The sequence below is a fragment of the Carya illinoinensis genome, chromosome 9 (assembly GCF_018687715.1).
Source record: "Carya illinoinensis cultivar Pawnee chromosome 9, C.illinoinensisPawnee_v1, whole genome shotgun sequence".
Classification (NCBI taxonomy): domain Eukaryota; kingdom Viridiplantae; phylum Streptophyta; class Magnoliopsida; order Fagales; family Juglandaceae; genus Carya; species Carya illinoinensis.
The window spans coordinates 19777428-19849516 of NC_056760.1; the positions used below are offsets into that span (position 1 = coordinate 19777428).

At 39.3% G+C, this 72089-nt stretch overlaps 4 protein-coding genes and 1 pseudogene across 4 annotated transcripts; 3 read left to right on the forward strand and 2 right to left on the reverse strand.

The window, feature by feature from the left end:
• Positions 1-15935: 15935 nt before the first annotated feature.
• LOC122277583 (berberine bridge enzyme-like 4) lies at positions 15936-17671 on the reverse strand. The gene has a single exon (XM_043087619.1). The coding sequence runs from the start codon at positions 17590-17592 to the stop codon at positions 16060-16062; it is 1533 nt and encodes a 510-aa protein (XP_042943553.1). The 5' UTR covers positions 17593-17671; the 3' UTR covers positions 15936-16059.
• Positions 17672-19904: 2233 nt separating this feature from the next.
• Positions 19905-21789, forward strand: LOC122276902 (clp protease adapter protein ClpF, chloroplastic-like). Its single transcript, XM_043086795.1, has 2 exons — positions 19905-20071; positions 21570-21789. Exons 1-2 carry the CDS (start codon positions 19905-19907, stop codon positions 21787-21789), a joined length of 387 nt encoding a protein of 128 aa, XP_042942729.1.
• A 6080-nt stretch (positions 21790-27869) lies between these two features.
• On the forward strand, positions 27870-28655 carry LOC122276903. The gene has a single exon (XM_043086796.1). It carries the CDS (start codon positions 27870-27872, stop codon positions 28653-28655), a length of 786 nt encoding a protein of 261 aa, XP_042942730.1.
• Positions 28656-29084, forward strand: LOC122276904. The gene has a single exon (XM_043086798.1). It carries the CDS (start codon positions 28656-28658, stop codon positions 29082-29084), a length of 429 nt encoding a protein of 142 aa, XP_042942732.1.
• Positions 29085-41118: 12034 nt separating this feature from the next.
• On the reverse strand, positions 41119-43059 carry LOC122277371 (annotated as a pseudogene).
• Positions 43060-72089: the final 29030 nt, after the last annotated feature.

The following is a 72089-nucleotide window of genomic DNA, read 5'->3' on the forward strand; positions in this document are numbered from 1 at the left end:
GCCACAACCAGGAGGTCCTTGGCCACATCAGGGAGGGCCTTGGCTATACCCAGGAGGATCTAGTAGCATGGTGCAAGCCGGATGCACCTATGAGCGCTTTCTAGCGCATAGGACTCCACACTTCACTGGAGAAGAGGATCCACTTCAAGCTGGAAAGTGGATCAAGGACTTGGAAAGAACTTTTGAGGTGTGTGGTTGCACCGAGGTGCAACAGGTACTCTACGCCAAGCTATCTGTTGCAAGGCACCGCTTCTGATTGGTGGGATGCCAAGAGGGTGATGCTGGAATCAGAATTGGGATCTTTCGCCGCTATGACCTGGCAGCGCTTCAAGAAAGATTTTAATGATCGCTTCTTTCCTGCTTCTGTAAGGAAGCAAAAGGCAAGAGAGTTCTCAAATTTGGTCCAAGGGAGCACGACAGTAGAACAGTACGCCTGAAGATTTATAGAACTTGGGCGATTTGCTCCCCACCTCATCGCCACAGAGGAGATACGAGCTGAGTGTTTTCAGGAGGGACTACGCCGTATGGTGGTCAGTCACCGGATATCCACTTTTCAGGACTTAGTGGATCTGGCCACCCTTATAGAGCGAGAGAATAATCTGAGTATGGGCTCCCCTCTAGGGCATAAGAGACGGAGTTTTTCTGGTGAAGGAAGCAGCTCGGGTTCGCCTCAGAAATTTGTTCAGCGGACCGGAACTCGACCACAAGCATCCTCAGGTATTCACATGGGAGGACGTGTGCCAATTTGCGGAGTTTGTAATAGAGCCCATGTGGGTGAGTGCCCTTCTGGTGGGGATCGATGTTATAATTGTGGCCAGCAGGGTCACTTTGCCCGTGAATGTCCAAGAGCAGTTCAAGGAAGCCGTGGAGGTAGACGCGGTGGAAGAACAAATCCAAGGCAAGCAGTGCAAGCCCGGGTTTATGCTGTCACACCCGGAGATGTGGATGATGAGGCACCAGCGACCCATGATGCTGGAGTAATTACAGGTATGGATTGATTTAATTTAATTTTATGTTGGATTTAATTTTTGGGGTATTTGGTTTCTCCTTTGTTTTTTTGGATTTCATGGGTTAATGTGTTTGGTTCAGGAAGAGTCCGTTTATATGAGTTTTATGCTTGCACTTTGTTTGATTCGGGTGCTTCATAGTCATTTGTATTTTCCACGTTTGCGCGGATGTGTAATTTGGTCACGGAACCTTTGCCAAAGTCACTGGTAGTGGCTTTACCCGATGGTGAAATAGTGTGGTGTTCCAAGGTTGCTTTGGGATACCCGTTAAATTTTGATGGAAGGTTATTGGATGCTGATTTGGTGGTGTTTAAGCTGTTGGGTTTTGATATCATCCTCGAGATGGATTGACTATACCGATATTCTGCGAGTATTAATTGCAGAAGTCGGATAATTAGCTTTTAGCTTCTAGATGGTGATTGTTTGGAATTTGCGGGGAGTAAGTTAAAAGAAAACCCGGTAATTATATCGGCAATTCAAGCAAGAAGAGAGATTGCATGGGGAGCGGAAGCCTTCTTAGTCCAGATGGTGTCCACGCCATTTGAGAAGAAGTCTTTGGTAGACATTCCAGTTGTGGAAGAATTCCCCGATGTGTTTGTGGATGACTTGTCTGGACTACCCCCTGTTCGAGAAATGGACTTTGTTATAGACTTAGAACCTGGAGTGGCTCCTGTAGATAAAGCTCCTTACCGCATGGCACCGGCTGAATTAAAAGAGTTGAAGAATCAGTTGCAAGAGCTGGTAGATAAGGGATTTATTCAGCCTAGTACTTCGTCATGGGGTGCGCCAGTGCTATTTGTTAAAAAGAAAGATGGAACCCTCCGTATGTGCATCGATTATCAGGAATTAAATAAGGTGACCATCAAAAATAAATATGCTCTCCCTCGGATCGACAATTTATTTGATCAGCTTCAAGGAGCAGCTGTGTTCTCGAAGATTGATTTGAGGTCGGGATACTACCAGCTGAGGATCAGAGACAAGGATGTGCCCAAAACTGCTTTCACGTCGAGATATGAGCATTATGAATTTAAGGTGATGCCGTTTGGGTTAGCTAATGCCCCTGCTACTTTTATGGATTTAATAAATCAAGTATTTTGACCTTATCTGGATTCCTTTGTGGTAGTATTCATTGATGATATTCTAATTTATTCCCGAGATGTTGAAGAGCATGTGTATCATCTTCGTCTAGTTCTTGAGAAATTGAGAGAACACCAGTTGTATGCCAAGCTCAGCAAGTGTGAATTCTGGTTGGAGGAAGTTAGATTTCTTGGGCATGTGATTTCTCGAGACGGAATGGCTGTTGATCCTAGTAAGGTGGAAGCCATTTTGTCATGGCAGCGTCCGACTACAGTGCGCGAGATATGGAGTTTCTTGGGACTTGCCGGATATTACCGAAGATTTGTGGAGGGATTTGCTCGCCTATCCGGACCTCTCACAGCTTTGACTCGGAAGAATGCCGAATTTGTTTGGTCAGATAAGTGTGAGAGAAGCTTCCAAGAATTAAGGAACAGGTTGACGACGACACCAGTGTTAGCGCTTCCAGAATCGCATAAGCCATTCGTAGTCTTCAGCGATGCGTCTAAATTTGGATTGGGTTGTGTCCTGATGCAGGAAGGATGGGTTGTTGCCTATGCATCTTGTCAGCTAAAGGACCATGAGAAGAATTATCCGACGCATGATTTGGAATTGGCTGCGATTATTTTTGCTCTCAAGATCTGGCGCCACTTTTTGTATGGGGAAGCATGTGAAGTATACACCGATCACAAGAGCTGAAGCACTTGTTTTCCCAGAAAAATCTGAACATGAGGCAGAGGCGATGGATAGAGCTAATCAGTGACTACCAGTGCGAGATCAAGTACCATCCGAGGAAGGCTAATATAGTTGCTGATGCTTTGAGCCGAAAATCGCACTTGGAAGATGAAGCCTAGCTGTCGGAATTGGATTCTTTGCTTTGTGGGATGAGAAGGCTCCTTATTGAAAGTTCACAGCAAGAAGAGATTTTATTTTCAGTTTTTGATATTCGGGTAACTGATTTTGAGGAATTAAAGACTCTTCAAATGAAGGATCCGAAGCTGCTGAATATCAGAAAAAGAGTCAGAAAATCTTGAGGGCCGTTACACTATAGTATGGATAAAGATGGAATACTTCGGTTCCGAGATCGCAGAGTGGTCCCCAAAGATTCAGAATTTAAGGAGCGGATCATGGCAGAAGCTCATTCGGCCCCTTATTCAATTCATCCCAGCAGTACAAAGATGTACCAGGACTTGAAGAAAAATTATTGGTGGGATGGAATGAAGAAGGATATTGCCTTGTATGTTGAGAAATGCCACACATGCCGTCAAGTCAAGGCCGAGCATCAAAGAACCGCTGGTATGCTCCAACCCCTCCCTATTCCTGAGTGGAAATGGGATGACATCATGATGGACTTTGTAGTGGACTTGCCGAGGACGCCTAGTGGGAAAAATTCTGTTTGGGTGATTGTTGACCAGTTAACGAAGAGTGCTCATTTCTTGCCTGTTAATAACACCGATTCCTTGGGTAAGTTGACCCGCTTGTATGTCAAGGAGATAGTGCGGCTACACGGCATACCAAAGAGTATAGTGTCGGATCGAGACCCAAGGTTCGCGTCTCAATTCTGGAAGAGTTTGCAGGCAGCATTGGGTACTAAGTTGAAGTTCAGTACTGCATATCACCCGTAGACAGACGGCCAATCAGAGCGCACCATTCAGATCCTTGAAGACATGTTGCTAGCATGTGTCATGGAATTTCAAGGGAATTGGGAAAACCATTTGCTGCTCATAGAGTTTGCATATAATAATAGCTTCCATGCGACCATTCAGATGGCTCCCTATGAAGCTCTTTATGGGAGGAAGTGTAGATCGCCCTTGTGTTGGGATGAAGTCGGGGAGAGTAAGGTTATTGGACCCGAAATAATTCAAGAGATGCAAAGCCAAGTTCGGATCATCAGGAATAAAATGACGGCAGCTCAGAGTCTTTAGAAAAGCTACGCTGATACCAGGAGGAGAGAGTTATCTTTTGAAGAAGGTGATTGGGTTTATCTCAAAGTCTCTTCCGTGAGGGGTGTTAAGCGTTTTGGTAAGAAGAGGAAACTGGATCCGAGGTATGTCGGCCCTTTTTAGATTCTAGAGAATGTAGGGTCTGTCGCCTATAGAGTTGCTTTGCCAGAGTATTTTGGGGATATTCATGATGTCTTCCACGTATCGTCCTTGAAGAAGAGCTTTGGACAATAAGAGCCACCCTTTGTCGACCCAGAGAGTATTCAGTTGCAATCGGATCTCACTTATGAGGTTGTTCCATCGTAGATCATGGATTGGAAGGAGCAACAGTTGAGGTCCAAGACGATACCTTTGGTTAAGGTGGCATGGGGAGATCCGTTAGCTCAAGACTTCTCTTGGGAGCGAGTAGCGGACATGAGGGAGCAGTACCCATACTTGTTTGAGTAAAGACGGTATGTTTCTTAATCTTGGTCACAGGTGGTTTATGTGATATTATGTGGCTTGTTTTAAGTTCGTGGTTGATCTTGCAAATTTCGAGGACGAAATTTGTTTTTAAGGGGGGTTTTCTGCGATGACCCGCTTTTACGTGTATTTTCACTAAAAGGTTGTTTTTAATTGAATTAATATAGTGGTTTATTTATTTTAAATTATTGTGTTTTAAATTGATTTTTAATTTATTTGATGTTGTGTTTTATTTATTTAGTCGTTTTACGATTTTTAATCTCGTTTTCGGCGGATCTGTTTTGGTTTCCGGAGTGAGGGTTGGACCTCATTTCTTCCCTCCATCTTTTCTTTCCTCTTTTTCCTTTTTCTCTTTTTCTCTTTTCTTTCTTTTTTTCTTTTTCTTTTTTTTTTCTTTCTTTTTCCCCTTCCCTCCCGCCTGACCCCCCCTCCCGTGCGTCTTCTCTCTCTCTCTCTCTCTCTCTCTCTCTCTCTCTCTCTCTCTCTCTCTCTCTCTCTCTCTCTCTCTCTCTCTCTCTCTCTCTCTCTCTCTCTCCTCTCCTACATGCCGATCGCCCCTTGCACCCAAAACGACCGCCGCCGGCCACCGTGCGGCACACCACCCCCACCATTTTCTTCCCCTCCCTCCGGTGAACTACCCCACAAATTTTCACCGCCAACGGAGCCACCGTTTAGCCTGAAAAAGCCCATCAAGCTGCACGGTTTTTGCTCCGATCTGCCGCCGTCGCTCCACCTCCGGCCACCACCTCTTCACCACTTCATCACCGACTCCTTGCCGTCCTAACCCACCCATTTCCGGACTCTAACAGTCACCAGAACAACTCCCACGAGCTAGTTTCCGTTTTGGGCATTTCAGCCCTTTCTCTGCCGTTTTCGCCACCACCCACGGCCAAACTCCTCTTCCACTAGCTTCATAAACATCCTTAGACCATTCCCTATCAATCACGAGTCTTGGTTTGTCCCCGTTCAAAAGTGGGTATTTTACAACCTACGGCCATAGTGAAATTTCACTGTTACGTTGCTTTCCTTCCACCGTTTGCAACGTCGCGAGCTTTCTAAAAATACCATATAGCGCTGTAAGTATTTTCCAAACCCTACTTTTAGATTTAAATATATTTTACTTATTCAATAAATATTTGTTGTTGGTTGGCTGATTCTGGACTGAGTCCGAGGAGTTCGGGGGTCGGATGGTTTGAGGACGGAGTACTTGGTTATGTTTTTTTGTGATTTGGTTGGTTATTCGTGCCATGAGGCGTGCGTTGCATATTGCATATTTGTGCATTTTATTTTAATCGAGAAAATTTCGTTTTATTGGCGTAAATGGTTTTTGGGTGCGTGTGTCTCACGAGCCCAAGCCGGGATGGGTTATTATCTCAGTGGAGCTCCTCTGGTCACTCGAGAGTGGATAATACTGAGTGACATCCCCTGGGTTGTCGCAGGGCGACGACCCGATCGCACGATACGGTAACGCTGTCGTGTCGACTCCGTGGTCCCTAGAGTGGTAGGGACTAGAGGATGGCCTGGCCAGGTACGCGCTGGGCGCGAGTCTGGGCATCACTCGTTTAGGTGTCACACGCGTAGTCGTTACCTGCAGTGTGGCACAGAGCCAAGGTGTGCGGATGATCCCTAGGGGAGATCATGGTGCATGCATAATTGGATCGTTTTTATGGTTTTCGGATGTGGGCCATTTTCTAGGAAAATGGCGAGGTTTGGTTTCGAGACTTCTGATCCATTTTCTGGGAAAATGGTGGTTTGGGTCATTATCTAGGATAATGGCGAGGATGTATTGAGGCTTCTGATCCATTTTCTGGAAAAATGGTGGTTTGGACCATTATCTTGGATAATGGCGAGACTTGATTTTAAGGATATGTTTTTGTGGGCCAAATGGGTTTTTTTTGGCGTGCGTGGAAAAAACATGGTTTTATGGGACATGTGCATTGGTTTTTCTTTCATGCATATTGTTTGAGTTTTATATATTTTTATCTAGTGGTGTTTGGAGTTTACTTACCTGCGGCACCATTTTTGGTTCCGTAGATTTTGGTGCAGAGTTCGAGGAGAAGGAGGAGGCTGAGCCCGAGGATGCGGCTCCGCCAGAGTTTTGAGTGGAGTTTATGTTTTCTATTTGGCTTTAATATAGTATTTGTGTTTTGTAATATTCTATTCTATATGTTTTGAACAACTTTGTTTTAAACAAGAAAAATTCTAGTACTTAGTTATTGACTTCGCTTTTCGCTGCGTGTTTCCTGTGCACTTTAGTTGCTTTTCCACACACTTGACACACGTCGATAGGGTGATGACCCGTGATGTCATCATCCGGACGTCTCGATTTTCCCGTGTCTGTGCATGGGGATTTGGGGGCGTTACATTTTCTCCCTTCTATCATTACTTGGCATCTATGGCAAAGAAGATGTACGGCCCGCATGGAGGGGCGTTTTGAGTCTTTCAATTCGGTTTGGCATGCTCTTAAATTCTGGATGCTTTCTATGTGTCAAGACATGAATAAGGTTAATATTTGTCCCCGGTATGATCTGGATATCTTGCAGGCTTTACAGATCCCGGCTTTGGCCCCAATTAGACCTCATTTTCAGCTCGTGTCTTGGGAAAAACCTGCTCAAGGGTGGTTCAAGTTGAATACAGATGGCAGTAGTCTTGGTAATCTAGGTTCTTCAGAGGTGGGTGGGATTATTAGAAATGATCGCGGTCATTTGGTTCTTGCTTTTACTTATCCTATTGATTTTGGTTCTAATAATAGAGCTGAGTTGTTAGCTCTTTTGCATGGTCTCAAAGCCTGTAAACACTTGGGTATACACTTGGTAGAAATTGAATTAGATTCTCAAGTGGTCATCTCGTGATGGAATAGGAGGAGATGTGGTGTCTGGTATTTGGAGGATTTCTAGGAAGATATTCTTGATATTACTGATTCTATGGTTTGCGTGTTTTGGCATGTTTATAGAGAGGGCAATAAAGTTGCTGACTGGTTGGCTAAGAGAGGTGCAGCTGGTCACCATTCTGTTTAGAATGTTATTTGGGATATGCCTAGGATTCCCAGAGGATTAATTCGTTCGGATAAATTGGGATTACCTTCTTTGCATTGAAGTCATCGAATGTCGTGCTTGTTTGGTAAGGTTTTTTTTCCTTTTCGTTTTGTTTTTTCTCCTGTGCTAATGTCTTTTTTGCAGGTGTCTCTTCTGTTCAGCATTTTGGTTTGTTCCTTGTTGTCGTGTTTTTTCTGGTTAGAGCCTTCTAGGTTTTTTTGACACCTGGTTTTGGGTCTTTTTTTATTTTTTTTGTAACTTCAGGTGTCGGTTTGTAACCACGGTTTTCCTCCGCCACAAGTGAGGGTTTCTTAATAAAATTGGGACGGGGTCACTAATGGACAGGTGATCTTCGGCTCTTCGAAAAAAAAAAACAATAAAAAAAGTGACTGTTCTATATACATGACCTTGCACAGGCAGAGCTTTTCCAATGATAACACAATTAAGGTCACGATGATATTTTTGCATGGAGTTGAGGATGGTAAGCAAGTTATTATGAAATGGATCTGTGATGTGCTCAAGAAGGTTCTGTACAGGACCTTTACCAGTCAAAGATGCTTGCATGTAAAAGCCTAACCAAGCAACCATTGCTAAGCGTCCATTTTTTTTTTCACTTCCATTTGCTCAAAAGTTTCTGGATCTCTGAGAGATTCTGGGGACCAAAAAGTGCCCCTCCTGGAATAAAATTATAAAAAAAAATTATAAAAATCATATCTCAGTAGTTTGCTACATACATTTAGAATAAAATTATAAACACAACTTAATATATGTTTTAGATCCTAAGGAAAATGTTTCATCTATTATTATTTTTGTAATAAAATATTTAGAATTTATTTTATTCATATAAACTACTAAGGGATCTTTTAGAATGTCATCTTTTGTTCTAGTACATAAACTACTTCATCAGATTTCATGGAAGGTAGATATTTTCTTATCACATTAAACATATAATATTATAATTGAGAGTTTGAATAAATTCTTTTCTTGCCTAATGAAGTCTAGAGGCTGATAAAATCTCTCAACTTTTTTTTATACATAATTTTTCTTATATTTTCAATTTAGATTCAATATTAATAAACCCAATACTGTATATATAAAAAACTTGGGACCCATATAATTAGTGGTGGGCCCACGTTATGCTTGAGGAAGGCCAAATCAAGAAACCCAATACTATATATAAAAAAACTTTTGGGATCCATATATGCAGATTTTAAAAACACAACATACCCCATTGCTTTTATACATAATTATTTATGCATATAGAAAATGGCCCCCCTAAAAAATTTATGATCTCTATATGCTCTCTAAAATTTTCTAAAATTTCAATATATCTAGAAATGTCTCTCTCCAATTTTTTTTAGTAGTCTCAACTTTTGTTTAATTTCTATATATTATTTATTTTCAAGGATGTGACTTCTACAAAATTAAAATTAAGGCTAAATTTAGGAGAAATAATGAACTTATTATAATTAGTCTAGTCCAACTATTTATGCAAAACATCCAGAGAGAGAGAGAGAGAAGAAAGAAAAAAAAAAAAAAAAAAGAGATGTTTTATAGCCTTACTATGGTGTCAAAAAACTACATAGACAAAACATATAGTGTCGATAAACTACGTTGTTCCACATATTTTACGATTCCTTGTTAAAGAGACAAAAGAGAATGCTTCAGTTAGGAATGAATAAATTGGCTCCCCATAAATTACCCCCGCCAATCGCCCACATAAAGGTAAAAAATGATCCATAGAAGAACAAATTGAAATGGGATATGGGCGCAAAGTATAGTGCATGGATATGGAAGATAAGATTGGTTTCACTTGACGATCGAGTTTTTTTTTTTTTTTTGAAAGGAACAATTGTATTAATCATCAAAGATTACAATAAGGATGCAATACATAAAGGGACATCTTCTATGTCAACAAGGACATTAGTAACATCGAGTGCATCTTTAGCTAGGTAATGAGCTAAATTGTTGCAGCTTCTAGGAATAAAGTTAACTGAAAAAGAATGAAATCCCTGCAATACTTGCTTAACATCATGAACCAGTAAACCAGTTTGTCCCCAACTTGTTTTGTTGCCTTTAATATCATTCATAATATTTAGTGCATCACTTTCAAGAGTAATCTGTTTCAGTCCAATATCAGCAGCCAGACTTGCTAAATGCAAAGCACCAAATGCCTCAGCCATATAAGGATCAGGAAATAGAGGCCTACACAACCTCATACAAGCTATAACTCTTCCTTCCCAATCACGAAATAGCCCTAACACCCACTTTGCAGTACACTTTATCCACAGTAGAGTCCCAGTTGATCTTGTACACATTAGAAGGGGGGGCCATCCACTAGTGAATCTGAGATGTAGAATTAGGAGGATTAGTAGGATGCCGAGAGGAAAGAACAGCAAGGTCTTCTATTTTCTGAGTAGCATGTCTCATAAGAAGATGAGGACTAGAAAATGTTTGGTTAGAAACCAAGTCATTCCTTCTCCTCCATAATTTCCATGCCACCACAGCCAATTCAATTAAAGCTTCATCATCGAGTTCCTCAAGCATTTGTAACAGGAAGTTTCTGAAGTTGAGATGATGCACACTTTGTTTCTGCAGCTTAGTGAGAACGTGGTATTCGATACCCTGCAGTACCATTTTATGATACCATAGATTTTGATGCAGATGAGGATGTTGAGCCCAAGGCTTTGGCTCCGTCAAAAGAGTGGCCTGGGGTTGCTTCTACGTGGTTTTGGGATTTGTTACCTATTTTTCTATGTACATTTGGTTTGTATTATACTTTTATCTGATTACTGTATAACTTTTACAAGCATTTCATTTTGGGAGACTTGTATTTAAAATTTTGGTAATTAGTCTACTAAATTTGACTTTTATTTTTACACTTGTTGCATGTGCACACACCTAGCATTTGTCATTGGGGTGCGTGACCTGTATTGTCAGCATCTCAACGTCATGATTCTCACATTTCCGTACGTGGGAATTGGGGCGTCACAGAAGTGGTCTACTGTTCTGTTGTTGTTGCCAAGTGGATGATGGGATTGATTTGTTGCTTTTTTGACTTGCTATAAATGGCAATATTTTTTGCAGCAAATGAGGTGGCATGGCATCCAAGGCATGGCCTTGTAAAAGGGTGGGAGCTTGTCGTAGAAGCTTGGTTGGACTAGCCAGTTTTGGCGGATTAAAATGGGGCTAACCGAATGCAGCCATTTGGGGTTTCGGTCAGGGTATGGTCCAATCCTAATTTTTTTGGGCCAAATATAACTATCAAGGTGTAAGAGAGTGGATAAGGGTGTAAGAGTATCTGCTTGAGTGGTTGATTGCTTGTGGAAGTGACTTAATCAAGGGTAAAAATACTTAGTTACAAATTGGTCATGTTTAGAGTTTGGGAGGATTTAGGGTTTTCGCTACCACAATGGATTTAGGGTTTTAATTTGCCTCCAATGACTTGGGGTTCCCTATTTTGGTTGGCCAAATAGTGTTAATTGGTTGGATAAAATAGTGAATGGTGCTAGAAATATGATGACAAGGCTTGATTCACACTCCATCACTTACACATTTGTTCTCGTCTTGACAATTGTCCATGGCTTTCTAAGCGGATGGCTAGGATTGTGCCGTGTGTTGATTGAGTTTAATTAAGGTTTAGCATGCTAATGTCAAATTGGGCCAGATTTTATATTTTTAGGAAATAAATTACTTTGGGTCAAATTATTACCCTTCGCATAACTTGATATGATTTTATATGATTCGCTAATGTCTTGGAATGAATTTTGAAGGTTTAATTTGAAGGTTAGAAGCATGCCATAATAGGCTTTAATTCTAACTTGTGTTGATCATTTATCATGCATCGGTTTTGATTATTTTACCTTAGCTTGAATAATGTGCATTTAGAAAAGCCATGTGATTGGGATAAGAATGAAAATTTCATTTAGGAAAGCTAAAAACATCGTGCATATGCTTAATGGATGGTTTAGTGAGAATTAAGGTCTTGAAGCCATGTTTAAGTGTTGGGATGAACTTGTATGACTTGATGCCTAAGTTTTAATTATTCCTAAGGTTATAATTACTATTGGCACTTGATGAACTTGAGTACACATGCATCCATAGAGGTTGAATAGTTGAAATCACATCTAGGCCTTAATGAAATGCATGCCATGGATTGAGTGTGATTAGCATAGTTGCACTTTGATTCTTAAAATTATAAGGGCATAGATGGTTTTAGAACACAGAAAAGATGGGTTTTGTGATGTTTGGTAAATTGTGGGGCCCAATTGCAAATAGTGAAAATTTATGGCCTTTGTGAAATTTTGCTAAGTATAGGGACAGTTTTGGAAGTACAAGTTCTTGAACCCTTTTTATTATGAACATCTTCCTTACTTATGAAATCACTAACTTAGAAGAACTCTTATTACAGTCGCACCAATTTTCTAAGCACCCAACAAGTTTGTAAGTTAGCCTCTAACTTAGTCTTAGATAATTTATTTATGACTATTGTATAAATGTCACATTCATATTATAAATGCCATTTTAGCATGAGATGTTATATTCTACATTGAGTATTTGATTACTTGCTTACATGCCATGCAAAAGTTTCACCATTTTTAGCATATTGCATATAAATGTCATTTTCACATGAAGGTTTACTACATATGCACATGTCATGAAATATATTTTTCAAGCATAGCATGAAAATACATTTTGTCACAACCCAAAGGCTAGGTTGGGGAATTATTCTAGAGGAACTCCTCTATCCACTCTGGAATGAATAAAAATAGAGTGATAACACTTATGTTGACAAAGAACCATCAATAGGCTTTGAAAGGATTCTTTTTAAAGAATGCTAGAGTGAAGTCATATATGGTACCTAATGCTGGTAGATGCATATGTTATGATGAAATGTTATGATACTAATGCCTTGAGAATGATGTCTGCAGAAAAGAACGTAGTGTCAACATGAGTTATGCTACAGTTACCGGTAGGTGCTCATGGTGAATATGCATGGCTCTCTAAAAGCGAATTTGCGTAAGAGTTTTTCTAACAAATATTGAGGAAATCTAAATAGGAGACAAATACGAATTTTCAAGCATAGCATGTATCTCATGTTTATCAATAATCATGCATATCTTATCTCTATGCAAGTTGATTGTTTAACTTATTGAGATTTAAAGTAAATCTCATCCATATGGACCCACTACCATTCCCTCAGGAATGGTAGAAGTTGTGTCAAAACCAGTATTCAACGAACAAAATGAACTGTTGGCTTCAAACAGTTAAAGACTAGATATAATTTTAATGCTCATAAGTATTGACTCTTAAGACTTCAGAGCGTATGAAAGAGTTGATCTAACCATGGAACACGTATTAAGTATTTTTTACTAAGGAAATGCTATCCTTAAGTTTGAACTTATGGTTATTAATATTAGTGGGATGATTAGTTCATTCTAGTATAATTTTTTATAAGTTACCCTATTTTCTGTTGCGATTATTGCATACTACTAGTTACACATTATGATGCATTGCATATTAACTATTTTGAATGGAAGTATGTAACCTTGTTTTGCATGTCCTGACCCTCCAAGGCTCCATTACATCCCAAGCAGGGGGTTTGGTGGCATCACATAATTACTCTGATCCACGAGGGTCTTTATTTATGTTTCTGATGTGGTTTAGTTCTTCTTGCGCCTAAGGTCTTTTTGGTAAATATTTGTAAAATGGATTAAGAAATGTGTATGAAATCATCATTGCTATTTTGTGAACTCTCTATTTCTACATTTTGGACTGACTTGGGTTTACACATTAGTATAGGCTCGCTGCTTACTAAGTTGTTGATAACTCACCCCTTATCTCTATAATATTTTTAGATGTTTTGGATTGTATCAACTAAGGATCAAGAATGGGAAGCAAGGGTGAGACTATTTGAGCATAGTGGATTGAGTGCCAAAGGATACTATAAGTATTGGATAGCGAAATTCAGTAAATTTATTTGGTTCTTTTAACTTGGTATTTTGGAAGGTTGACATTTATTTTATGGCTTTGTAGACAGTCATAGATTAATTATATTGGAGTGGTTGATTTGAAACAATGAGTTTTAGGGTCATTGAGAATTTAAAGTTTATATATGTACTGTAAATTATGATTTTTAAGTGACAAGAAGTAACTCTTTGATACATTGGAGTATGGGGTATTATAGGAATGGTAAAAGTTGTGATAGCTCTAGAAGACAGCGATGAGGGTCGTTCGGATGTCTTCTAGGCATATGTCAAGAACAATGTATTTTGGATGTTTTGGAAGAAGGGTTGTGGTTTAAAACCTTTATTTTGTATTAGGAAATCTTTTTTAAACAATTTAATTTTGGGATTAATAGTGTTTTCCTTGGTACCAAATTGCTAAACCGTTGATTACTTTGAAAATTTTTTACTGTGATTATTGCATTATGCTAGAAACGCACTAAGTGCATTGCATGTTAATTGCATGAACAATGGGTGTGTGACCATGTGTTATATGTTCTGACGCTCTATGTTAGGTTTGGATAGTGAGTTGAGATGAAACTTAAATGTTGAATAAATTATTGTTAGAATATATTTCTTAATATTATTATTTAGAGATTTGAAAAAGTTAAATGATTTATTATATATTGTGTAATAATTTTTGAAAGTTATAATGATAAGATGAGATGAGATGGGTTGAGAGCCTCTATCAATCCAAACCAAGTAGTCTCCATCAAATCCCAAGCCAGGTTTGGGGGCGCCACATAACTTAATTATCTACAAATTCATGTTTCACAAGGGTCTTCAAATTCCAACATTTACGGGTTCAAAAGAACTTGACAATGTCACGAATAAAAAGCTGGACAAAAAGTTCTCTCAACACCTCGCTCGAGTGAAAATTTCAAGATTCACTTTTCATTAGGGTTTGGACTCTTTAAGTGGTCTACTCAAACCATGTGTATATATAGAATAATATGTACAACTTCTAGATCATTGAGAGAGGCCAAAACTACCGTTTCAGAGGAAATCCTAAGGAGATATATTGCGCATGAAGATCAATTCCCTCATGTTTGACTACTATTGAGTCCATTGGTTTGGATATGTTCATTGGCTAGAAAGCTTTTTTGAGCTACCTGGGTCCAAAGATCGTGTTGGTGCTCATGGTGAAACTATAGAAAGGTCGGTGGTTCAGAGGTGGTCCAAGCCAGATTTAGCTACTTCAAGGATCTTGGAAGTATTTCTAAAGTGGTTGTAATGAACTAAATTTCTATGGTAAATTTTAGTTGCCCGAAGTGGTTGTAGATTTTGAAGGTATTTTTAAATGAGTTTCCACTTTGTTATCAAAATTAATGTGTTGATTATTTATTGTGATTTGATTGATTGATTGTTAATTTAAATAATCCAATAAATTTGAAAAGCACCTATTCACTTCCCCTTTACCCCTCTAGGTGTATTTGGGATTTGAATCCCTGATTTTTCAGTTTCCAATCTATGTATCAGGCTAGCTAGTTTGCAAGTTAGTTTTTCTTTTATAATTCTTTTTAGGAAAATTTGGCATGTAACCTTTGTGCCTTGTGGTGGTATATATGTCAAATTTACTCCATAATAAAAATAGTTTTCGATCTATGTATCATGCTAGTTTGCAAGTCAGTTTTCTTCTTTTTCTTTTTCTTTTTTGATTTTTTTTTTATTTTATTTTTGTAATTCCTTTTAGGAAAATTTGGTCAGTAACCATGGCCTTGTGCTTTTCCCCAAAGCAAATTTTGTTTAGGAATAAGCCCTATGGTACCACAAACTTGAAATTTAGTCCATTCGTTACAAATTTCGTTCATCTAACTTAAGGGAATACACATGGCGGTAAGTAAGAGTGCCATATGAAAAAGTATAGTAAATTTTTCTATAGAAATTAACGAACTTGATAATTATGATTTTACAAATCACATAGGAGTAAAAAGTTGATTAGAAATCACAGGGACCAATTTAACTTTAGAGCAAACCACTATAATTTAGGCATAATCATTCTCTTTCAAGTAATACAATGCGGTCATACTCGTGTAATTAATCTTGATGAGTAATTATTGGGACAATCTTGTAATTCTGAATATTGGGAGACCCACTTGAACATTTTGGATTATGGATGCCACTTTCTTCTTCTGCCAGTCCATGTTTATTTTCCAATTAAACCTTATCCCTATTGCGTGTTCAAATCTGGGAATATTCTCTCGTAAAAATGTACATATATGGTCCAACCCAATCGATTTCTTTATTGATATAATTAATGCTTTTATCAATGGTTTCCACCCAATTTAGTTGGATCTTCCTTCGATTTCTCTGTTGAAGGGATTGTTCTCGATAACTACGTCCTTTTCCGTTTACTTCTTGCTCTAACCATATAAATTATTTTGTGCGGGTGATGGGAGAGAAAAACAATCATGTAAAGGGAAATGTTATTTATTTCATATAACTCTAAAAATAAGCCAGCCTACAAAATTTAGTGTTTGTACAACTTTGCTCATTTGGTTTAACAAGTTCATGTCCGTGGACTGGAAATCGCTTAAAGGCTGGAGGCAGGATTGGAAGGGCTAGGCGGAATGCTTTGTTCATTTTTGAAGAAATTGTAGGGATCAATGCTTGCCTTCGCACGCGTCAACCTGTCCAGATTGCCCTTGAAATACTTACTCCCATACACTCGTGCATTGTTCAAAAGTATTGTACGATTATTACTTGAACTGGCAATACCGATATCAAGATCTCTGTAGTTGAGAAAAGCCTCCCTTGGGGACTTTGATACGTACGGTGTCATCGCCTTGTACAGGGTTCTTGAAAATTTTAGATAATGGTTCGTGGTCTCTGTTCCTTCTTCCACCCACAGCACGAAATGTTGTATCTTGAATATATTTCCAGCCCTATGCGGGAATGGAGTCTCTGATTCTGAAATCTCACTCATTCTTCCTCCATAAGGATTCCATTGCATCCATCCCTTTTCCCCTATTTCAATCAATAACTTCCATATGGATTCTAAACCAGTCTTTGGAATTGGTTCCTTCACATAATCAGACTTGCTTTTGAAGAAGAAATCTGCCTTGGATGGCCAGAGTAAAGCATTCGTGGGAGTTCCGATGGGGAAATCTGCCCAGAAAAGGGTTGATTCAATCCATGTCATTTCACTGCAGTCACCTTGCTGCAATCCTAGTTCAGGAAACCTCACATTCATCAAAGGGATAAGGCTTTCAGATTTTCCCAGAAAGTGTCCAATGAAAGAAACTTGCACCGTCTTCTTGCCTTCCTGACTTCCATTCACTGCTTGTGGCATTGCCCTTATGAAGAGGTCTTTTGGTAGTTTATCTGCAACCTGCTGCCAGCGATAAACAATATCTGTTGCATTCTGTTCCAATGTCCTTTTAACGTTGAACACTGTCACTATGGACGGAACACGTACCAACTTTATCGTCCACGAAAGAATGACTCCAAAGCTTGCTCCACCACCTCCTCTAATGGCCCAAAAAACATCCTCTCCCATGGATCTTCTATCGAGGATCGATCCATTGACATTGACTATCTGCGCGTCGATTATATTATCCACAGAGAGGCCATACTTTCGCATCAAGGTCCCATATCCACCTCCAGAAAAATGTCCACCTGTGCCTAGGCTTGGACAGACGCCAGCAGGGAAAGCATGGACTTTACTTTTCTCGGCGATTTTGTAATAGAGCTCACCAAGAGTAGCACCGGCCTGAACCCATGCAGTCTCAGATGCTATATCAATGTATAGACCACGAAAATTGAACATGTCAAGGACTAGAAATGGATTATTTGATACGTATGAAAGACCCTCATCGTCATGGCCACCGCTTCGAATCCTAATCTCCAATTCATAACGCTGTGCACAAATAACAGTTGCTTGGATGTGAGAAATGTGTTTGGCAGCTATAATAGCGAGCGGTTTTGGGGTTGCAGATGTCAAAAACCGGCGGTTTTTTATATAAGAGTTCAAAATTGAGAGAAAAGATGCATTGTTGGGGGTGTGGATGGCCTGGGAGACTGGGTGGAATGGTGAAGAATTATTTGTAAGGCATCGGAAAAACATGTGTAAATTAACTTGCTTTGAATTCGCACATGAAATTGAGAACAAAATGGTTGCGAGTATGATTAGGATTGAAGGTGGCCGCGCGCATGAGGTCTTCATTCTGCTAATTAAATCGTTGTTTTGAGCTCTTGTTAATTTCTGTAATCTGCTGCTGCTCTATATTTATTATATCAATATCAGAGATGTCTAGCATATCAACGCTATATTTGTAAATATTCAATTAATGCCGTTCGGTTTTGCAAGGTAATTGACCATTAATTACTGCGTAAATTAAAACTCTAAAAAACAATAATGATTTTATTTTTGTAGACGTTTTCTGAGGCAAACATGCATGACTAGCTAGCTAGGAAAGCTTCCATTTTTCATTCATCTCTTTAATTTCTGCATCAGATCACAGTAAGGCAAATTTGGAAATTTAATTATGAAATCAAATCCAAATAGATATTCTTCCCAACTTTTTACATGGTTTCTATTTGAAAATGATAATAATTCCCTTCTGTAATCATAAATACTGCCTTTTTGTAATGTCTGTACCACAATATATATATATATATATAATAAATTAACCCCAAATATATCAAAACAAATCGGCCGGAAACAATTTGTAATGTACGTCTGTACCACATGAATAACTGTATACGTACAGATCATCTACGCTGTTTCAAAACTGGCCAGTAATTAAAATGAAAGATATAATTTAAAAGGTTTAAATCGGATCAAGACAAGACAATATCCCTATTACGTACGGTGTCACAACATTGCTATAAAAATAAAATGATAAAAAACAAAAACAAACAAAACTATTTTGAATTGTTAGGCTTACCAGTTACCGAGTCAATGTATGGAGACTATTTATGGATGCAAACGGAATTTGTGAATGAAAAATTATATTTACAATCTAATTATTAGAGTGTGCAAGCCATAGCAGGCTTCCTTTAATAGTGGACTCATTTTACATGTATACTCTAAAACTATATCTACTATTACTCTTCATGAAAATGTTAATAAAACATGTAGGCTTGTACTTAAAGAATTTTCTCAAGTCAAAGCTCTACGGGATTTTGAGAGACACATAATAAAGAGAGATAGCGAGAGATCATGACACAGAAGGAAATAAAATGATATTTCATGCTAGAGACATTTCCCTAACTTTTCGGGAAGAAAAAAGGTGCTAATATTTAATTTTTTAGACATAGAAAAGAGATGGTATCATTTTCACTCTTAATTACTAATAGCTAGGTTGGTCCATCCCAATGCATGTTATTTCTAGCTGTTGACTTGACTAAATTCTAATGTATTTTTCAAGAAATTATGCATGTCTATTATGGAATTTTTATTATTCGAAAAAAGTATTCTCTATTGTTCGAACTTCCTAATTAACATCATTCGTATATATATCTTCTATATATAAAAAGTATCTATAAAACAAAATATTGTTGTTTTAACCAAAAATTTTATTTTTCCGTTAGTTTTATTATTCCCGTTAAGTAGTAGTTAAGCCACCGTTTGTATGTTGTTTTGTCGTTTGAATTCCAGCACCAAGTGACTCTTCATATGTATTCATAGCTCTCACTTCATCTTCCAGATTAAAGTTACCGATGTGCCTCGTCAATTGATTATGCCAGCCCCTAAAATCTCCCTCGGAGTGTTCAAATCCCTCCTTTAGCATCACTCCAAATCTCTCTCTCATCTCTCTCTCTTGTGCGCAGCCGCTCAGCTTGATAGCATCTTCACTGACCACCCTGTACTGCCTTGATCTGCTGTCGCGAGCTCCCTCTAGTGAGCAAGGCCTCCGTCTCACATCTTCCCTCTCTTGTGAGTTTCAGTTTTCCTTTTAGTAGATGAGTTTAGTCCTCCATTTTTCCTCTTGAGGAGCTAACAACCAAGGTAAAACCTAACTTGACTTCATTGAAAGCTCTATTAGGTGATAAAACAAAAGTGAAGGCCAAGAAAAGGGGGAAATCATTGAGAAGTTGGACATTAACGATAAGTCCGATGATTCGCAACTGTACGGGGCTTATGCATCTAATATTTATGAGTATCTTTGCCGAATGGAGGTAAAATGGTGTTTTGATTCGTGGGTTTTGTGACAGTTTTTAGTTCAATTAAAATTTCTTAGGAAATATGTCCCATGTTCAAGATCCAAGTCTTTTGTGATCTGGGTTTAGCTTGATTGTTGGTGTTGGAATTATGGGTTTGGCAATTTTGCATTTGGGGCTAATTCTGACGATGGGATGGTGTTTCAGATGAAATAAAAAAAAAGACCTTTACCCAACCACCTTAAGAAGGTTCAGAAGGATGTTATTGCCAATATGAGAGGAATATTTGTGGATTGGCTGGTTGATGTTGCGGAGAAATACAAGCTTCTACTAGACACTCTGTATCTTTCCATTTCATTCATCGACATATTCTTATCCTTGAATGTTTTCAATAGGCAGAAACTTCAACTGTTGGGAGTTTCTTCAATGCTCAATGCCTTGTAAGCTTCCCAATGTTTGTGATTTCCGATACGAAAACTCTATCTCATTAATATGGACTTTCCTCTTACTTGCAATTTTTTGGTTTTTCTATCCTGGTGTGTATAAAGTATGAAGAGATTACCCCTCTGAAAGTGGATGAATTTTGAGATATTACAGATAATACATTCTCTAAGGCAGAGGTGATTAATATTTGGAATATCTTTTGATTAATACTCATCCTTCTATCCCATATTGGTCTTTATCTTTTATTAATTCGAATTTCATGGTTATCCTAAAGGTGGTGAAGATGGAAGCTGATATACTCAAGTTGCGAATGTTTGAAATGGGCAATCCAACCATAAAGACATTTCTAAGGCAAGGATAATCTTGGAAATTTATGGATTTTGTTTGTGTTTTTGTAATTGATGATGCCTAAAGGACTAATTTTGAGAGTTAATTTATACGTTTGGCTAACTCTTGTGTTTTTTTTTTTCCTTTCCATTTTGGTTAACAAAATGTTCAATAGTATTGCTCAAGAAAATTACAAAGTAAGCCAAGTCTCTCTCTGCTCTTGTAAAGGTCCCCTTTATAAATTTCTTATTTGGCTCATTAATTGATTACTTGTTTCCAATCTTCTATAGACTCTCCTTTCTCGATTTTGTTCAAATGTTGTGATTAGTTTTCTCCTTAATTCATTTATTTGAATAGAATTCCTTAGTATTCCATCAGTTTAACGTATTTTTAAGACCCGTGTTTATCTGTGGTTCCAAAATTTTGGAAAATAGAAAAGTTTGCCTCTGACTTGACCTTTCCACCATTGCGCAGGGTTGTGATCGATAGTGCGGTCTGCCCAACTGTGAGTTTGGTCAAGGTGAGCCTTCCACTAAACCCTCAAAAATCATCTTCCAAAAGAACAAAGAAGCTTCCCGAATAGAGTGACTAAAATCACTGAAGTGGAGCAAGCAAAGAAATTTGAGGTATTGTAATATATTGAAATATGAATTTAAAGATATATGTTTTTTTGAAGCAAAACATACATATCTACGGGCACAGGTATTGAACATGGTGTGTTGTTGGGTGGAGGATCCAAATTCAAAGGCTTATAAGTGTCACCTTTCTAGAATCAAAGATTATCTATAGGTGGCTGACGATGGAATGAAGATGTAGGTTCCATTTCAATAGCACTAGAAACCTATCTGAAGTTGGTTTGAAGTGTTCGACATCAGTATTAATGTTTCAATGAATGGGATACAGTGGTTCATAACAGCTCCAATAGATTATTTGTGGGGCCCTAGAGGAACCCGAGAAACTAGAAAATACAATGAGTCAATGCAAGTCTGCATAGTGTTGTTATATCTCTTGCTTGCACATCATTTGAGTGATTCTATAAAGAAGTTGCTGACATATCTGACGCTTTCTATTGTTTTTTTCTTCCCACATTTTCACCCTCATTCTTATTTTGTGCCATAGCGGGTTAACTTTGAGATTACATTAGAACACCTTCTTTTTTCCTTATAGGGCAGGCATTCAGAATGCAATTGAGTGCGAGAATTATGCTTTGGCTGCAGAGTTACAGGATGAAATTTCCAAACTCGAGGCTGCTTCCTTGGCAGCATCAGCAAAAGCTCTGGCATATGAAAATGGACAATATACATTTCGTTTAGGACAAAAAATGGAGCACAAAAATTTCGGTATACAACCATTATGCCATTTTCTGGATTATTTCTGCCTTATTTAGTTTGATTTGAGCATAAGGTTAGTTGTAGTTTTGCTGTGAGTTGTATTAGTTTTGAGAATGTTATGATTAAGGAAGCTTCAGAAGGAAATTAATTTTAATTGCCTTGTGTATGTGTATGATGACTAGGCACGTTTGCCTCCCATATTCATAGGCAACATGGTTTAATACCTTCAGTTATGACTTGGATACAATATTCTTATTATTCAGGATACTCATTTTGTTATATGGTTTCTCTACAACAGGTCCAAGTTGGTGGTGTTACGCCTCTGGCCTGTCCAAAAATCACACAAGATAATAAAGAGACAATATTTAAGTGGTTTGGCAACTTGCCTACGTTCACTGAAGCGGAAGCTCAATATTTTCAATATGTTTGTACAAAATTACAAACATTCATAAACAAGTTCTCTATGTCTCAAATGACCTCTGTTATAGGTTTCCCCAAAACCTAAATTTTGCCCAGCCCTCTACCTGATCTCTCACCGCAATGAGGATAATTTTAATCTTCAGCAAATGACCTCCTTTTATAGGAGAAGCCATGGGGGACAAAGCACCCACATTTCTTGACCAAGAGGAGGCTTCTTTCGGTGCAGAAATATTGGTCAATATTTGCTGCTAGAAACTTTCGGTAGGTGGCTGGCTAGCTGCAAGTTTAAATGACATTTCACACTTAGGGAGTTTCCAATAGGTGGTTCCCTGATGTATAAAATAGACAGAAAATTGGGTAAAGGAGGATTTGGATTAGTGTATTTTGTGGCCTTGGAGTTGTTGAGTTATCACATATTTGTTATATGATGTATGTGCTCACCTAGTAATTATGTTGGATAATAATATCTTTGTTAACCTATAAAAATGATCATTCTAAATTTTCAGGTAGCTTTAAAATTTGAGCATAGGAGTAGTAAAGGATGTAATTATGGACCACCGTATGAGTGGCAAGTTTTACAAGTGAGGCCCCTATCAGTGCCCGTATACTATTTTTTGGTGCAATGCTTTCTCACTTTGGACAGCTTCTTACTATATGTCTAGTTTCAGCTGGCACTTTTAATTATTGATGTGCAATGCACTTGGTGGCAGTCATGGTGTTCCATGAGTTCAGAAACCTTCTTTTCATTATTTAAAGATAGTTGCTAATTTTTTTTTTTTTACTACTTTGCTATGCATTAAATCATTCATTAATCAACTCTTTTTTAAATAAAAAAAAAAAAAACGGATATTATTTTTGTTAAGGTCCTATTTGACTCAACTAGAAAATTCAGCTGATTTAACATAACAAACTGGATGGCTCAGAAGTGGATCATGACATCCACACGGAGAAAATTTGTGAAAAATCCACGTTTAGAACATCTATTAAAAATTAAAAATAAACTAAGCAAACGCATCATATAAAACTTGAAGCAGAGTCTATATGTTTATGTGATTGACGCACATAAACCCTCCCTATATATATAATCTAGAAAAAAAATACAAATTAAGCAAATAAAAAAAAATCCAAAATGAACAATTAAAAAGAAAGAATTGATTATTTAGTAAAAATTCCTATTGATTGACAGACATCTACTTTTCTTTTTTATTTTGGTCTCCTTTTTTTTTATCTTTTTTTAGCTAAGTTCATATAAACCCACTGACACTAAAAAAAACAAACAATTTCCAGCTGAGGAGAGAGAAAACGCTATGCTAGGTTTCAACGTTGATACTCCTCATGGCCGCCGCTGCCATGGGCCACTCGGGCCCTCAGGTGACGGCAGAGCGTCCACGCATGGCAGCAGATCTAGTAGCACAACCGCCCCTGCCTCTCCCGGAGGTCTTCGTCCCTTTGAGACCGAGTAAAATTATAGATGGGGAAGTTGGCGTTATCTTCTCCAAAGAAGAAATAGAAAGATCGGCCGAGCCATTCAACTTCTCCATGGTTCTAAAATTCATGAGGCAACAGCCTTCTCTAGACAATATCTGGCTTTTCATTAGGAATCGGTGGGGTTTGAGTTTACAACCAGTGGTTTCGGCTATGCGTAGACCCAAAAATGTATTCGTTCGGCTCTCCAACGAAATCGATTTCCTCAGAGCCCTCTCCCGGGAACTAACGAACGTTAATGGAGTCCCCTACATAGCCTTCCATTGGCATTCTGACTTCAATTAAGATAAGGACCATCTCTTGTGCCTGTTTGGATCGTTTTACCAGGTCTCCCCCTGAATTTCTATCACGAATCGTTTTTGAAAAATATAACCTCCCCCATTGGCAGATTTCTCAAACGTGATAACACGACCAAATGTGCTACTCGCACTGATGGGGCTCGGGTATGTGTGGAAATGGATGCCGCCAAAACTCCCCTCTGTGGACTATGGATTAGCATTCCGCATAAACCCACCAGCCTGTACGTTGAGCTTGTGTACGAGACTTTACCGGCGTATTGCTGCACTGTCATACTCAGGGTCACAACGGAAAAACCTATCTATGGAGAGAGGGAGGAAAAAAGGAGCGTGAGAGAAAAACTAAGGAGGGTGAGAAAGCAAAGCAGATGGATAAAATGGAGGAGGGGAAATTGAAAGGAATAGTAGAGGAACCTGCTATAGACAAGAATGGAGAGGGGCAGAGTAACATAGAAACAAGGCCTAACCTGGTGCCACAACCTTCACAGCTAGAGGTGATTGCAGAGTCCCCCTCAAGGGTAGCAGATCCTACGGAAATATAGCTTTTGCAACTGGAGGAAACACAAGAAATGCCTTCACGAGTATTAGAAACAGCAGAGGAAGAGAACCACATACAAATAGCAGAGCTGGAAGTTGAGAGACAAGACATTTTGAACAAAAATACCTGTACGAGAACAATGTCTATAGAAAATACCATAATTGTGAGAGACATGTGCTAGTCGGGGGGAGATGCACTGAGTGGGTTTTTACTCACAGGTGAATCAGCAGAGCAGGTATGCGCTTTGGAGGCTGTGGAACGAGACTTCCTAATGGATATTCATGAAGTGGCCAATATCGAACTAACTAATGATGATCATAGAACTCAGAGGGAATTTACTTCTGACACGGAAGGGGAGACGGGATCACACTTGGAGAAATCCAAGGACTGTCCGTCGGACGGTGAAATGCATCCTAGAAGGGAAGAAGAAAAGAAAAGGAGATCTCTAAGAAGCTCTAGCAGGGTCCCTAGCAAGCCCTTAAGATTGGATTTATAATGCTCAAGGCCTTTTATTGGAATATTAGGGGCTTGGGGTCTTCCATAAGGAGGCTTCAGAAGCTGGTGAGAAAAAAGAAAATAAACTTCTTAATGATAGCAGAACCGTTTGTCAAGATAGAAAAATTGAAAATTCTACAAAGTAAGCTAAACATGGATTCAAGCTTCACAAACCAATCCAAAGATGGCAAAATCTGGCTACTTTGGAGGGCAGAACTACAGCTCTCAATCTTACAAGTAAGTGCACAACATATTACGGTCTCTCTCCCATTTGAAAACCAGTGGCTGTTCCTTTCTGTTATTTACGCTAAGTGCAGATACCAAGATCGCAAACTCCTTTGGTACTTGTTGCACCAAGACATACCGAATGACGCACCGTGGCTAGGCATAGGAGACTACAACATCATTAGAAGGAATGATGAAGGACGTGGGGGAAGCCCTCGGCTAAGGGTGGCTATGGAAGATTTCAATGATTTCATTGATCAAAGTGGACTAAGCGAGATGAAGACAACTGGGAGAACTCTATCCTGGTGCAATGGCCAAAGGGGATTGGCACGAAGCTGGGCGAGACTTGACAGAGGTTTGATGAATTCGAAAGCAGGGGCCATGTTCCCTGATGCAAGATGTAACTACCTCCCAAGAACAACTTCAGACCACGTGCCTATGTTCATTGAACTGAGAACAGAGTCAACCAGGTATGGCCCATCACCTTTTAAATTCCAATACATGTGGGTATCGCATGAAGGTTTTGGGAAGTTAGTATAGGAAATTTGGCAGCAACCAACGTTGGAAGTGGGTTTAAATAGATTGGCATGCAAATTAAAAAAATTAAAAGTGGCTCTCAAAGAGTGGAATATAAAAGTGTTTGGCAGGACGGAACAACACATAGAGAGCCTAGAAAGGAGAATTGACAGCCTTGAATCCCAGTTGCAAAATCAATTCTCGGAGGATATTGAAACGGAATTATTGGGCACAAGGGAAGAGCTAAATTCTTGGAATCAGAGGGAAGAAACAACGCTAGCACAACAGGCCAAACTAAGCTGGGTAGAGAAGGGGGAAGTTTTGGCTCAATTGTTCAGATCCTTCAACACTAACTCAAGGCTGACAATGTAGGAAATGAGACTTAGAGATGGCACCACCCTCAAATCCCCAAAGGAGATTCACTAAGGGGCAGTGGACTACTTCAAAAACCTCCTAAAAGCCAAGCCACGAGGTCCCCTCCCAAACCTCCTGGAGTATATACAACCTGAAATTTCTGAACAAGAGAACCAAAGAATTATGAATTCCCCAATAGTCCAAGAAGTTAAAGATGCAATGTTCTCCATCTCTATAGACAGCAGCCCGGGTCCTAACGGCTTTGGCTCGGGATTCTACAGATCATGTTGGGAATTGGTGGCTTTAGATGTAGTGGATGCTGTCAGAGATTTCTTTAGTGGAGCTCCCTCCCACAATTTTACTCAGCCTCTCACATTTTCCCAATTCCAAAGGACAAAAATCCTACAGGATTCGATAAATTCAGACCCATCAGTCTGTGCTCCGTGGTATATAAGGTTTGCTAAAAAATAATAGTGAAGAGGCTATCGCCTTTACTGTGCAGATTAGTCTCTATGGCACAAGGAGCTTTCCAACTAGGTCGCAACATCTTCGAGAACATCTCTCTAGCCCAAGAAATGGTCCACCAGATAAACAAACTGGTGAATGGTGGGAATGTATTCATCAAGGTTGACATGGTTAAAGCCTATGACAACGTCGACTGGATTTTTTTATTACATGTTATGAGCTCCTTCGGTTTTTCCCAGGAAGTCTGTGGCTTAATAAACCAATGTATCTCTTCTCCATGGTTCTCGATGGCTATGCATGGCACTACTGAGCGCTTTTTTCCGTGTGGCCGTGGTCTACGTCAGGGAGACCCCTTGTCACCGTATCTCTTTATTCTAGTAGAGGAAACACTATCCAGGCTATTGCACAAGCATTTTAAGGTGGGAAGAATAAAACATTTCACCAATCCCAAGGGAGCCCCACTTGTTTCCCATTTATTCTATGCAGATGACGTCATGGTGTTCTCCAATGGAAACTCCTCATCACTTAAAAGAATCAGAGATATTTTTCAGACTTATGAGGACTGGTCGGGACATGCTATCAGCAAGGAAAAATCAGCAATCTTCTTCTCCAAAAATATTCAGGCTGGTAGACGAAGGAGATTGTTGAGAACCATGGGATTCACGGAAGGAACATTCCCTGTGAAATACTTGGGGGTCCCTCTAATTTCCGGCAGACTCAGCGTGAGCCACTTTGATGGTATAATGAACAGCATTAGAGGAAAGCTAGGTGGCTGGCAACACAAGATCTTATCGTATGGAGCCCGATTGATCCTTTTGAGACAAGTGGTAGCCAGCATGCCAATACATCTACTCTTAGTGATACAGGCGCCAAAAGCCCTTCTAAATAAATTAAATCAACTCATGAGCAATTTCTTCTGGGGATCTTCAGAAGGAAAAACCAAGAGTGAGTGGTAGCCTGGTCGTCCATGTGCAGCTCAACTCGAGAGGGAGGGGTGGGCCTTCGTAACTTACAGGACGTTCAAAACTCTCTTTTCATGAAACTCGCTTGGAAGATTTTGACAGAAAACTCGATGTGGGCGAATTTCTTCAAAGCTAAGTACATTAAAACTGGTCATATCTCACTAGTTCAGAAACATAAAGGGTCTCGATTCTAGAAAGGAATTGTGATGAGCATTCCTATTATTCTTACTAACTCGAGATGGAGCATCAAGGATGGAAACATTTCCTTTTGGTATGACCGTTGGCTAGAACCTAGACCCTTAGCCGAGGAAGTGCCCATTACTACACGTCCGGACCTCAAGGTGAGAGAATGTAGACCGGATAATGGCTAGGATGTAGCAATGCTCACGTCCCTAGTGGGTGAAGAAAAATTTGAAGAGATTGTGAGGGGTCTTGGGCAACATAAAGAAGGATCGGATAGACTAATATGGACGTCCAGCGTGAGCGGCGGCTCCTCCTCCAAAAGCGCATTGGACCTCATCAGAGTCAAAGCTCCAAAAGTGCATGGGGCAGAATGGATGTGGAATGCGGCTCTCCCAAAAAAATACTCGATCACCATGTGGAAGGCAATGAAAGGATGCTTGCGCGTTGGTGACATGATCAGTAAAATTGGTATCCCCATGGTCTCAAAATGTGAATGCTGTGAAGAGGGGAAGCTGGAGGACCTCGACCATGTCCTAGCCATAGGCAAGACTCCAAAGGCTTTGTGGAATAAAGTTTCAACACAGGTGGGAATGCCTTTTGATCCTGAAAAAAAATGGAAGGAAAAAATACACCTATGGTTTAGGCGTGCAGGCAAATCATCCCAGAAAGGACTTCTAATTGGTCTCATTCCTTCCATATTAACATGGTCTCTTTGGCTCTGGCAATGCAAAGCAAGAATGGAAGCAATTAAAGCATCAATTGAGTCCCTGTGGCAGTCAGTCAAAGCTGCCATTACTTGGTGTGGGATTCACCTAAAAGCTGGAAATAAGTCGAAACCTGGTGATAGGGAAATGCTGAAAGCTCTGTGTATACCATCAAAGGACCCAAAAGGGAGAAGAGTGCAATTAGTGACCTGGCGCAAGCCGGCAATGGGCTGGTGCAAACTAAACGTCGATGGAAGCTGCCGAGGAAACCCAGGATAGATGGGGGCTGGTGGGGTCTTAAGAAATGACCAAGGTAAAATGATCTTAGCTTTTGCTCTAGGCTTGGGTCACGATACTAACAACCAAGCAAAACTTATGGCCCTGCTTCACGGACTGAGGTTCTGCAGAAGACTTGATCTAAGGAAAATAGAAATAGAGCTGGATTCCCTTTTGGTTGTGCAATGGCTGGAGAAGAATAAGGTGGGGATCTGGTACCTGGAGGACTTCTGGGAGGAGATACAAGCCTTAATCACAACCATGCAGATGGTCATAAGGCATGTGTACAGAGAGGGCAATGCAACCGCCGACTTTCTTGCTCGCTGCTTGCCTCCGCAATTAACAAAGTGGATGTGTGTGGGTGACCTGCCTCATCTTCTCAAAGGGATCTTGAACATAGATAGACTAGGACTACCATGTATACGAACATAGTTTTCTTTCGTTCTCTTTTGTGCCAACGATGTTTTTGCTAGTCTCCACCTTTTGAAAGTGTACATGGGTTTCCTCCCCTTTATTGAGGCTTTAATACATATCCCCAGCTGCTGGGTTTTATAAAAAAATAAATAAATAAAAATAAATAAATAAACCCACTGATACACAACCTAATATACTGACATATAAATCTAAATACTCAACCAATATAAATTGGAAGATACAAAATTTTAAAAGATAATATTAAAAATTAAAAAAATGTGTAAATCTGAATATTTAGATACAATAAGAAACCGACTGACACAAATCACGTGCTACATTGATCGATCTCTTTTTCCAAGACTCAAACAATCCCAATTTTCTAAAAAATTAACCAAAAAAAACTAAAAACTAAAAAAATCTTAACATCCAAATAAAAAATTAGTAGAGAAATATTTTTAAATAATTAGTAGAGAAATAGTTAGTAGTTGCTTGGAATAGGGAATTATGTTTGACAAATAGTTTCTAAAATATTTTTTGTATGTGATATTGAAATATGTTTTTGTTAGATTCCAATTTCATAGTATTTTATCATAGGCATTTTAATGTCATCTCTATTGAGACAATGCAATATGAAGAAAATGAATATATCACAATGTGTAATTATTTATAAATTACATAAATATTATATCGTTATTTAATTAATCAAAAACATTAAGTCCTTATTAATAAAAAAAATTAAATATAGAGTAAGCAAATAGGCATTGCTCATTGCTTTCACCTAATATATATATATATATATATTATAAACCATTAGAACGAGTACATAGAACATTCAATGTATATTGTACAAAATTGGCGTTCAAACGTACGTATCCAAACAATCTGAACGTAATTAACGTTACATTCAAAGGTGATCACCATTCAATTGGTGTCTAAGAACATCGAACATTACATTTCCATTTGAACACTCAATTTAAATTTTACATTTCCATTCAAACACTCAATTTAACATTCTAACATGTCTCCCTATTAATATGTACGAACGCATTAAAATTTGATCAACTACTCAATGAAATGCATTTGAACATACTTTGACTCTTGAACAAGATCAATTTACCATTCAAATGTGAATCTAAGACAAAAATTATTCATCCCGAAATCAGCTTTATGTTCAAACACCATCGAACGTTTCATTCGTATCAAAAGTATTTTTTGGTATAAAATTCAATTTTTCACCCCAAAAAATCTTTTGGAGCATCGATATTGCTGTATGAATTTTTTCATCCCAAAACATTGCTATTTTTTGGGATGAAGATTTTCATTCCAAAAATATTTTCTGTTGTAGTGGATGGACCTATTGAACATGTAATTGCTAGGCTTACCAAGTCAATGCATGGGGCCTATCCATGGCTACAAACGGAATTTGTGAATCATAAATTATATTTGCAGTCAAATTAGAGTGAGCAAGCCATGGACTTCCTTTAAAAAATGCAATAAATTTGGAACTTGCATAAAAAAATTAATTTTTTAATGGTGGACTCACATTGCATGCACGCTCTAAAACTATATCTACCATTACTTTTTGTAAAAATGTTAATAAATACATGTCCACTTACAGCTTAAAGAATTACCCCGATTCAAAGCATTATGGGATTTTGAGAGACAGATAATAAAGAGAGACAGCAAGAGATCTTGACACAGAGAGTGAAAGAAAATGATATTGCATACTAGAGACATTTTCTAAACTTTTTGGAAAGAAAATAGATGCTAATAATTAATTTTTTAGCAATCAATAGCAACATATCAGCTATAGAAAAGAGATTATATCATTTTCAAACTTAATTATAGATAAGTTGGTCGATCCCAATGCAAGTTACTTCTAGGTGATCCATATGCATCGTGTTATCCACTCATTTCCTTTTGACACAATATTGAAGCTATCAAAGAAATTGGACCATACTATTCCATCATATATACATTAAAGTACTAGGGTTGTCAAGCTAGTGCATAAAATGCAGTGGGCCGATCCGTCCGCAACAACCGGCTTGAGCCCGCTTGACAAAAGTCGGGTTCTTCTGATCTAGATAACTAGCGAGTTGAACCAAATTAATATCGGTCAAAACCAATACCAACTATTGCATTTTGAACCAAGGCAAGCTCTTCCCCTCAAAGTTTCATAAACCCTAGCCACCAGTACACCACTATGTTTGTCATCGCCATTTGTCTTTGTCATCGTCTTTACCGTTCGTCTTTGTCCAAGCCAGTGAGTCCCTCTATTAATGCATTTCCCCTGAAGCTAAAAACTAAAATAATGATTTTGTGCTAGGTTTTGCTTCATGTGATTTATATTCATGATTTTGCGCTGGGTTCTTCTTCATGTGATTTATCTTCTTCCTTTATCCTATAAACAGAGCAGCATCTTCTAAACTTCATTGTGTTTTTCGAGATGAGGGTGTGGGGTTTGGTTTGGTTAGAGTTATTGAAGTGGGCGATGGTGCTTTGTTGGGTTCTGCAATTGGCTTTGATTTTGAAGGTTCTTTAATGGTGGATAGTAGGAAGGATAAGTGCTTGGGTACATTAGTTTCAAATCGGAAGCGATGCCTCTACTTTCTCTACCGATATACTGAGTTTCAGGCTTTTTCTGATGCAATTAAATATATAAAAAAAATGCTATGTATCAACGATGTGTTTGTATTAGAAGAGTTGTTGGGTTTCTCTTCTTAAGAGTGAGCGAAAGATATTACCTTGGAGTTAAGAAAATTTGTGCATACTGTGAGCTCCTGGTTCTGGTTTTAGAGGTGTTAATGTTTGGTTTTTCAAATTTTTTTTCTAAGAGACAGAACCAAAAAAAATGCAAAGAACCACACAGACCCAAAAAAATATAGTGTTGAACCTCAGTAGCAATGCTAATGTTGGAGGGGAGGAGCTCCCCACATATGCACCATATAAACAGGAACTTTCAGTTATTATTAAAGTAAACACTTGGATGCTTTCCTTTCTTTTTTTTCCCTTCTTTATTATTAAAGTGAATTTTTATTCTTCTTTGTTAAGATGGATTGATGTTAGCTCTCTCTCTCTCTCTCTCTCTCTCTCTCTCTTCTTGTACCAGTTTTATTGTTATGTATGTGTGCTTGGATGCATCTATGCATTATTAATATCTTTTATGTTTGTATGTAATATTATATGTCAGTTTATATATGGGTTGTTTCGAAAGTGACACTCATACAAATTTAGGAAATATTGAGACAGATACTTGTTTGTACACAGAATTGGTTGAAGAATCCAATACCTATTGATATTCGTGCCTCCTTAGATAATATTGAAAGCTTTGAGGCATAATTGGGTAATGAACTTATTTCTTATTTACATATTTATTAAACTTTTTGATAATGTTTATTTTTATAACATTTAATAATCATCATGTATTTTTTTAGAGTTTGATCCAAAATAAAACTTTACTTATGTTGATGAGGAGTAGCTCAAGGCTTATGGTCTACATCAATGGTATGATTTTCATTTTCACTCTTTTGTATATGATCTGCATGAATTAAAAATTCTGATTTGATCTTTCCCAAATTTTAAGGATTTGTGGACCTTGGCTGTTTATAGGTGTTTGGACCCGATTCACAAATTATGGTTACGAAATGGAAATCATCATTACTTTATTAAAATCTTAAATTAAACCAAGGGCGAGGTTGGGCTTCAATTGTACATCTTTTATGAACACTGAATTTTTTATGAATTTCACTTGTGCTGCTTATAAATTCTGGTATTTGATTTGAGAAATAAGATTCCTTTGTATGAATCCTGAGGAACTCAAAGGAAATGAGTAGTGCTTAAAAGATGAAAACCTGAGCTTGTGAGGTAGAAATAACTGTGTGACTGAGTAACCCACTGCGGTATGTATAGAAAGTAGAGCCATGACAGACAGGGGGAGGAGGAAAAAACCGACCTGACCCGATGGTAAGGAATGGTCTAGTCGGTCCATTCGAACAAGTACATACAACATTCAATGTATATTGTACACAATTGGCGTTCGAATGCATCCAAATTATCCGAACACAGAAACAACCATCAACTTAATTAACGTTAGATTCAATGGTGAAAACCATTCAACTGGATTCTTACAACATCTAACAGTACATTTCCATTCAAACACTCATTTTAACATTCGAATGTGTCCCTATTAATATGTACGAATGCATTAAAGTTGGCTCAACTACTCAATGAAATGCATTCGGACATACTTTGGTCATCGAACGAGATCAGTTTACCATTTGAATGTGAATCTAGGATGAAAATTATTGATCTTGAAATTAGCTTTATGTTCAAACACCATCGAACGGTTTCATTCATTTCAAAAGTATTTTTTGTGATGGAATTCAATTTTTTGCCTCAAAATCTTTTTTTTCTGTTGTAATGCGTGGACCTATTGAATCTTTAATTGCTAGGCTTGCCAAGTCAATGCATGAGGCCAATCCATGGCCACGAACAGTATTTGTGAATAAGAAATTATATTTGCAGTCTAATTAGAGTGTGCGAGCCTTGGACTTCTTTTAAAAAAGTAAAAGGAATAAATCTGAGACTTGCGGGATAAAATAAATTTTTTAATGGTGGACTCACTTTACTTACATACTCTAAAACTATATCTACCATTACTCTTTAGGAAAATATTAATAAAAACTTGTAGACTTATAGTTGAAAGAACTATCCCGAGTCTAAACTTTTTGGGATTTTGAGAGACAAAATAAAAAGATACAAGAAGACATTTTGACATAGAGAGTGAAAGAAAATGATATTGCATGCCGGCCAGGGACATTTTCCTATCTTTTCAGAAAGAAAATAGGTGCTAATAATTAATTTTTTAGCCATCGATAGCAAAATATAAGTTATAGAAAAGAAATTGTATCATTTTCACACTTAATTACAGATAGGTTGGTCCATCGTAATGCATATTATTTCTAGGTGATCCATTATATGCATCGTGTTGTCCACTCATTAACATTTGACACGATATTGAAGCTACAACAGAAATTGCACCATACTATTCCATCATATATATATACGTTAAAGTACTAGGATTGTATCTATATGTTTGTGTGTCTTGGGATCGATGACCCTACAATACGATTTGCAAGGTAGTACTCCATGGCTAGCTCCAAAAGAAATAGTGCGGCGATGGTTAGATTGAGGAGATAAGTAGTACTCAGGGAGCTCAAGGGTGAGGCCGGGTGAGTGTAGGTACTGGAGTGGTGGAGTTGTGCTGATAGTTGCTAGATCCATGTAGTACTAATGGCCTAAGCCCAAGCTTTCTTGACAAATTAATCAAGTGCAAGAATGGGACTACTTTTTTTTTTGAACCAATCCTAATGTATATTTAAAGAAATTAAGCATATCTATTAATGTTTTTTTATTATTTGAGAAAAATATTTTCTAGTACTGTTCGAACATCCTCAAATCATTCGTACATATAATATAAACCATTCGAACAAGTACATAGAATATTCAATGTATATTGTACACAATTGGCGATCGGACGCATCCAAATTGTCGAAACAGAGATACAACCTTCAACATAATTAATGTTACATTCAAATGAGATAACCATTTGATTGGTTGCTTACAACATCGAACATTACATTTCCATTTGAACATACAATTTAACAATCCAACGCCACTCCCTATAAATATGGGCAAACGCATTAAAATTTGATCGACTACTCAATGAAATGTGTTCAAGCATACTTTGACATTCGAATGAGATCAGTATATGATTCGAATATGATTCTAGGATGAAAATTATTCATCCTGAAATCAACTTTATGTTCAAACACTATCAAACAGTTTCATTCATTTCAAAAGTATTTTTTGAATTCAACTTCTAGTCCCAAAAAATCTTTCGGGGCAGCGATGCTAGGACGATCTCGGCATGAATTATTTTCGTCCCAAAAACAAAGCTATTTTCAGGGATGAAGATTTTCATTCCAAATATCTTTTCTGTTGTAGTGGACGGACCTATTGAACCTTCAAATGTTAGGCTTACCAAGTTAATGCATGGGGCCTATCCATGACTGCGAACGGAATTTGTAAATGAGAAATTATATGTGTAGTCTAATTGAAGTGTGCATGCCGTGGACTTCCTTTAAAAAAAAGTAGTTAAATATGAGACTTATATGAAAAAATTAATTTTTTAATGGTGGACTTATTTTGTTTGCACACTTTAAAACTATATCTACTATTACTTTTTGTGAAAATGTTAATAAAGACTTGTAGACTTATAGCTTGAAGAATTATCCCGAGTCAAAGCCAGTATTTTGAGAGATATATAATAAAGAGAGACATGAACGAGAGATCTTGATACAGAGTGAAAGAAAATAATATTACATGCTCGGAACATTTCCCAATAATCTTAGAAATTTAAAAGAAAATAGGTGTTAATAATTAATGCTTTAGCAAGTGATAACCCCGTATAAGTTATAGAAAAGAGATGGAATCATTTTTATACTTAATTACAAATAGGTTGGTCCATCTCAATGCATGTCATTTCCAGGTGATTCGTATGCATCGTGTTATCCACTCATTTCCTTTTGACACGATATTGAAGCTACCAATGAAATTGCGCCATACTATTCTATCATACATACATTAAAGTACTACGATCGTATCTATATGTGTGTGTCTTTGTATCGATGCCCCTACAATATAATTTATAAGGTAGCACTGCATGGCTAGCTCCAAGAGAAATAGAGCGGCGATGGTCAGAATGAGAAGATAAGTAGTACTGAGGGGAGTCAAGGGTACGGTTAGTGTAGTACTGGAATGGTGGCGTTGTGGTGATAGTTACTAGATCGAAGCAGTACTATTAATGCTCTAATTAATGCAACCTTTCTTGACCAATTATTCAAGTGTGAGAATGAGACTACTTTTTATATTTTTTGAACAAATTCTAATGAATTTTTTTAAGAAATTATGCATGTCAATTATAAATTAATTGCTAATAGTCTTTTCGTTATTATAAATTAATCGCAATGGCCTATTTTTCTTATAGTAAAAATTTTTTTATTATATGAAAAAAAATATTTTCTAATGTTCGAACATCCAAAAATCGTTCATACCTATATTACAAACCATTCAAGAGTACATAGAACATTCTATGTATATTGTAAACAATTGGAATTCGAACGCATCCAAACCATCCAAACAGAAATGCAACATTCAAGGTAATTAACAATATTACATTCAAAGGGGATAACCATTCAATTGGTTTCTTACAACATCGAACATTATATTTCCAATGGAACACTCAATTTAACAATTACATTTCCATTGAAGCACTCAATTGAACATTCTAACATGTCTCCCTATTAATATGTATGAACACATTAAAATTTGATCGACTACTCAATGAAATGCATTCGAACATACTTTGACACTTAAAGGAGATTTGTTTACCATTCAAATGTAAATCTAGGATGAAAATTATTCATCCCGAAATTGGATATATGTTCAAACACCATCGAATGGCTTCGTTCATTTCAAAAGTATTTTTTGGAAAGAAATTCAGTTTTTCGTCCCAAAAAATCTTTTGGGACAGTGATACTGGGATGACTTTGGTATGAATTTTTTTTCATTCCAAAAACAATGCTATTTTTTGATACGTAGATTTTCGTTCCAAAAATATTTTCTATTGTAGTGCATGGACCTATATATTGAACCTTTAATTGCAAGGCTTACCAAGTCAATGCATGGGGCCAATCCATGGCTATGAACAGAATTTGTAAATAAGAAATTATATTTGCAGTCTAATTAGAGTGTGCAAGCCATGGATATCCTTTAAAAAAAAAAGGATAAATTTGAGATTTGGATGAAAAAATAATTTTTTAATAGTTGACTCACCTTATTTGTACACTCTAAAACTACGTCTACCATTACTCTTTGTGAAGATGTTAATAAAGACTTGTAGACTTATAACTTAAAGAATTATTCCGAGTCAAAGCTTTATGGGATTTTGAAAGACACATAATAAAGAGAGAAAACGAGAGATCTTGGTACAAAGAGTGAAAGAAAATGATATTGCAAGCTAGGAACATTTTCCTAACATTTTTTAAAAGAAAATAGTTCCTAATAATTAATTTTTTAGCCATTGATAGCCACATATAAGTTGTAGAAAAGAGATGGTATCATTTTCACACTTAATTACTGATAGGTTCATCCCAACACATGTTATTTCAAGGTGATCCACTCATTTCCTTTTGACACGATATTATATCGAAGCTACCAAAGAAATTGCGCCATACTATTCCATTATATATACATTAAAGTACTAGAGTCGTATCTATATGTGTGTGTCTTGGGATCGATGACCGGCCTACAATACAGTTTGTGTACGGAATGAATGTATGAATTATGAATATTATTTAGTGACAATTTTGAAATTTAGCTAGATGCATCAAGTGGCTGGTTTTGATATAAAGGTGCTCACAATGTGCCTATTTAACTATATACATAGAGTCGTCGTAGAAGTTGTAACTCCCACCCCATTGTTATTTAAAAAAGGAAAAAAAGGCACGGTGGCCACCCCCACTTTTCTCTCCCGCTCTCTGTTTCTTCTCAATCTGAAACTTCTCCCTTTCCACACACGGATTCTCTCTTGCTTTTCTCACTCTTTTAGCCCCAAATCTCTTAAAATATTAAATAGCACCTACAAGAGAAGCAAGCTAGGCCGCTAGCAATTTGTAGCACCGGTGTTGGTGGAGTCGAGACAGTGGTACGAGATTTGGGTCAGTAGTGTATATATTTTATTTGCAATTTTTTGATTTTTTGTATGGACACTAGCTATTTGTTTTTTGTATAATTAATTTAAATATGAATTGTCTTTTCATTTTTAAATTAGTTATTAAATTCCTCTATATATTGATATTATTTAAATGCTATATTTTTTATATACACTAAATATTTACCATTAACTACTTAAAAAGGTATTTTTTGCAATTAAAATTTGTAAAAATTGTGCCACTATTCAAACGTACTGTAGAAGCCTTCGAACGTATTTTCTACTCCCTCCAAACATTATTCATCTAATCAACTAGAATTTTCATTCGAACCGGTCGTTCCAACGTTAAGTTTATATGTTCAAATGATAACTTCTTGGTGTTCAAACATCTAAATGTATTGTTCAAATGTATATACAAATTCTCGCTAAATTTGATATCTTATTTCGCCAATTTAACATTTAACAATTTCAAATAATTGTTCAAAGATTTATTATATTTAAGATTGAACGATTAGGTACATGTTTGAACAAAATTTCTGTTAGGAAAAAACTTTTTCATTTCAATATATTCGGTTCGAACACAAAATTGTACATTCGTACGGATAAGGGCATCCGTCAATTTTTTTAAACGAAATTTGAATTTCAACCCCAAACAGCATATTTTGAAACCATTTTTATTTCATCTCAAAAATAAAAATTTGTTGTGCTGAGAGTTGGATAATGCAAAATGGAAGGATCGAACAGAGCTTTACGAGGCAGAAAGAGCGTTTTCAAGGCTAGATTGGCATGTAGCCATGCTCCAAGACAAATAGATCAGGGAGTGAGATACGTGTCGGTGTTGGAGTGATGAAAATGTGGTGGAATATTGTGAATCACCCGCTGCGTGGGCAATGCATATCCCCATACATGGCCTAAAATGGAGCAAGGATATCATATTTTCTAGCAGATCGGCAACCAATGCAGATGGTGGTGGCCAGCCAAGGGCTTTTATATTCTGCATGCTTTTTGGAGGCTCGAAGGAAGTAAAATGGTTATCAGCCATCCCAGAATTACTACGGGAGACTTAAAACGACAGAGGACCTTGTGGGAGGAGGGAAGGAGAGGGAGAGAGAAGGGTCCGGAGAGGGCCAGAGGCATTTACTAGAGGGGTATCAGAGAAAATGTCACTATTCAAATTGACAAAAGTTTGTAGAGGTCCACTCAAAATACATTTGATTAGTGTAATAACGTCAATATAAAAGTAGTCTATCTCTTTCAACCATGCACGTAGATTATACCTCATTTTAAATGCTATCAATACCATCATTACATATTCTGAATCCTCTCCAAATTTAAAACGGGTTTGATTACTTGCACTAGCTATATACAGTACTAATCATGCCTAGTTTTCAAATCAGTTCCGCTCCAGTCATTTCGGCTGGAATTTTTCATTCTGAGTAATATTCAATATATTATATCTATTGGCTCTGTTTTATTCCAAATCTTTGCCGTTTCGGCTATTACGGCCGAAAGTGGTATTTCAAGTCCTATTTCACTTCGTACTGTTTTTAATATCAGTCTTATAATTTTCTTTCGTTTTGATGGTATTTTTATAAATTTTAAATTTAGATTGTATTTAATTAATTTTAAAATATAATATGTATTAATATAATTTTAATTTTTTTATAACTTTGAATATTTTCTCTCATTCTCTTTTTTCTAAATATTATTATTTTTATAATTTCTCTAGCTATTTTTTTATTTTTTTCCTTTTTGTGTGTGTCTGAACTCAAGTTTATGATTTTTTTAATATTATTTTTTGACACTAATATCTCTACGTTTCTAATGTTATCAACGTGTATTCATTTTATAAATTATTTTTCTATATATATGCACATATATCACTACAAAGAATATGGCTTTTTGCATCGATTTTTTATATGTGGCAAAAGAATTGGATACAAATAAAGAGTAATTGCTTCCAAATTATGGATGGATGCACATTAAGAGCATGAGATTTCTAAAATCGCACAGATGTTTTCGCTCGATCCTCACTCAACAAGGCACTCGAGCGAACTCAGACAGAGTTCACCGCTCGACCCTCGCTCGATAGAGCGCTTGAGCAAATTCAGGCAGAGTTAAATGCTCGACCCTCACTCGACACTGTACTCGAGCTAACTCAGACAGATTGAAACGCTTGACGTTCGCTCGACACTGAGTTCGAGCGAACTTAGGCAGAATGTGCTGCTCAACTCTCGCTCGACACTTCGCTCGAGCCAATGTTCCAGATCACTTAAAATTTAGGATTTTGAAGCACCTCCTTTGATTGGAACTATAAATAGAACAGCTTAACTTCTATTCTAGGGGTGGAGAATTAGAGCAAAAACCCTAAGGGCCTCCAAGAACTTTTTAGAGCAACCTCTCCCCAACTTGGTTAATTCTCTCTTGGATAAATACTTCTCCACCACACCACACTCAAAATCAACTCTTACATAAGTCCATTGAAGTGAACATATTTATTGACCGAAAGAGTCCGAAGCTGCTGTTAATGCAGAGATCGAGGGGTGCTCGTGGGAAGATATAGAAAGGTCGGAGTTCCAACACTACATACGTGTAGAGATCGAGTGGGTCACTCGTAGTGTTGCAAGCCAAGTTTAGCTACTACAAAGGTTTTGTTTGTGTCTCTAAATTGGTTGTAACAAATTAAAATTTCTATAGTAGATTTGAGGTGGTGTCTTACACCGGAGTGGTTTTTGTCATGACTATACTTAAAAAATACAGGAAATGCAATGTACATAGTGATCTAGTGGTTGCAGAATGGGGTTAATCAAAAAATTTTCACATTAAATTTAGTTATTATTTCTATGGTGCTTTGGTTTTTTTTTTTTTGTTGGACATGGAGTTATTGTGTATGCAAATGTTCATTCGCATCCAAATTTTGTTTTTACATCGAGTTATTATGGATGCAAATAGACAAAAATGATAAACTATTTGACCAATTGCATCCAAATAAAGTTTTTTTGCATCGAGTTATTGTGGATGCGAATGGACAAATATGATAGACTGTTTGAACCAATTGCATCCAAATAAAGTTATTTTGCATCGAGTTATTATGGATGCAAATGTCCATTTGCATCCAAACACATCAGTGGTTGGGATGACTAATTCCAACCAATTTTGGGTTTTTTGCAGCAAATAAAAATCGATGCAAAATATAAGATATTAGCAACCATTTCATCAGATGGATGCTGAAACTAAAAAATAACCAAATAATTGCATCCAACTGTCGACGATCAAAAATCGATGCGAAAAGATATTTGCATTGATTTTTCCTTATTTTTGCAATCAAAACTTGTGATGCCAATGACCATAATTCTTGTAGTGATATGGTGCACACTGACATATATACATATATTTATTCCATTAGTTATCAGTTTATACATACATATAAATATATATATATATATATATCTACTCAATCTCGAAACCATATACTAAAACGCTCACCAGCTTTGTTTCTTTTTAACAAAGAACAATAATAATATATTCCATTTTTCAGGAAATATTACGGGCAAACAATTAATAGCTATAGTACACACAAGAAGAAATACTTTGAGCGCTGAAATCCTCGCTCGCTAGGCACCACTAATACTCTGTGCGTGCATGTCTTTATATATACACACACTAGTACCATCTGTGCGGCAGAGTAGGGATACTTTGTTCATTCCTAAAGAAGTTACCAGGATCAACCTGAGTCTTGATTTTCACCAACCTCTTGAAATTACCCTTGAAATACTTGATTCCATAAACTTTTCCTTCCGAGTAACTGTCCTTTCCGTTGTGATTGATACCCAGGTCAAGATCTTTGTAGTTGAAAAATGCCACTCTTGGATTCTTGGACACATATGAGTCGTGTAACTGTAAAGCTTTCTTGTCAAATTTATATAGTAATCCTCTTTCCCTGCCTCATGCCAGTCTACTGCATACTGAATCTTTGCCAGATTCCCAGCTCGATGTGGGAATCGAGATTCCTCCGCCAGAATCTCAGCCATTCTTCCACCATAAGGATTGAATGTCAGTGCTACGTTCTGCAGCTCAATCAATCTCTTCCAAATCACCTCCAACCCATCCTTGGAAATTGGCTTCTTCAAATTGTCTGATTTCCTCTTGAAGTAAACAAGATCTTGTGTTCGGTTGAGCAAATCATGGACGTTTGCTGTCCCGAGAGTGGACTTGGTCCAGAAAATTAGCACTGATTGAGCCCAGCTGGTTTCGTTGCATCTGATTTTTTCAATCCCAATTCAGGGAAGCTCTTTTTCATGACTAAGAGAAGTTTGTCAGTGTCTCCAAGGAACAAGGCATGGAATGTAGCTCTTCCAGTCTTCTGGCTATCAGTTTCATTTACTTGCACGTTGAGGATAAGCCTAATGAAAAGGTTGTTATCCTGCTTATCTGCAACATGTTGCCACTGATACACGATGTCTATGGCATTTTGGTCCAAGGTCTTCGCAACCCTGAAAATAGTCACTGTTTTCGGAACGCGAACGATTTTGATTTTGTAAGAAACAACTACTCCAATGCTGGCTCCTCCACCACCTCTAATGGCCCAAAACTGATTTTCTCCCATAGATTTTCTGTCAAGAAGTTTGCCCTTAACGTTGACAATCTGAGCGTCAATAATGTTATCCACTGACAAGCCGTACTTTCTCATCATATTACCATAGCCTCCTCCGCTAAAACCGACACCGACTGTGGGACAAACCCCAACAGGAAAGCCATGGGTTTTACTTTTCTCGTAGATTCTATAAACGACCTCGCCAAGAGTTGCCCCGGTCTGGACCCAAGCGGTCTTAGTTTCCATATCAATATGAATGGAACGGAGCATGAACATGTCGAGGATAAAGAACGGGACCTTGGCAACATAAGAAAGACCCTCATAGTCATGGCCTCCACTTCTGATCTTCTTTTGCAGGTTCTGACTGTGAGCACAAACCACGGCTGCTTGAATGTGGGACTCATGCAAAGCAGTGAAAATGAGATAAGGTTTACTGGACATCTTGAATCGGAGGTTTCGGATGTAACGTTGCTGAACAGAAGAGTAGAAGCCATTGCGATAGCCGCAGCGATTGGATGAGAGGGCTGAGAATGGCTCAAAAGGCAACGAATAAATGAGCCAGAGGTGGCTGAAACGGAAGAAATCCATGAGACGGAGAGTAGGAGAAGTGGAAGCCAAGAAAGCATTCCTGCAGGCAGCAGTACTGAAGTTCTTCCAATGCATGTTATTTATAGTCGATATATATGCATCGTGTTATCCAGTCAAAACGCGTAAATCTGGAACTTACCTGAAAAAAATCAATTTTTTTAATGGTAGACTCACCTTGCAGACTTACAATCCCTTTGTGAAAATGTTAACAAAGACTTGTAGACGTATAGCTTAAAAACTTATCCCGAGTCAAAAATTTACGAGATTTTGAGAGACACATAATAAAGAGAGACAATGAGAGATCTTGACACAGAGTGTGAAAGAAAACGACATCGTATGCTAGGGACATTTCCATAACATTTTCACAAAGAAAATAGGTGCCAATAATTAATTTTTTAGCCATTAATCGCCACACATAACTTGTAGAAGAGAGATGGTATCATTTTCACACTTAATTACAGATAGATTGGTCCATCCCAATGCAAGTTCTTTCTATGTGATCCATATGCATCGTGTTATCCACTCATTTCCTTTTTACATGATATTGAAGCTACCAAAGAAATTGCGCCATACCATTCCATCATATATACATTAAAGTACTAGGGTATCTATATGTGTGTGTCTTGGGATCAATGAGCCTACAATGCAGTTTGTGTCCCAAATGAATGTATGAATTATGAATATTATTTAGTGATAATTTTGAAAAAATAAGACTCATGAACAAATTAATTACATATTTTACATTTTGCATAGACATTAAATAATTTGATAAATTAATTAAATAATTATCAAATGACACTCTTAATAAGCTCTTTAACATCTTGAAAAACTTTATGTCAAGAACTCGTAGCCAAATATGCATAAGTCCATGTAACAGCACCTATATGAAAAGCAAGCCAAGCCGCTTGAATTTGTGGCCTTGGTGGAGTTGAGAAGCTGCTACGAGATTTGGGCTAGTAGTACATATCTTTTATTTGCATTTTTTTAGTTTTTTGTATGGACACTAGCTATTTGTATTTTATATAATTAATTTAAATATGAATCATCTTTTTATTTTTTGAATTAGTTATTGAGTTCCTTTATGTATTTATATTATTTAAATGTTATATTTTTTTATATACACTAAATATTTTTCAATAACTAATTAATAAGGTATTTTTTTGTAATTAAAATTTGTGAAAATTCTACCACTATTCGAACGTACTGTAGAAGCCTTCGAACGTATTTTATACTCCTTTGTGTTCAAACATCTAAATACATTGTTTGAACGGATACTCAAATTTCCGCTAAATTTGCTAACTTAACCGCATAATTTAACATTCACTGGTTCCAAATAACCATTCGAAGGTTTATTAAATTTAACATAGAACGGTTAGGAAAACATTTGAACAAAATTTCTATTAGGGACAAATTTTTTCTTCCCAATATATTCCTTCGAATACAAAATTTTATTTTCAAACAGACAACAACATCCGTCAATTTTTTAGAATGAAATTTGAATTTCATCTCCAAAAAGCATATTTTGGAAGGATTCTCATTTTGTCTCAAAAATATTTCGTCCCAAAAACACAAATCCGTTGTTGTGAGAGTTGGATAATGCAAAACAAAAGGATCGAATCGAGCTTTAGGAGGATGAAAGAGCGTTTGCAAGGCTAGATTGGCTTGTACCCATGCTCCAAGACAAATAGATTAGGGAGTGAGGTATGTGTCAGTGTTGAAATGATGAAAATGTGGTGGAATATTGTGAACAATACTCGCTTGATAGAAGCCTCACTCTTACTCACTAGTGTTTGGCGTGTTGGGTGATTAGATCTAGGGTTTGTTGCTTGTTGGTTGGCTAGATCTGCGGTTACATCAAGGCATCACAAAGATCCAAATTGATTGTTGATGAAAATCAAGCCTAGCTTAGGCAAGCACTTAACTCTCAAAAGTATTGAAAGAAAATTCTCATTCATTGTAGAAAACATAACAATAATTAATAAGCAATGCAAAGGACTGAAATATAAATAGAAACCCCTAGGGTTGGCACCACTTGCCTCCCCCTTACTTCCCTTAACCTAGATCTAGATCTAGATCCCAATCTTAGATCCATATCCTAAGTTTAAGGAATCCTAAGTTTAAGTAAACAAGATCTAATGCCTAAAACAAATGAAACAAACTAGGAATTAAACTAGGATATAACATAAACATATTACAAATAAATAAATCCCTAAATAAAAAGAACATAGCTGGCCACCACTATGAATGGTGCCCACACCCCTAAATTTTAGGAACTTGTCATCTTGTCATCCAACCTTCTTGCCATCTTTCCATCCAACCCCAAAATCACAAAATTGGCCAACACGTGAAACTCGTCTAGTTGCACTTGTCTTGGACGCCCAATACTCACCACCCGAGCCATGCATGCAACCCAATGCAACCCTTCTAGCCTTGCACACGTAGCTCTCCTAGTGGCGTTGCGAATGGCTCTTTTTGCATCTCCATCAATCTTCCCCCCTTCAAGATTGACCTTGTCTTCAAGGTCCAAATCCAGTAATTGGTCCTTAAGAACCCAAACACTCTCTCATGTTGCACCTTAGATGGAAGTCCCTTCCATTGAACTAAGGCTTCGGGTCTCACTAGACCACCCTTCCTCACAAGCCTATACTCCATGATCTTCTCAGGTTGGATTGCTATTCTTCCCTCTTCATCCAGGACTGACATTTCACTCACCACCTTGGTTGGATCTCTAACCTTCCTCCTTAGCCATGAGACATAAAATATAGGGTGAATATGAACCTCGACCGGTAGATCTAGCTTGTATGCAAGCTGTCTGCACTTCTCCAACACTTAATATGGGCCAAAATACTTAGTCCTCAACCTGCTTAATGTTGCTTTGGATAGTACCTTGTGCTCTCTTGATAGGTACTTGAGAAATACCCACTCACCCTATTCAAAGGACTCCATACTCCTCCCTTTGTCAAAATGCTTCTTCATTTGGTCTTGAGCACATGCCAAATTCTTCTTGAGATCCTTCAAGACTTCATCCCTCTCTTTAAGCTCTATATCCACCAAATCATTTGGTAAACTCCCCACTTCATAGGCCACAAGCACCGATGGTGGTTTCCCATAAAGTTCCTCAAATGGTGTCATCTTGATAGACCAGTAATATGATGTGTTGTACCAAAATTCAGCCCATGCCAAATGCTCTTTCCACTTCTTCAAGTATAAGTGCACAAAGCACCTAAGATATTGCTCAAGGGTTTAGTTGGTCACCTTCGTTTGGCCATTGGTTTAAGGATGATAGGTTGAACTTTGGGCCAACTTCGTCCCATGCATCTTGAAGTACTCCCTTCAAAAGTTGCTCATGAAGACACGGTCTCTATCTCATGAAGCTTCATCACTTGATCCACATAGAGTTTAGCAATAGTCTTGGCCATGTATGGATGCATCATTGCAATGAAGTGTGCATATTTTGGTCAAGTGGTCCACCGCCACAAGCACCCCATTCACAATCATTTGAGAGCGGCAACCTCTTCACAAAATCCATTGTAACATCCTCCCAAATGTGAGTAGGGATTGGTAAGGGTTGCATCAACCTCTTGGGCTTGCTACTCTCACTCTTTACCCTTTGGCAAGTGTCACATCTCCTCACATACTCCCTCACCTCTCCTTTCATGCCATCCCATTAGAAAAAATTAGCCACCCTCACCCAAGTACGGTACGCCCCCGAATGTCCTCATTTCTTGGAATCATGAAAGTGGCTCAAGATCCTCCTTCCAAGCCCTCCCACACTTGGCACCACTACTCTCCCCTTGTATTTTAGAAGCCAATCACTTGTCACATAATTTTCAACTCCTTTAGCATCCACATCTAGCTTCTATATCACCTCCTTACACCTTAGATCTTTCTTTACTCATTCTCTAATCTCATCCCAAACTCCCCATGAAGGAGCCAAGAGGGCCTCCAACACCTCACCATCTTCATTCCTTGATAGGACATTGGCCACCCGCTTCTCCATACCAGGCCTATACACCAAATCAAACTCAAAGCCGAGAAGTTTAGTACCCACCTTTGTTGATCTGGAGTGGTGATTTTTTGCTCCAAAAGGTGCTTTAAAGGTTGTTGATCTGTGACTATTGAGAACATCCTTGCCAACAAATAAGGCCCACACCCTTATGGCCTCTATGATGGCAAGCATCTCTTGTGCATACATGCTCCACCATTTCTTTTGAACACCAAGGGCCTTGCTAATGATGGCTAGTGGCCTCTTTCTTGTGTCAAAACAGACCCTAGCCCACATTACTTGCATCCGTGTGTAGCTCAAATGCCTTCCCAAAATTAGGCATAGCAAGGACAGGTGTAGTTGTTATGGCTTTCTTCAAATCTTCAAATGCCTTCTCCCCCTCTTCACTCCACTCAAAATTATTCTTCTTGAGCATGTTGGTGAGTGATCTTGCAATGGAAGCATAATCTTTCACAAACTTCCTATAGTAACCCGTGAGCCCAAGAAAGCACCTCAACTCAGTGATAGTCTTCGGTTTGAGCCAAGCCACCATAGCTTCCACATTGCTTGCATCCACCTTGACCCCATCATGTGAGATCAAATGCCCCAAATACTCAATCTTCTTTTGGCCAAATGCATACTTGGACAATTTAATGTAAAAAAGAGTTGTCAAGTAGCACTCCCAAAACAACCTCCAAGTGCTCCAAGTGCCCCAAGTGATCTTTCCATGTCTTGGAATAAACAAGAATGTCATAAAAAAATATCAACACATACCTCCTCAAATACAGCTTAAAGATTTGGTTCACGCATGCTTGAAAAGTTGAAGTGGCCATTGTGAGTTCAGAAAGCCGTCTTGTGAATGTCCCCTTCATGCACTCTTATTTGATGGTATCCAACCCTTAGATCTAGTTTGGAGAAGAAAATAGGACCTCCAAGCTCATCTAACATGTCTTCAATGGTCAAAATTAGAAATCGATCCTTGATATTAGCCTCATTCAAGGCTTGATAGTCAGTGCAAAATATCCATGTGCCATCATTCTTCTTCACCAAGAGAATTGGACTTGAGAATGGGCTAGTGCTTGGTTAGATGAACCCATTAGCCAACATCTCATTGGCTTGCTTTTCAATATCAATTTTTTGGTAGTAAGCATACCAGTAGGGAGCAACATAAAACAGCTTGGCTTCCTCCTTCAAAGGAATGCAATGATCAAATTCCCTTAAGGTTGGAAGTGTCTTCGGATCCTCCATCACTCTAGAGAACCTCCCCAACAACTCCCTCAAATCAAGAGGCATCTCAGCCCCTAACTCCCTCTCCAACTCACCATCTACCACCTCATGCCCTCACTCAAGCCCCTCGGTTGAGAGGCCAATGTGATAGCAAAACATTGCCCCCTCACTTCAAGATCTTCCCCATCTCATTAGGCCCCATGACCTTGCATCCTCCTCTTTCATTCATTCTTATGGTCACCCTTTTACCTTCCATCATAAACTCCATGGTCATCTTTTTATAATGCCATACTATCTTCCCAAACTCCTCTAACCATTGCACACCCAACACCACATCCAACCCAACAATAGGCAAATAATACAAGTCTACCATAATCTCAAGATCTTGTGTTTTCAAACATACCTTTTTGTATACTTCTCTACACATCAACTTCTCCCCACTAGCTACCTTGACCTCAAATTCAGTGATAGAAGTCATAGGCAACCCCAAGCTCTCGACCCCCTTAGAGTTGACAAAGCTTAGAGACAAACCATTATCCACAAGAACCATTACCTCTATCTTGCCAATGTGTGCTTGTGTTCTCATTGTTCTAGGCTTGGCAACACCTGTCAAAGCATGAATAGAAATATAAGGGTCTCCTCCCTCAGCCTCTTGTTGATCTTGCTCCTCTTGCCCTTACTCTTCCTCTTCCTCGGACTCCACCTTTATGAGAAAGATTTGCTTGGCTTTGCACTTGTGGCCCATAGTGAACCTCTCATTGAAATTGAAGCAAAGTCCTTGCCAAAAGTCTTGTTTGGACCAATCTTGAAAACCATTGGGGTTGGTTTCCCTACCTCAAACCGGCTACTCTTCTTTAGATCTTGAAGTTGGTCTTCTTTGATCCATGCAACCTCCAAAGCTTGCATCAAAGTCTTTGGTTTCTTAAGCTTCACTTCTGCCACCAACTCGCTCTTCAATCCGCCCGCAAAGGTCCCAATAAGGGCCTTCTCTGACCACCATGTGCTCTAGTGGATAAGTACTCAAACTCATTTTGATAATCTCTTAAAGATCCGGTTTGCTTGATCTTTAAGAGAGTCTCATGGTAATCTATATACTCGATTGGACCGAATCTCCTCAAAAGCTCATTGATGAACTTCTTCCATTTCAACTCCCTCCTTTGAGCCCCATACGTCTTCCTCATGCATTGCCACCATTGGTTGGCCTCCCCCTCAAGGAAGTAAGCAGCATAGGACACTTTAGCATGGCCCTCTATGTGGTTGTGCTTAGAGTATTGCTTGACTCTACTAACCCACGTGCTCATGTCATCACCATTGAACTTTGGAAAGTCTATCTTTGGTTAGAGAACTTCCCCCCTACGTGCTCCTTTCCTCTCATCACGTTTCCCTTATTCTCCTTCACTTTCCCCGGTGGATTTCTCATGAGTGTTTAAGGAATCTTGAGAAAATGAATCCAAGTCTTCCACTCTCTCTCAGTGTTGGCTTCTTCTAGATCCAACGAAACCCTCTGGACTAAGAGCTCTTCTTCTATGGTGCCTTCTCTCTCCATTCCTCCTTTGATATACCAATTGGTGGAGCAACTCCTCAATCCTTTCAAGTCTTTCAATGGTGGCAGATTGTTGTGCCTCCAAAGTGGCTTCAATGTTCTCAATCCACTCCCTATGAGTTGGTTGTCGATCGGCCGTAGCTTCCTCTTCTTGGGTTGGATCTCTCTCAATGAAAGCATCAAATGATGGAAGACTCACTCTCACTCACTAGTGTTTGGTGTGTTGGGTGATTAGATCTATGTTGCTTGTTGGTTAGCTAGATCTAGGGTTACCTCAAGGCAACACAAAGTTCCAAATTGATTATTGGTGAAAATCAAGACTAGCTTGGATTAGCACTTAACTCTCAAAAGTATTGAAGAGAAAATTCTCATTTATTGAAGAAAACAAAACAATAATGAATAAACAATGCAAAGGACTGAAATATAAATAGAAACCCCTAGGGTTGGCACCACTTGCCTCCCTTTTACTTCCCTTAACCTAGATCTAGATCTTGATCTCAATCTTAGGTCCATCTCCTAAGTATAAGGAATCTTAAGTTTAAGTAAAAAAGATCTAATGCCTAAACTAAAGGAAATAAACTAGGAAATAACATAAACATATTAAAAATATATAAATCCCTAAATAAAAGGAGCATGGTCGGCCACCACTATGAATGGTGCCCAAACCCTTAAATTTTAGGAACTTGTCATATTGTCATCCAATCTGCTTGTCATCTTGTCATCTAACCCCTAAATCAAGGAATTGGCCAAGACATGAAACTCTTCTAGTTGAACTTGTCTCGGACGCCCAAAGACTCACCACCCGAGCCATGTATGCAACCCAATGCAACCCTCCTAGCCTCAGCATGCCTAGCCTTCCTAGTGGCATTGCGAATGGCTCTTCTTGTATCTCTATCACCGCTGCGTGGGCAATGCATATTCCCATGCATGGCCTAAAACGGAGCAAGGAGATCATATTTTCTAGTAGATCGGCAACCAATGCAAATGGTGGTGGCCAGGCAAGGGCTTTTATATGTCGTATGCTTTCTAGAGCCTTAAAGGAAGTAAACTGGTTATCAGCCATCCCAAAATTACTATAGGAGACTTGGAGAAAAACAACACAGAACCTTGTGGGAGGAGGGAAAAAGAGAGGGAGAGAGAGGGGTCCGAAGTGGGCCAAAGGCATTTAATAGAAGGGTATCAAAGAAAATGTCACTATTCAAAAACGGTTGTAGTGGTCCACTTAAAATACTTTTGATTAATTAGTGTAATAACTTCAATATAAAAGTAGTCTTTATCTTTCAACTATGCACGTGGATTATACCTTATTCAAAATGCTATCAATACCATCATCACACATTCTGATTCCTCTCAAAATTTAAAACGGGTTCGACTCATAATTTTGAAAATCATTCCGTTCCAGTCGAAATGGCTGGAATTTGCAGTTCCGGCATAGATACCGAAGTACTAGAGTGCTTATTTTGTGTCGGACAGAATCCTGGGTGTTTTAATCATTTGGCCAATTCCAGTCGGATTTCGGCATTCCGGCTAGAATGTATTTTCTGGTCTGAAATTTGAAGATAATGGCCCAATGGCTTTTTTGTATTTATTCCAAACCCAAATGGCTCTTTTGTAATAATTTCTAACGATAACCTCTACCTCTTACTTTCTTGTTTAACTTTTACTGCAAGAAAAGGTGATGTGTACCCTCTTGCTTTCTTTTTTCTTGTTTTTAAACTGCTTTCTTGTTTATTTGATAGATGCACTGAATTCTAAAATGCTTTATTTAATGAATTGTATGTTTCTTGGGAAAGAATAGTTTATATATATTTCATATATTTAATATATGAATGGTATATTTGATATATATATTGAAATACTTTATTTAATGAATGTTTTATTTATTTTGTTGTTATTTTATAATATAGTTTATATATATAATTTATTCATGTATAGATCATTCCAAAACGGTACTGGTACTGGAATATTTGATTCCAATGTCTGGACCGAAACGGTATTCAAAACTTTGGTTTGATTACTTGCACTAGCTATATACAGTACTAATCATAGTTTTCAAATCAGTTCTGCTCTAGTCATTTTGGCTGGAATTTTTCATTTTGAGTAATCTCCAATATACTATTACTACTCATTCTATTTTTTTCTTAATCTTGGTTGTTTCGGTCATTACAGCCGAAAATGGCAATCCAAGTCCTATTTTATTTTGGACTCTTTTAATGTCAGTCTTATAAATTCTCTTTAGTTTTGAAGGCATTTTTATAAATTTTAAACTTAGATGGAATTTAATTAATTTTAAAATGTAAAAGGTATTAATATAATTTTAATTTTTTTTGTGACTTTAAATACATCCTCTCATTCTCTTTTTTTTTTTCTATATTATTTTATTATTTTCCTTTTTTTTTTCTTTTTTTTTTCTTTTTTGTGTCTCAACTCAAGTTTATGATTTTTTTTAATATTGTTGACGTTGTGTCTCGTACACTTTTGGATCGAGCTCTCAGTAGATTGGGTCTTCGATCATGGGCTTGGAAACACAGAGAGAACACTGGGAGGTGATGACCATGGTGGTGACCGGGAAGCCTCCGATGTCTAAGTCAGTAGTACTCGAAGAAAGTTGTAGGAGAGTTGTATGAGTAGAGAGAGTCAAGAAAGTTTAATCCCTATTTCAATGTCTCACAGTCGTTTTTATACTTGTGTTTGGGGTCAGAGGCCATGCCCTATCGCCGAGCTGGCATGTACCCATGGTTTCTCTAGCCATGCCCATTTAATGCGGCTCTCCTGTCCTGTCTAAATTTCATGGGCGTGACACTTTGGGTAGCTCCTATCCTCTTTGCTTATTGTCAGAGGACCATGGTTCTTCAGTTCTGTATAGGTCGCTTGCCAAGCTCACTCCTTTGGAGTCGAGGGGTCTGAGGGGGACCTGAAAGTCCTGTATTCTCCCCCTTCCGTGTTCAAAGGGCTTTGCTAGGCTGGGGTTTACCTGAGTTGCCTGGGCACCTCTTGTCTGGGCATATATTCTTGGGTTTTAGGCCCCTAAAAGAAATCCTCCCAACAGCTACCCTGCCAACTCCTACTGGACTAGTTTGGTGGGAATTTCCTCAAATTCTTATTTCCTTGTCCCTTTACTTAGTTAAACGTTATCATCTTTCTCCTTTGGAATTACTACCATGCTCGCCCATTGGTTTCCCCGAGCATTCCAATTGGCCTTCGTTCAGTCTTTTCATTTGTTGCAGCATGACGGTTCCCATTTCCGCTTTCAAGGCATGCTACGACGGATACTTTTAGGTACTTGATGGCACACATCATGTCATGTCTGCATTGATGGCTTCAGGCACCAAATTCTCTCCTTATGCCCTGGGTTTGTAGTTTTCTTGCAACGCACATGCTTCCATGATCCTAGGATTCAAACTGTTCTTCCAAGGTTATATAATCCCCGATAGGTAGGTTGTTCCATATTGTCTTCCTAAGTTATGCAAAGTGTCATCGAATTCCTTCCTTCCTGACGCTTCCCACACCCATCTTATTTCATTCTTCTTACCCTGTAATGGCTCCCAAGGATCCCCTTTGGGCAGCCCCGAAAAGTTTTAAGAACCCCAAACCGGCTAGGTCCTCAAGTTCTCCCACCATTGCGAATGCAGAGTTCGCAGAGGTCCCTATGGAAGTTTAGAGGTACGCTGGTTCTTCATGGTGGTCGATAATGACTCCCTCCAAGTTGGATTCATTGAGGCAAGCATACAACGTGCTGAGGGCCGCAATTCTCGAGGTTCCACTACCAGACAAGGGGGCCATAGATCCTGAGGGTATGTTTATAGAGTCACGTATCCAGCCATGTTTGCAATGTGTTGGACGTGGCTCCAGCCCAGCTCCATCCTAACTCGTGGAGAATGCTCATGAGTTTTTGCGTCATTTGGCGACATGCCCTTGAAAAGGTGGGTGATGCCTGGCCGGACCTTACTAGTCAAGAGTTCTTCCTTACCCACAAATCTTAAGGGTGGCAGGAACACTTGTAGCTTTCGTTCCATCAAGCTTTGGCCAACTTGGAACCGAAGTATGATAAACAGTCTTCGTGGTTCAAGCATTTCTTTTTCGTATCAGGCAACAAGTGGGAGTATCCACCCAGAAAAGCTGCTTGATAGGGCTTTCCTGTACTATCAAACTAGGAGGTTGTGTGAGAGTAGGCCCTCGTGAAGTTGCAGGTGACCCGGGAAGAGGTTTGTTGAATTGGTGTAGTGTGGGCCAGACAACTTGCAACAATAGCTTGTGAGTGTGCATGGGGACTTCCATCCGCTGGAGCTGACCGATCGTCCAAGGTGTAAACATCCTGCTAGCCTGTTAGTGGAGGGGAAGGGAAAGAAACTGAGGGACAGCTTTTCGATTGAGTCAGATTCTGATGATGACATAGCCTACCCACTGGACAACCCTCAAGGGGATGTTCCTTCAACGGCCCGCACCATCCTCAACAGGGAGTGGGCAGTTTTGATGCCACCAGGCCAAGCCGTGTCATCGTCCCTCCTATGGATCTAGAGGGTATGGCCCTCCCTTTGAGGGTTCACCACACTCCTTATTCAGTCAGTCTGGGTAACTTAGCGGCTGTCTCGGGCACTCCTCCCCCTCCCTTGTCGGAATCGACGGCTCTCCAGCACTTTCACCTGGTGGGCAACTTCTTGCCACTCTATTGTCCAGTGTCTCTTAAGGCCACTTCCCATGTGGATTGCAGGGCATGTCATCTTCATTGCTTGAGGTCAACCATTTTATGGCGAGTGATCCTTTTGGCTGTGTGTTAGCACTGGTTCTCCTATTTCCAAGCTCCCTGAGCCTGCCTTGGGGAACTATGCCGGGACCAAGGATGAGATGGCACAAGCCATGTTGTCGGTTGAGAAGGTTATGGTCGAAGCATTGGTGTTGGTTGCCAGGCGGTAGGGGTCAATGTTAGTGGTGGCACAGTCGGGAAAACCCTAGTGCCTAGGGAACTCTTTGAAATCCTCGAAGCCTTTCTTGCTGCCATTACTATGGCTCCCATGGCAGTAGACCTTGGGGTGGAGGTAGCTCTTTTCGAGCTTGAAGTAGGTCTAGGGACTACCCTAGGTGAAGGAGTTGGGGTTGGGGACCTCCTTGCGATACGAGGGGGATCTCATTGGTCAGGTCCGGGCGATGGCCCAAGATTTTCTAGAGTTCTTTTTGTAGGCAAGTCTTATAATATTGCCCCTTGGGGCCTGTTTCCTCTTCCATTTTGCCGCCTTTGGTGCTTTCTTCATGGTTATAACAAACGTCTTCCCTAGTAGGGCATAGACCAGTTGGCAGCATTCATCGTAAATGCTTAGGAAGAGTTGGAGGCCAAGGACCAAGAGTCTGTGTCACCATGGGTAATGCTAAGGCTGACAAGGAGCTCAGGGAAGGGCTAGAGGACTTCCTAGCTAACCTGTATTGCCACCTGAGCCACCTCAAGGCCGATTTGAAGAAGTCCCAGGAAAAGGCTGCCTTGTGCCATCGTAATATTGGGCTCCAGTCAGACACGAGAGACACCCTTCAAGGGTTGTTCAACTACCAGTCGAAGGAGCTTAAAAGACTCAAAGCCATGAACTTAAAGCTGGGCAAGCAGTGCAACTCTACTGACAAGTCTCGCAAGTGGAAATAGAAGAGATTCTTGGATGTTTTAGAATCACTTGTGAAGAGGAGGAAGTCTCTCAAAGCTGAAAGAGGGGGAGGAATTGAAGTTTGTGAAAGCCAAGGCAGAGGCCTCCCTCCACCGGTCGTAGCAGGATTTGTTGAAGTGTGGTTTAATGGCTTCTCTGTGGGAAAAGAGGGGTTGAAGGACTACATGTTGTTGAACCCTGGGAGCAATTTGAAAAGGCTGGATCTCAAGTCCATCACGTCGGGTCATACGGCAATGGAGGTGGGAGCTTGTAAAAGAGAGGACCTAATCCTAAGTGCCTTTCTGCGTAACCCCGCAAGGCCCGTAGCTAATCCGAGCACCCTAGAGGCGAGTCCTGTCAAGTCTGAGGTGGACTCTGAGACCCCTTAGGCTTGATCCTGTATTCTCTTTTTTCTTTTTTGTTTTAGCTTTGGTTTAATGTAAGTATTCTGGCTTCATGCCTTCTAGTTTTACGGACCCATCATTAATGGATTTGCTTGCTTTGGCTATCGGTCGCTTTCTTACCCTTTATGTTTCTCCCTCACTTTCTGTTCCGTACCGATTGACTTGTGGGGGACCTTCCACTCATTTGGTCCACCATGATTTGGATCCATCCCCTCCTGAGGAAGCAAGGGGCTACTCGCTCTACACCCTCAGTGACATGTCAACCCCTGGTTTTTTTGTTGGGCTCATCTGGCAGTCAACAAGTCACGTTCGAGCTCCTGCACATCAGTGTTGGTTGGATGTCAATGCCTGTCTGCTACACCCTTCTAGCATTAATGGTGCCAAGTGGCACCTAGTGTGCTGTTGGATTTTTGTAACACCTCCTATGAGATTAGCTCCAGACTTGAATGGACCATGAGGTATGTGCTTCCCGAGATCTTGGAAATCGTAACGTTGTGGGTGGCCTATATAAGTCGCCCCCTAGTGGTGGGCATTCATTGCTCCCCTAGAATCTAGGGTTACCCCATTTTGTTTTGTGTGAGCTCGGGTTTCACAAGATCATAGTCCTAACGATCCTTCTGTTCCTTGGCAGGACCCCCCGGGTGAGGGCCCACCGGGGGTTATTGTTGAAACAAATGCTGGACAATTTCCCCTGGCCCCCCGTTAGGGGGCTAGTTGGGCCTTCCTTCTAAAGTGCACTGAGAGTTGTTCCTAAGTTGTTGGACATTGTCGGTTTAACCTGGTTTCCCCTGGTGAAGGTGAAGCTATTTGCGGGCCTTGGGGGAGGTTTGCCAAAGTTCGTGTTGTTCCTTGTTACTTGGAGATGTGATGTAAAGATGATGTTGCCTAAGTTTATGACCATGACATTCGACAGTCTTTCCCATCTCACGACACACTGTGTAGCCCATGTTACGACATGTCGCCACGACCCATTTGGTAGAACGAGTTGGACCATTCTTGTACCTTCAGGCTTTGCCTTGCTGGGATCTTCCTTGGTGGTGGGCTCGCTCGGGTTTACCTATCCCCCTGGTGCAGGTGGCATTCATGAAGTGGAAGCTTCTACCTACCACTCCCATGGGGAATCCTCGGTTTGCCACTCCCATGCAGGAACCTCAGTTTGCTTTGAATGTGTGGAAATGGTTTCGACTCGAGGTTGGCTTCCCTGAAGGTCATTCTTGAGTTGGGAATTTTAGTGTGCTCGAGATGCGTGCGCCCTCTTGTCTTCTCCTCCTATATAGTGCTAGACCTACTCATCTCCATGGGGGAAGTTTGGCTAGCCCGAGGCTAGTCCCACCTATTGACCAGCACATGGAGGTAGTCTATTCGAGTAGTCCTTGACTGGACTCACTCCTGCTCATTGAGATCACAAAGAAGGTAAGTGAGTACCGAGATGGCACGAAGATTGGTCTTGCCTGTTGACCCTTGTGAAGAAGTAGTCTATTCAGGTAGTCCCTAACTGGACCCACTCCCGTCGGTCGACACCCACAACGAAGGTAAGTCAACAAGCAGTTGGGATTGACCCGCACTTTGCCGTGGGAGGGATAAAGTAATCAAAGATATTACAACCATCCCTTTGGTATCCCATGGTGGAGGTAAGAATTAGAGGGCTAGGGGGTCGTCTGCTCTTCGCTATGATGGGGATGAGATAATGCTTGGGCAAGCTTAGAGCTAGACCCGCTCTCCTCCATAGGGGAGGTCGGCTAGCTTGAGGCTAGTCCCACCTATTAACCCTCACGTTGAGGTAGTCTATTCAAGCAGTTTGTGACTGTGCCCGCTCCCGCCTGTTGACATCACAGGGAAGGTAAGCTATCATCGTAGATTCTATCAGCGAAGGCACGTCTTGGCATAGATTTGGAACAAGGTGAGCTACACATTGATGGAGACATCATTTTCACACCCAATTCCCATTCACATTTCTTGATCAATAGATCATACATGACAATTATTAAAGCAAACTACAAATCTACACATCACAAGGCCTTTATTGGTAGAACATTCGTAGATGTTCGACATTCCATGGGTGTTGTAGCCTGTTCTCTTGGGAGTTTTGAAGCCAATAGACCCTGGGGTAGTTGCTGGGGACAACCACATAAGGGCCTTCCCACTGTGGCCCCAACTTGCCTCCATCTTTTGTGGTGGACCCCGTCTACTTCAGTACAAGATCCCCGACTTTGAATGATCTCTAGGATACCCTCTGATTGAAGTAGCACTCCACCCTCTTCTTATGCTTGTCAATTCTGCCTCTTCCCAAATTTCTTCTACTAGGTTGAGTTTTTCCTCTAGCCTCTGGTCGTTGGACAGCTGTTCATAGTGTTGCACCCTGTAGGTGGGGATTTTCAGCTCGACTGAAGGCATGGATTCTTGGCCGTATGCAAGGGTAAATAGGGTTTCTCCTATCAGCATCCTTATTGTCACTTGGTATGCCCATAAGACTACGGGGAGCTCCTCTGCCCATGCCCCTTTCAGGTCATTGAGCTTCATCTTCAGTATTCTCAATACGATTTTTTTGGTTGCCTCTACTTGGCCATTGGATTGTTCAAAGTCAAACTACTACCTCTCATTATCCAAAATGATGTTGCGGGGGATGCCAAAGCTATTGAGAAACTCAGTTAGTTCCATGGCCCAATTGGTGAGATGGCCTGAGGCATCCAGTTTCTGCAGGATCTTTTTCAGGGGGTCTCAATGAGGACTTTGATCAGGTGGGTCTAGAAATAGGGTTGAAGCTTTCCAGTAGTTTCCACTAGAGCAAAGGCGAGCTGTTCGATGTAGGGGTATCAAGCCTCCACCCTCCTATAAGCTCGATTAAAATAGTATACCGGCCGCTGAACCTTGCCATCGTCTCGTATCAAGGCCGAGGAGGCCGCTTGCAGGGAGACAAATAGGTATAAGATTAGGACCTCCTTGTACCTGGGTTGAATGAGAGAAGAAGGGCAAGTTAAGTATTTTTTTAGGGTGGTGAACGCCTCATCAGATTCCTCATCCCAGTCCTGGGCTTTCCATAACACCTTGAAGAAAGGAAGGCACTTGTTGTTAATGCTCTGTGGGGGAAGCATATCGTGGATGACCTCCACTTTCTCTGGGTTGGCTTCAATTCCCCATTCAGACACCATGAAACCCAAGAACTTCCTAGAGCTCGCACCAAATGCGCACTTTGTCGAGTTCAACTTCATCTTGTACCATCTCAACACTGCAAAGGCCTCTCGAAGATTGTCTAGATGTTGTGCTGGGCGTCCACTCTTGACTAGCTGGTCATCCAAGTAGACCTTCATATTTCTCATGATCTAGTCCTTGAACATGTAATTGACTAATCGTTGGAAGGTGGCCCCCACATTCTTCAAGCCGAACACAATGGCTAAGTAATAGTATAGCCCCCATTCTGTGATAAACGATGTCTTCTCTCCCTCATTTAAGTTCATGTGGATTTGATTATGCTCAGACTAGGCATCCATGAAGCTCAGCATGCAGTGACCCGCTGTCAAGTTCACAATAAGGTCAATGCGAGGAAGGGGGAAGTTGTCCTTTGGGCAAGCCTTGTTCAAATTGGTGAAGTCCATGCACATTCTCCACTTGCCGTTTGGTTTATTTATGAGCACCATATTGGACAGCTAGTCTGGGTAGTGCGCTTCCCGTATGAAGCTTGCCACGAGTAGCTGGTCAACCTTTGGAGCAATGGCGGTGTTTTTCTCTACAGACTAAAGCTCCTGTGCCTATGCCTTATTCCTTTGGCCCTAGGGTGCACACTCAGATGATCCTGCATGATCGTTGGGTTGATTCCAGGCATGTCTTCATGACTCTAGGCATAGACATCGTAATGCTCCACGAGGAGATGTTGTAGGCAGCCCTCATTTCGACGTTCATCCCTGTGCCAATCCTGGCAGTGCTTTTCAACAAGACTAATTCCAACAGTTTGTTCAACTCTACCTTCTTGAGCACATATTCATCTCGTAATTCACCCTCCGCTGGGGTGCAATCCAGTGCAACCGGGAGAGCAGTCTGTGCTTCCTCCCTAGCATGAGCAATGCCGGTTCCCCCTCCAGTGACTCACAGCTGGTCAGCAACGCTATCACGCGTCTCCTTCTCCACCCCTTCCAGTTGCATTATTTCCATGATATTTGCTTCTATGTTTATCTGTGCCGATGTCTCGCTGTGCTCTCGAGTTGTATGAGAACAGGTTCTCACAAGCATATGAAGGACACGCAGAAGTTTTCTAAGATCCCACAGACAGCGCCATTATTGACGTCTTTTTTTTGTAAGCTTTTGGGCTAAGCCCTCAGCAGCTCAAGTCTTTGGGCCTGCAAACAAGTGAGAACACCAAGAGGTGGCGACCTTGGTGGTGGCCGGGGAGCCTCCGATACCTAAGTCAGTAATACTCAAAGAAAGGCACGGGAGAGTTGTATGAGTAGAGAGAGTCAAGAAAGTCTAACCCTTATTTCGGTGTCTCAAAGTTGTTTTTATACTTGCGTTTGGGGTCAAAGGCCCATGCCCTATCACTAGGGTGGCATGTTCTCCATGGTTTCTCTAGCCATGCGTATTTAATATAGTGCGACCCTTGTCCAGTCTAAATGTCGTGGGTGTGACGCTTCAAGTAGCTCCTGTAATAACCCGCTCTTTCTTTCTTCTCTAATTACGAGCCTCACTTTACATGCCGTACCTCGATGGCGTGTTTTAAAAGATAATAAGCGGAATTTAGAGCAAGTTTGATATTTTAAAGCTTACAGATGTTTTAAATATTCTGGAAAAATTTATATGTGATATTTTCAGTGTTATTGGACTAAATTTCTTTTTAAATGACGTAATTATATTATTTTGAAGAGTTCCAAAAATATTATAATTGTGAAAAATTATTTAAATTAAATTTTTTAGTGATTTAAAATATTACGAGATTTAAATTTATATTGAAAACTCTAAATTAATTTAAATGGTTTTATTCTCTTTAAACAACTAATGAGACTTCATCATTTTAATTAATGATGAAGGAATATTATTTTATAAAGTTTAGTTTATAAAATAATATTCTATCTTAATTCCTCTCAGTATTTTATTTTAAATAAAACACCTACGCCTTTTCAAATCAATATTTCAACTTACCGTTAGATCTTTTTGTAGATCCTGAAATGAAAGACCGGATTAAATACCCAAGCCCCTCTCTTTTTCTCCTCACTTTTTCCTTTCCTCTTTCTCTCTCCTCTCCCTCTCTCCCAGCCCGTCATGTTGCTTCCTCTCCCACACCCGTGAGGCTTCTTCTCCCAACCGACGCCACCACTGACCACCCAGCCTCACCTCCACCACTGACAACTCCCCCTCTCATTGGCGAACTTGACTCACTCAAAAATGAGTAGCACTAAAGCTATCCCAAGTACAGGAGGATGTCGTGTAATAATTAGGAATAAATTCCTAGATCCTCTCCTCAGGGAAAGTTACTTAAAAATCAAACTCGTTGAAAAGGGTGAAAAACTTCACAAAGATAAAATAAAATGATGGTATGTGCAATGGATGGAAAATGGTACTAGTCATGGACTAGATTCATGTTTTTAGATTTTAATTGTCGGATTGGAATGTAAAGGACTAATAGATTAAACTCAGAAGTTAATAAAACTAAATTAAGAATTAAACTAAATTAGGAAGTAATTGATAAAACATGCACTGAAAATTGAAAAGCCCCAAAATCAATGTTCTAGGGTTCATCATTATATTCAAATCACAAATTCTCAAATTAAACTACCGTAATTGTAATCACTATTAAAATGAAAGCTTAACGAAACGATAAAAGTAAATAACATGAATTAAATGAATAGCAAATAAATTACTCAAACGTCTAAATCAAAATTCTCCAAAATAATTCAGAAACACAAAACTGAAATGAAATAGCAAGTATGGAATTGAAAAGATCAAGCCAATTGAATGGAGATGAAGATTCGAAGCGGTGGAGGAGGCTGAGCTGCAGTGGCAATTGGACCCCTCAAGGAGTTCTTCAATCTGCTGCAGTGTGAGTGAATGATTCAGTGGAAATTGTGTAGCTGTGTGAATGATCGATTGTATGAATCCTCCTCTCCGAATCTGAATAAAAATCAATGGAAATTAATGAATTCTAAGTGTTTCTCTACTCAAAAGAGAGTTTTCCAGGCCAAGAGTCGTCCTAAGATGTAAGAAAAACATATATATACTCTGACGGCTGAATAAACCTTGATCTGTAAAATACGATATTTGCTCGAGCAGAGTTTCGAGCGAATATCGAGCATTCGACTCTGCCTAAGTTAGCTCGAGCGGCCTGTCGAGCGAACATCGAGCGTTCGACTCTGCCTGAATTCGCTTGAGCGGCCAAATGCCTCCCCTTAAGTGATCTCTTTTCCCGTAACTCGCTCGAGCCCACTGTCGAGCGGAAGTCGAGCGTTTGAATCTGCCTCACTTCGCTCGAGCAGCAGCTTCTGGCTGCTGCTCGAGCGATATGTACCATAATCTATATTAATCAACAGTTGATAAAATTAGAGCAGAAATTCATGCTTTTAATCAATTAAAATCACAACTTTGATTTATTCATTTTTCTATATAAAACCAATGATAAAGTAATGAAAGAATTAATATATGTTGGTTCCAAAAGCATTAAAAATGTAATAATTTAGCTCAATCACACCCCCAACTAGCATTTTGCTAATCCTTGAGCAAAATAGTGAAAAATAATTGAGATGAATATTGAATAAAGATCAAAATTCAAACAAAAACAATCAATACAATTCTCAATTCTCACAAAAGTGACACATTACTACTAAACTCCCAAGGTTTATACCCACCAAGACTATCTCAACAATCTTTCACATAGAATTAAGGCAAATGTCTCAGAACTCAAATGTGTGTGTGGAGTTAGACCAGTTGTGTGTTCCTCATTACTAGACATGATTTGCCATAGGATTTTTCAACTTTAAGATTAATCATTGCTGATTCTAACTACCTCAAAGCCCAAGGGACTAGCAGTTTTCACGTCAGCTCTGTTTTTAAAGGTTGGACACTCAACCCCCAAAGTCTTGGGTAACTATTTCTAGCCATTTTTACTTAGGAAAGTTCACTAAGTCGTCTTTATTCATTTTCTCTCTTTTTTTTTTCTTCTTTTTGTTTTTTTCTTTTCTTCTTTTCTTTTCAAATCCTTTTTTCTTTTCTTTTCTTTTCTTTTTCTTTTTTCTTTTTTGCTTTTTGGCATGGCTCGGTAGTCCTGCAGTTTACTTCTCCAGTGTTAAATCAATAAATGGTAAATACGGAACACTACAAGCGTAAGCATGTGCAAAATGTCCTTCAAAATTTGCCTTTCGTTCTACAAAAATTTTATCACGTTTCATCTCAATAAGCATAACATCCAGGTGTTTCAAGCCACATATCAACAAAATATGATACATAAAAAATCATTCTCTATGTTTAAGCTTGAAAATAAATCTTCACAAGTGATCCCGCTCAACTACTCCACCAAAATGCTCAAATTTCACAAATCTTATTTTTTTTATTTTTTATATATATTTTTTTAAATTGTGCACACATGCTACCCCCCAACTAGTGAGAGACATAGTCCTCAATGAGTTGAACGAAAGAAAACAAAGTGCAAAAAAAAACAAGCAAAACAAACAAACAATATGAAATATAAAATCAAAGCAAAAGAACAAATAAAAACAAAGCAAGTAAAGAAAACTGTAAAGAAGGAGAAGCAAATCAAAACACTTCCCTGGGGTCTTTCACAAGATCTTTTCATGTGGATCAAAGACCTTCAGAAATGACTTTAGACGTTGTCTGTTGACAGTGAAGCTATTACCATTCTTCAGATTGACAATGTCTACCGCACCATGAGAATGAATGGTCTTTACAATGTACGGCCCTCTCCATTGGGATTTCAACTTTCCAGGAAAAATGTGCAAGCTAGAATTGTAAAGGAGGACTTCCTGGCCAAGTGTGAAATGCTTTGGATGAATTTTCTGATCATGCAGAATTTTCATGCGTTCCTTTGCAAGCTGAGCATTGTCATAAGCATTCCGACGAGCTTCATCCAATTCATTGATCTGCAATTTTCTCAACCCTGAAGTTTCATCAAGTGACATGTTAACATGTTTTATGGCCCAAAGAGCTCGATGCTGAATATCAACAGGTAAATGACAAGCTTTACCATAAACTAATCGATAAGGAGACATCCCTAGATTTGTTTTAAAAGCTTTCCTATAAGCCCACAAAGTATCAAGAAGTTTAACCGACCAATCTTTCCTATTAGGCTTGATGGTTTTCTCTAAAATAATTTTTATCTTTCTGTTTGCCAATTCAGCTTGCCCATTTGTTTGAAGGTGATAAGGGGTAGAAACTCTGTGTGTGATACCATATTTCTTCACAAGTGTAGAAAATGATTTATTGCAAAAATGAGAACCCCATTACTTATAATAACTTTTGGCATGCCAAAACGAGCAAACAAAGATTGCAAAAATTTCAGGACAACATGATGGTCATTTGTTTTGCAAGCAATGGCCTCCACCCATTTTGAAACATAATCCACAGCCAATAGAATATATGTGTTTCCAAAGGAAACTGGAAAAGGTCCCATGAAGTCTATTCCCCAACAATCAAAAATTTATAAAGTAAGAATAGGGGAAAGAGGCATCATGTCTCTTTTGCTAATGGATCCCAATTTTTGAAAAGGCTCACAAGCCTTGCAAAAGTTATAAGCATCTTTAAACATGGAAGGCCAGTAAAAACCGCTTTGCAAAATTTTTGAAACTGTTTTCTTTGCTGAGAAATGACCACCACATGCACCCATATGACAAAATCTCAAAACCGAATAAAGCTCATCATCAGGAATGCATTTTCGAATCAATTGGTCTGAACAATATTTAAAAAGATATGGATCATCAAAATAAAAATGTCGTACCTTAGAGAGAAACCGGCGCTTATCTTGGGTGGACCATTCAGAAGGCATTCGCTTAATCACCAGATAATTGACTATGTCAGCATACCAGGGAGCTCTATCAACCACAAACAGCTGCTCATCCGGGAAACTATCATCAAGAGGAAGGCTGACATTTGAAGAAGGAGATGATGACAATCTAGAGAGGTGGTCAGCTACCACGTTTTCTACTCCTTTCTTGTCCTTAATGTTGATGTTGAACTCTTGAACTAATAGAATCCAGCGAATCAAGCGTGGTATTGCATCTTTCTTAGCCAACAAATACTTAAGAGCAGAGTAGTTAGTGAAAATAGTAACAGGAGAATCAAGCATATAAGTCTGAAATTTATCAAGTGCAAAAACCACTGCAAGCAATTCTTTTTCAGTAGTGGTATAATTTTTCTGGGCATCATTCAAGGTTCTACTAGCATAATAAATCACAAATGGCCTATAATCCACCTGCTACCCCAAAACAGCTCCTAAGGCATAGTCACTAGCATCTGTCATAATCTCAAAGAGAAGGTCCCACTGCAGAGGTTGCACAATAGGTGCAGTGGTAAGCAATTTCTTAAGGGTATCAAAAGATTTTTGGCACTCATCAGTCCAAACAAATTCAATATCATTTTGTAAAAGAGTGCACAAAGGTTTTGCAATAGAACTAAACCTTTGAATAAACCGCCTATAAAAGCCAGCATGACCAAGAAAAGAACGAATATCCTTAACCATCCTAGGAATAGGAAGTTTAGATATTAATTCAATCTTTACCTTGTCGACCTTTATACCCTCATAAGAAACAATATGTCCCAAGACAATACCCTGAGTGACCATAAATTGGCATTTCTCCCAATTAAGTAAAAGATTTTTTTCCTCACATCTCTGGAGAATACGTGCCAAATTATGCAAACAACTCTCAAAGGATTTTTCAAAAACAGAGAAATCATCCATGAATATTTCACAAATATCATCAATCATGTCAGAAAAGTGCCAAAAGGACAGGTGAAAGTGATTTTCTCCTGATCCTCAGGCACTACAGCAATTTGATAATAACTAGAATAATCATCTAAGAAACAATAATATGCATTACCAGCTACTCTTCCTACTGGCTGAATTAAGTTTTCTATAATCAATGCACATTCTCTAGCCAGTAACCATTCTAGTTGGAATCAACTCATTTTTATCATTTTTTATGACAGTCAAACCAGATTTTTTTGGTACCACTTGAGTTGGACTTACCCACTTACTGTCTGAGATGGGATAAATGATACCCACTGCGAGTAGCTTAAGCACCTCCTCTTTCACAACTTCCTTCATGGTAGGATTGAGCCTACGTTGAGCATCACGAACTGGTCTAGCATCATCTTCAAGATGGATTCTGTAGGTACATACAGCGACATCAATGCCTTGATGTCGGCTATTGTCCAACCAATTGTGCATCGATGCTTCCTTAATACTTCAATCAACTGGGCTTCATCTTTCTGATTTAGCTTTGAGGAAATCACTACCGGAAAAGTGCCTTCTTCAGGACCAAGAAACACATATTTTAAATCTTGAGGAAGTGGTTTCAACTCCAACTGGGGAACTTCTTCCTCTGAAGATTTAAGCATGTCTGGTGGTGGTAGAGCTTCAAACTGGGGTTTCCATCTTGCTCCCGCAAATTGTACTTCAAGTGGTAAAGAAGAATCTACAAAACAATCAAAAAAATCAAAGTCATCTTCATTGATATGATCAATTTTCTCATCAAGTAAAAATTCAGGTGTCTGAAAAATATAATCATCATCAGATAAGGGAGAAGTTGAGCAAATAAAATCTGTTGGTGTCAAACTCTCCACAGCATTCAAATCACTAGTGTCATCAAAATGTGCTGGCATCTTGCTAGGGCTGAAAATGTTCAACTCAAGTGCCATGTTTCCAAAGGTAAGCTTCAAAACTCCACTTCTGCAATTGATCAATGCATTTGATGTAGCTAGAAATGGTCTTCCTAGGATGACAGAAGTTTGGTAAATAGTGGAGACCGGCTGCTGCATGTCAAGAACCACAAAATCTACTGGGTAGTAGAATTTGTCCACCTGGACCAACACGTCCTCTACAATACCCCTCGGTACCTTAACTAATCTGTCAGCCAGCTGTAGCATGATGGAGGTCTTTTTCAGCTCACCCAATCCCAACTGCTCATATAGTGAGAACGGTAGCAAGTTCACACTACTCCCCAAATCAAGTAAAGCTCTCCCAATGCGTGATTCACCAATCATAATGGAAATGTTGGGAGAGCCAGGATCTCCAAACTTCTGAGGAGTCTCGCTCAATATCAATACACTAACTTGCTCCGTTAGGAAAGCTTTCTTCTTCACATTCAGCTTCCTCTTCACTGTGCACAAGTCCTTCAAAAATTTTACATATGAAGGCACTTGTTGTATGGCATCCAAGAGTGGAATATTGATCTTCACTTGCTTGAAAATCTCTTGAATCTTCGTGTGATACTTGTTCTTTTGGCCAGCTGCCAATCTCTGAGGATAGGGAACCACAGGTTGGTATCCCTTACTAGTCTCAACATCTGTACTCACAGGCTTCTTCAGCTATGGTCTCACTATTTCTGATTCTTTTTCAGTTTTATCAGTCTCTGTTACATCTTCAGGTGTAGGACCAACTACCTGTGTGTCTATAGGCATCTCTGGTTGGGGAACTTCCTTCCCACTTCTCAATGTAAGAATTGCCTTCGCTGTCTCAATAACATCCCATGAGAATTATGCACTTGTTGTTGTTGCTGCCTATATACTTGAAGATTAGGTTGCGACTGTGCTGAAAATTTCCCTTTCTCTAGGGTGCTCAAGGTTGTGCTCATCTTATTAATAGTGCCTCGCAACTCATTTATGGCCTGAGTGTTCTGATTATTTGTGGTCGCCTGAATCTGCATGAATTGCTGAAGTGTATTGGCCATCTGAGTCATACTGTCATCTAGGGTCTTCTTTGCAGATGATGAAGGCTGAGAACTCTGTGCAGCTACATGAGGCTAAAATCCAGGATGAGCTACATAAGGATAGCTCTGAGGATTCTGATATGGCGGATACTGGTGCTGAGGAGCACCCTGATTAAGTGGCTGCTGCTGAGGTGGTGGGGACCGACCAGGCTGATCATTTCTCCATGAGAAATTTGGGTGATTCCTCCACCCCGGATTATATGTGTTGGAGAAAGGCTGATTCTGTGCTCTATTAACCCAGTTAGCTGATTGCATCTGCTCAGACCCACCTTATTGAAATACTGGCATAATCGGACAGTCTTGGGTCTTATGGTTTGAATCAGCACATATAGAACATGCCTCTACTACTTTCACGGCCTTCACTTTTTCCATTTCCATTACCTCCAGTCTTCTAGTCAATGCAGCTATTCGAGCTTGAACATCAGTGTTTTCCTTAAACTCATATCTGCCCCCTCCAAAAATAGCCCTCAGTGGCTGTGCTGCTAATAGAACTCGATCAGTACGAGTGTTCCACTGTTGTGCACTCTCAGCAAGGTAGTCAAAAAATGATAGTGCTTCATCAGGTTCCTTGCTAAAGAACTCCTCATTGCACATTGTTTGAACAAACTGTTTGCATTCTGGAGTGAGACTAGTGTAAAAATAGCTCACCAACCTCCAAGATTCAAAACCATGATGTGGACAAATGTTCACCAAATCTTTAAATTTTTTCCAACTAGCCTAAAAGGTCTCATTAGGTCTCTGATTGAACTATCTGATTTGTTCTTGCAAAAACTGAGTTCTCTGAAAAGGAAAAAAATTTTGTAAGAATTCACGCTGCATATCAGACCAACTAGAAATAGAATTAGATCTCAAAGAATTAAACCAAATCTTCGCTTATCCTTTAAAGAGAAAGGAAATAAACGAAGTCTAATAAATTCATCAGTAACAGCCCTAGTAATAAAAGTAGTGCAAGCCAACCCAAAATCTGTCAAGTGCTGGTAAGGACTCTCAGAATCCATTCCGTGTAACTGAGGTATCACTGACATCATGCCATACTTAATAGAGAAATTAGATGCATTTTCAGGTAAAACAATGCATGAAGGTGTAGTGGTGCGAGTGGGTTGCAAATAATCCTTAAGAGTGCGTGGTGCAGGTGCAGCCATGTTTTCTGATTCAATTTCAATTTCCTCACCTGACTCACTAATAGAAAAGACAGAAGAGCTATCTATCTCCAAACTGTGTATACTACTCTCAACACTCGATGTGACTCTAAGCAACCTATTTGAACTGTCCCTCACCCATGACATGAAACATCAGTTTAAAGAGCATAATAAAAATAACGAGTTTAAATTTAAGCTAAAATACTTTCTCAGGCAACGGCGCCAAAAACTTGACTCACTAAAAAATTAGTAGCACTAAAGCTATCCCAAGTGCAGGAGGATGTCGTGTAATAATTAGCAATAAATTCCTGAATCGTTTCCTCAGGGAAAGTTACTTAAAAATCAAACTCGTTGAAAAGGGTGAAAAACTTCACAAAGAGAAAATAAAATGATGGTATGTCCAATGGATGGAAAAGGGTACTAGTCATGGACTAGTTTCATGTTTTTAGATTTTGATTGTCGGATTGGAATGTAAAGAACTAATAGATTAAACTCAGAAATTAATAAAACTAAATTAAGAAGTAAACTAAATTAGGAAGTAATTGACAAAACATGCACTGAAAATTGAAAAGCCCCAAAATCAATGTTCTAGGGTTCATCATTATATTCAAATCACAAATTCTCAAATTAAACCACCGTAATTGTAATCACTATTAAAATGAAAGCTTAACGAAAGGATAAAAGTAAATAACATGAATTAAATGAATAGCAAATAAATTAATCAAACTTCTAAATCAAAATTCTCCAAAATAATTCAGAAACTCAAAACTGAAATGAAATAGCAAGTAGGGAAATAAAAAGATCAAGACAATTGAATGGAGATGAAGATTCGAAGCGGTGGAGGAGGCTGAGCTGCAGTGGCAATTGGACCCCTCAAGGAGTTCTTCAATCTGCTGCAGTATGAGTGAATGATCCAATGGAAATTGTGTAGCTGTGTGAATGATCGATTGTATGAATCCTCCTCTCCGAATCTGAATGAAAATCAATGGAAATTAATGAATTCTAAGTGTTTCTCTACTCAAAACAGAGTTTTCCAAGCCAAGAGTCCTCATAAGATTTAAAAAAAACATATATATACTCTGACGGCGGAATAAACCATGATCTGTAAAATACGATATTCGCTCGAGCGGAGTGTCGAGCGAACATCGAGCGTTTGACTCTGCCTGAGTTAGCTCGAGCGGCCTGTCGAGCGAACATCAAGCGTTCGACTTTGCCTGATTTAGCTCGAGCGGCCTGTCGAGCGAACATCAAGCATTCGATTCTGCCTGAATTCGCTCGAGCGATCTCTTTTCCCGTAACTCGCTCGAACCAACAGTTGATAAAATTAGAGCAGAAATTCATGCTTTTAATCAATTAAAATCACAACTTTGATTTATTCATTTTTTCATATAAAACCAATGATAAAGTAATGAAAGAATTAATATATATTGGTTCCAAAAGCATTAAAAATGTAATAATTCAGCTCAATCACGAGTCCATCCCATCAGTGGTGAGTCTCACTGGCAACCCACTCTCTCTCCTCCTCCCTTCAACCAAATGGGTATGAAAACCCATTTATCTCCTCCTAGCGCTGTCGTACGCGGCCAATGTGGCCACCAAGCACCACCAATAGCTCCACCACCTCATAGGCTTCCCCTCCATAGCCTCCCCTTCCTCCAGCTCCCTCTCCTCCCTTAGATCGCTCCTAACAAAGGCACGGCCTACCCACATGGGTTTCACCTAGTGCGCCACCGTACGTGGTAACTCAGGCCGTCGCACCTCACCAGCAACCTTCGCCCTTCACCAGTGACCAACCCCCACCAAACCCACCTCCTCTCTCCCTCCCAGTGGCACACACACACATAACCCATAAATGGGTATCCTACACAGCTTCACCACCATTGACGGCCTTAGCGCCGTCGGGCGTGGGTTCTAGCCCCACCAACAGTCTCCCCTTACCACTATGGCTCCTCCTTGAGCTCCTTCTTGCCAACCAAGTCCCCACCTCTCAAACGCAGTCTCACACTCTCGAATGCACTGTTTATGGCGAGATGCCGCCGTGCTCTACCACAGACCACCATGAGGCCACCTTGAGCCTTTCCAAGACCATGCCTAGCTATCCCTAAGCCCAAACTGCCACTTTACATGGTGGACAGCCACTGTAATCGGTTTAACTACCACGTACTACTCCTCCTCATGACAGGCAGCGAGCGACACACGGGTTATCTTGTCGACAGTATAACCCTCTATCTCTCGTTATTTACGATATATGTTAGTTAATAGGTTGTGGACTATGCTATTAGTATTGTGGAGTTCGTTGTGAAGTGTGGTTGTGTAGTGAAGTGTTGAGCATAATTGTGTAGTGTTGTGGACTGTGCTGTAAAGTATGAGTGTGAGGTGTATGCTGTAGTAGTAATACGGCGTGGTGTGTGAAGGGAGTACACGTGGCCTATACTCCATGTAGTGCAGTGACACACCATGTGACATGCATCGTAGTGATGCGTGGAGTAGTGTGAGTGGAAGAGAGTATACGTGGCATGTGGTCGATGTTGTGTAGCAACGCACCGTATGGTATGTTGTGAATAAAATAATGGTTGCATAGTCGAGGAGTGTAGAATGTACTGGGTAGTGTCGAGAATTGTGTAACAGTGTCCTAAAGTAGTTGTGGTGTGGCTTGTAGTTCGATGTGACAGGTGTCACATTGTGGTTGACGTATGGCTAAGAGTATGTGTGAAGTAGTGGAAAAGTGTAAGAGTAGTGTAGCGGAAGCATGACGGGCGTCGTGCCGTAACTTGGGAATAGTCTCAAGCTACGTGATGTGACAGAGATGCATTTGTGGATGCAGTCCTATTGTTAAGTGTCGGGACGAACTTTACAGGGCCACGAAGTAGGAAGAATCCTATCAACCAGGTTTGAACAAGTTGGCATCAGAGTATGGACCTTGTTTATACAAGCGGGCGTTCATTGGACTATAAGTTGGTCTTAGGTGATAAAAGGGATGAGGTAGATGTGCCTCTAGAAAGAAATGTGTGCTGGACAGGTTTATCATATGTAATGAGTAATCTGTCCTCAGCATGGTTACACGACGTTAAGTCTCAAAGTTGGCTTAAAGTCATGTGGCATGTATGGATAGGAATAAGGATTGAGTATGGGATAGGATACATGGAGATAGTAATGGGTAAGTTGTCTAGGATTGGGATGCATGACTTAGTCAGTCTGAGTCATGCGTCGACATGTGGTTGATAG

Excerpts from the sequence above, each read along its gene's own strand:
- LOC122276902 (XM_043086795.1), top strand. The coding sequence starts at position 19,905 with ATGAGAGGAATATTTGTGGATTGGCTGGTTGATGTTGCGGAGAAATAC. Across the intron at positions 20,072-21,569 it reads TCTTCAATGCTCAATGCCTT|GGCAGGCATTCAGAATGCAA; the intron begins GTAAGCTTCCCA and ends TTTTCCTTATAG.
- LOC122276903 (XM_043086796.1), top strand. The coding sequence starts at position 27,870 with ATGCTCACGTCCCTAGTGGGTGAAGAAAAATTTGAAGAGATTGTGAGG.
- LOC122276904 (XM_043086798.1), top strand. The coding sequence starts at position 28,656 with ATGGGGGCTGGTGGGGTCTTAAGAAATGACCAAGGTAAAATGATCTTA.
- LOC122277583 (XM_043087619.1), bottom strand. The coding sequence starts at position 17,592 with ATGTTTTTCCGATGCCTTACAAATAATTCTTCACCATTCCACCCAGTC.